Raw genomic sequence first — 72089 nt, 5'->3', positions numbered from 1 at the left:
TCTGAACCACGGACTTGTAGTTTTATCCTCGGTCTCCGGACTCATAAAATGGAGACCGGCCCAGTTTGACACTTTTGAACTCCTCCATGATGTTCAAATCTCATGACTGAGATTCGTGATTGGAAACATCGGCGGTTCAGGAAAGAAAACATGTACCATTGAACATCGCTCTCATCCTTCTACTCAGAACGCTGCGGTGGACTCCACCGTGTCCAGGCTTTGGGCAGATACGTCTTCATCCTCCACCACCACCAGCCGCTCCACCCCACCCACCCTGTGCAGGTCTACATTACCAGGGTCGGATCTGGCAGGGTGGAGGATCTTTGATTCATCTTAGCTTTCCTGCTCCGGCTGTTTGAGAAACATTAAAATGGAGATGGTTGTTTGTGTCTTTCAGGCCACGCCAACGCCTCCTTCTGTCCCCACGCTTACGGCTGCCGAAACGTGCCGGTGTCTGAAAACCAGATCATTCTGGATGTGCCGGACCACCTGGTCCTCCTCACCTGCAGGTTCCTGCAGGCAGAGCCCTGTGGTGGTAGGTTTCCTGCTCCTCTGCTGGACTGATACCCTCTCCCTTTCCCGACACGTATCTGCTGTTTCTACTCTGTGCCTCCTTCTCCTCTGTCAGGCCTGGACTTCTTCCTTCTGTCTCTCCAGGATTACGTCCTGGTGGTGCCTGAGAGCAGCTCCAGCTCCAGCTCCCTGAACCAAGAACCACTGGAGAAATCTGACCACTTCATCAGCAACTGTGGCCTCAACAGCTTTCATGTCAAGTCGGTGTCTCTCAGCCTGAGTTGGTCCCTGTTCTGTATCCCTGAATGTTCTAGAGGAACTAAACTGGGCCTGACTGGGACGCTTCTGTCTGCTCAGATTTGGGTTGTGAATGCATTCAGATGTCATTTACAAGCATTGGAACTAAAGACCTGAGCCTCAAGAATATTTAGTTCTTGATTTACTTTCTCTTGCAGGGTTTCATTTTGTGCTAATTTTCTTTTGAAGATCTTTGTTTTTTTGTTGTCCTTCCATTTAGCAAGTTTGGCTAAGAACCTTTTCCCCACTAAACTAATTTTCCTAAAATGTCTCGCTAACATTTCCTTTTTCTCTGTCATCCCTCCTGTCCTTCGTCTCCATTCTGTCTCAGCTCAGCTGTGTCTCTTGGGCTCTCTTCAACAACGGCGCCCTGCCTTGTGCCTGCCATGAGGTTGGAGCTGAGAGTGAAACCTGCGAGTCATTTGGTGGTCGGTGCCGCTGCAGGCCCCACGTGATTGGCCGAGACTGCTCCATGTGGGCCGCGGGCTGCTGGGGATTCCCCACTGCAGACGTGAGTGTCAGATTGGATGAATGATGAGTAATACAGGCTTTTAATGATGAGTGAGAGGACGGACCAAACCAACCTGTCCAACCATCAGAGGACAGTTTGTTGTTCTAGTTTCAACTCTTACTACATTGCTGTCAGCATCACTTTGAGGTTGTTCGAAACTTTCACTCCATTACTGTGAGCATCATTTTGAGTTCATTAGCAATTCTTACTACATCACTGTTGCATCATTTTGAGATCATTTGCAATTCTTCTGACATCACTGTCACATTATTTTGAGGTTCGTAGCAACTCTTACTACATTACTGTCGCATTATTTTAAGGTTCGTAGCAACTCTTAGTACAAGACTGTCAGCATCACTTTGAGGTTATTCGAAACTTTCACTCCATTACTGTGAGCATCATTTTGAGTTCATTAGCAATTATTACAACATCACTGTCGCATTATTTTGAGGTTACTCGCAACTCTGACCACATGACTGTCAGCATCACTTTGAAGTTATTCGAAACTTTCACTACATCACTGTCGCATCATTTTGAGATCATTAGCAATTCTTCCGACATCACTGTCGCATTATTTTGAGGTTCGTAGCAACTCTTACTACATGACTGTCACCATCACTTTGAGGTTATTCGAAACACTTACTACATGACTGTAAGCATCACTTTGAGGTTATTCGAAACACTTACTACATTACTGTAAGCATCACTGACTTGATTAGCAACTATCACTACATTACTGTTAGCATCATTTTGAGTTCATTAGCAATTCTTCCAACATCACTGTCGCATTATTTTGAGGTTCGTAGCAACACTTACTACATGACTGTAAGCATCACTTTGAGGTTATTTGAAAGTTTCACTGCATTACTGTTAGCATCATTTTGAGTTCATGAGCAATTCTTACTACATCACTGTCGCATCAGTTTGAGATCATTAGCAATTCTTACGACATCACTGTCGCATCATTTTGAGGTTCGTAGCAACTCTTACTTCATGACTGTCAGCATCACTTTGAGGCTATTCGAAACACTTACTACATTACTGTAAGCATCACTGACTTGATTAGCAACTATCACTACATTACATTTAGCATCATTTTGAGTTCATTAGCAATTCTTCCGACATCACTGTCGCAATATTTTGAGGTTCGTAGCAACTTTTACTACATTACTGTCGCATTATTTTGAGGTTCGTAGAAACACTTACTACATGACTGTCAGCATCACTTTGAGTTTATTAGCAACTATCACTACATTACTGTTAGCATCATTTTAAGTTCATTAGCAATTCTTCCGACATCACTGTCGCAATATTTTGAGGTTCGTAGCAACTTTTACTACATTACTGTCGCATTATATTGAGGTTCGTAGCAACTCTTACTACATGACTGTCAGCATCACTTTGAGGTTATTCGAAACACTTACTACATTACTGTAAGCATCACTGACTTGATTAGCAACTATCACTACATGACTGTTAGCATCATTTTGAGTTCATTAGCAATTCTTCCAACATCACTGTCGCAATATTTTGAGGTTCGTAGCAACTTTTACTACATTACTGTCGCATTATTTTGAGGTTCGTCGCAACACTTACTACATGACTGTAAGCATCACTTTGAGGTTATTTGAAAGTTTCACTGCATTACTGTTAGCATCATTTTGAGTTCATGAGCAATTCTTACTACATCACTGTCGCATCATTTTGAGATCTTTAGCAATTCTTCTGACATCACTGTCGCATTATTTTGAGGTTCGTAGAAACACTTACTACATGACTGTCAGCATCACTTTTAGTTTATTAGCAACTATCACTACATTGCTGTTAGCATCATTTTGAGTTGTTGAGCAATTCTCACGACATCACTGTAGCATTAAATTGAGTTCATTAGCAACTCTTACTAAATTACTGTCAGCATCACTTTGAGGTTGTTCGAAACTCTTACTACATTACTTTAAGCATCACTGAGTTTCTTTGCAACTATCACTACATTACTGTTAGCATCATCTTGAGTTCATTAGCAATTCTTCCGACATCACTGTCGCAATATTTTAAGGTTCGTAGCAACTTTTACTACATTACTTTCGCATTATTTTGAGGTTTGTAGCAACACTTACTACAAGACTGTAAGCATCACTTTGAGGTTATTCGAAAGTTTCACTCCATTACTGTTAGCATCATTTTGAGTTCATTAGCAATTCTTACTACATCACTGTCGCATCATTTTGAGTTTATGAGCAATTCTCACGACATCACTGGAGCATTGAATTGAGTTCATGAGCAACTCTTACTAAATGACTGTCAGCATCACTTTGAGGTTGTTCGAAACTCTTCCTACATTACTGTAAGCATCACTGAGTTGATTAGCAACTATCACTCCATTACTGTTAGCATCATTTTGAGTTCATTAGCAATTCTTCCGACATCACTGTCGCATTATTTTGAGGTTCGTAGCAACTCTTACTACATGACTGTCACCATAACTTTGAGGTTGTTCGAAACACTAACTACATTACTGTAAGCATCACTGACTTGATTAGCAACTATCACTACATTACTGTTATCATCATTTTGAGTTCATTCGCAACTTTTACTACATCACTGTCGCATCATTTTGACATCATTAGCAATTCTTCTGACATCACTGTCACATTATTTTGAGGTTCGTAGCAACTCTTACTACATTATTGTTGCATTATTTTAAGGTTCGTAGCAACTCTTACTACATGACTGTCAGCATCACTTTGAGGTTATTCGAAACACTTACTACATTACTGTAAGCATGACTGAGTTGATTAGCAACTATCACTACATTCCTGTTAGCATCATTTTGAGTTCATTAGCAATTCTTCCGACATCACTGTCGCAATATTTTGAGGTTTGTAGCAACTTTTACTACATTACTGTCGCATTATTTTGAGGTTCGTAGAAACACTTACTACATGACTGTCAGCATCACTTTGAGGTGATTCAAAGTTTCACTCCATTGCTGTTCGCATCATTTTGAGTTCATTAGCAATTCTTCCGACATCACTGTCGCAATATTTTAAGGTTCGTAGCAACTCTTACTACATTACTGTCAGCATCACTTTGAGTTTATTAGCAACTCTCACTACATTACTGTTAGCATCATTTTGCGTTGTTGAGCAATTCTCACGACATCACTGTAGCAGTAAATTGAGTTCATTAGCAACTCTTTCTAAATGACTGTCAGCATCACTTTGAGGTTGTTCGAAACTCTGACTACATTACTGTAAGCATCACTGAGTTTCTTAGCAACTATCACTGCATTACATTTAGCATCATTTTAAGTTCATGAGCAATTCTTCCGACATCACTGTCGCAATATTTTGAGGTTCGTAGCAACACTTGCTACATGACTGTCAGCATCACTTTGAGGTTATTCGAAACTTTCACTCCATTACTGTTAGCATCATTTTGAGTTCATTAGCAATTCTAACTACATCACTGTCGCATCAGTTTGAGATCATTAACAATTCTTTTGACATCACTGTCGCATTACTTTGAGGTTCGAAGCAACTCTTACTACATTACTGTCAGCATCACTTTGAGTTCATTAGCAACTATCACTCCATTACTGTTAGCATCATTTTGAGTTCATTAGCAATTCTTACTACATCACTGTCGCATCATTTTGAGTTTATGAGCAATTCTCACGACATCACTGGAGCATTGAATTGAGTTCATGAGCAACTCTTACTAAATGACTGTCAGCATCACTTTGAGGTTGTTCGAAACTCTTCCTACATTACTGTAAGCATCACTGAGTTGATTAGCAACTATCACTCCATTACTGTTAGCATCATTTTGAGTTCATTAGCAATTCTTCCGACATCACTGTCGCATTATTTTGAGGTTCGTAGCAACTCTTACTACATGACTGTCACCATAACTTTGAGGTTGTTCGAAACACTAACTACATTACTGTAAGCATCACTGACTTGATTAGCAACTATCACTACATTACTGTTATCATCATTTTGAGTTCATTCGCAACTTTTACTACATCACTGTCGCATCATTTTGACATCATTAGCAATTCTTCTGACATCACTGTCACATTATTTTGAGGTTCGTAGCAACTCTTACTACATTATTGTTGCATTATTTTAAGGTTCGTAGCAACTCTTACTACATGACTGTCAGCATCACTTTGAGGTTATTCGAAACACTTACTACATTACTGTAAGCATGACTGAGTTGATTAGCAACTATCACTACATTCCTGTTAGCATCATTTTGAGTTCATTAGCAATTCTTCCGACATCACTGTCGCAATATTTTGAGGTTTGTAGCAACTTTTACTACATTACTGTCGCATTATTTTGAGGTTCGTAGAAACACTTACTACATGACTGTCAGCATCACTTTGAGTTTATTAGCAACTATCACTACATTGCTGTTAGCATCATTTTGAGTTGTTGAGCAATTCTCACGACATCACTGTAGCATTAAATTGAGTTCATTAGCAACTCTTACTAAATTACTGTCAGCATCACTTTGAGGTTGTTCGAAACTCTTCCTACATTACTTTAAGCATCACTGAGTTTCTTTGCAACTATCACTACATTACTGTTAGCATCATCTTGAGTTCATTAGCAATTCTTCCGACATCACTGTCGCAATATTTTAAGGTTCGTAGCAACTTTTACTACATTACTTTCGCATTATTTTGAGGTTTGTAGCAACACTTACTACATGACTGTAAGCATCAATTTGAGGTTATTCGAAAGTTTCACTCCATTACTGTTAGCATCATTTTGAGTTCATTAGCAATTCTTACTACATCACTGTCGCATCATTTTGAGTTCATTTGCAATTCTTCCGACATCACTGTCGCATTATTTTGAGGTTCGTAGCAACTCTTACTACATGACTGTCACCATCACTTTGAGGTTGTTCGAAACACTAACTACATTACTGTAAGCATCACTGACTTGATTAGCACCTATCACTACATTACTGTTATCATCATTTTGAGTTCATTAGCAACTTTTACTACATCACTGTCGCATCATTTTGACATCATTAGCAATTCTTACGACATCACTGTCACATTATTTTAAGGTTAGTAGCAACTCTTACTACATTATTGTTGCATTATTTTAAGGTTCCTAGCAACTCTTACTACATTACTGTCAGCATCACTTTGAGTTTATTAGCAACTATCACTACATTACTGTTAGCATCATTTTGACTTGTTGAGCAATTCTCACGAAATCACTGTAGCACTGAACTGAGTTCATTAGCAACTCTTACTAAATGACTGTCAGCATCACTTTGAGGTTGTTCGAAACTCTTACTACATTACTGTAAGCATCACTGAGTTTCTTAGCAACTATCACTACATTACTGTTAGCATCATCTTGAGTTCATTAGCAATTCTTCCGACATCACTGTCGCAATATTTTGAGGTTCGTAGCAACTTTTACTATATTACTTTCGCATTATTTTGAGGTTTGTAGCAACACTTACTACATGACTGTAAGCATCACTGAGTTGATTAGCAACTATCACTACATTACTGTTAGCATCATTTTGAGTTCACTAGCATTTCTTCCGACATCACTGTCGCAACATTTTGAGGTTCGTAGCAACTTTTCCTACATTACTGTCGCATTTATTTGAGGTTCGTAGCAACTTTTACTACATTACTGTCACATTATTTTGAGGTTCGTAGCAACTCTTACCACATGACTGTCAGCATCACTTTGAGGTTATTCGAAAGTTTCACTCAATTACTGTTAGCATCATTTTGAGATCATTAGCAATTCTTCCGACATCACTGTGGCAATATTTTGAGGTTCGTAGCAACTCTTACTACATTATTGTTGCATTATTTTAAGGTTCGTAGCAACTCTTACTAGATTACTGTCAGCATCACTGAGTTTCTTAGCAACTATCACTACATTACTGTTAGCATCTTTTTGCGTTGTGGAGCAATTCTCACGACATCACTGTAGCATTAAATTGAGTTCATGAGCAACTCTTACTTCATGACTGTCAGCATCACTTTGAGGCTATTCGAAACACTTACTACATTACTGTAAGCATCACTGACTTGATTAGCAACTATCACTACATTACATTTAGCATCATTTTGAGTTCATTAGCAATTCTTCCGACATCACTGTCGCAATATTTTGAGGTTCGTAGCAACTTTTACTACATTACTGTCGCATTATTTTGAGGTTCGTAGAAACACTTACTACATGACTGTCAGCATCACTTTGAGTTTATTAGCAACTATCACTACATTACTGTTAGCATCATTTTAAGTTCATTAGCAATTCTTCCGACATCACTGTCGCAATATTTTGAGGTTCGTAGCAACTTTTACTACATTACTGTCGCATTATATTGAGGTTCGTCGCAACTCTTACTACATGACTGTCAGCATCACTTTGAGGTTATTCGAAACACTTACTACATTACTGTAAGCATCACTGACTTGATTAGCAACTATCACTACATGACTGTTAGCATCATTTTGAGTTCATTAGCAATTCTTCCAACATCACTGTCGCAATATTTTGAGGTTCGTAGCAACTTTTACTACATTACTGTCGCATTATTTTGAGGTTCGTCGCAACACTTACTACATGACTGTAAGCATCACTTTGAGGTTATTTGAAAGTTTCACTGCATTACTGTTAGCATCATTTTGAGTTCATGAGCAATTCTTACTACATCACTGTCGCATCATTTTGAGATCATTAGCAATTCTTACGACATCACTGTCGCATCATTTTGAGATCTTTAGCAATTCTTCTGACATCACTGTCGCATTATTTTGAGGTTCGTAGAAACACTTACTACATGACTGTCAGCATCACTTTTAGTTTATTAGCAACTATCACTACATTGCTGTTAGCATCATTTTGAGTTGTTGAGCAATTCTCACGACATCACTGTAGCATTAAATTGAGTTCATTAGCAACTCTTACTAAATTACTGTCAGCATCACTTTGAGGTTGTTCGAAACTCTTACTACATTACTTTAAGCATCACTGAGTTTCTTTGCAACTATCACTACATTACTGTTAGCATCATCTTGAGTTCATTAGCAATTCTTCCGACATCACTGTCGCAATATTTTAAGGTTCGTAGCAACTTTTACTACATTACTTTCGCATTATTTTGAGGTTTGTAGCAACACTTACTACAAGACTGTAAGCATCACTTTGAGGTTATTCGAAAGTTTCACTCCATTACTGTTAGCATCATTTTGAGTTCATTAGCAATTCTTACTACATCACTGTCGCATCATTTTGAGTTTATGAGCAATTCTCACGACATCACTGGAGCATTGAATTGAGTTCATGAGCAACTCTTACTAAATGACTGTCAGCATCACTTTGAGGTTGTTCGAAACTCTTCCTACATTACTGTAAGCATCACTGAGTTGATTAGCAACTATCACTCCATTACTGTTAGCATCATTTTGAGTTCATTAGCAATTCTTCCGACATCACTGTCGCATTATTTTGAGGTTCGTAGCAACTCTTACTACATGACTGTCACCATAACTTTGAGGTTGTTCGAAACACTAACTACATTACTGTAAGCATCACTGACTTGATTAGCAACTATCACTACATTACTGTTATCATCATTTTGAGTTCATTCGCAACTTTTACTACATCACTGTCGCATCATTTTGACATCATTAGCAATTCTTCTGACATCACTGTCACATTATTTTGAGGTTCGTAGCAACTCTTACTACATTATTGTTGCATTATTTTAAGGTTCGTAGCAACTCTTACTACATGACTGTCAGCATCACTTTGAGGTTATTCGAAACACTTACTACATTACTGTAAGCATGACTGAGTTGATTAGCAACTATCACTACATTCCTGTTAGCATCATTTTGAGTTCATTAGCAATTCTTCCGACATCACTGTCGCAATATTTTGAGGTTTGTAGCAACTTTTACTACATTACTGTCGCATTATTTTGAGGTTCGTAGAAACACTTACTACATGACTGTCAGCATCACTTTGAGTTTATTAGCAACTATCACTACATTGCTGTTAGCATCATTTTGAGTTGTTGAGCAATTCTCACGACATCACTGTAGCATTAAATTGAGTTCATTAGCAACTCTTACTAAATTACTGTCAGCATCACTTTGAGGTTGTTCGAAACTCTTCCTACATTACTTTAAGCATCACTGAGTTTCTTTGCAACTATCACTACATTACTGTTAGCATCATCTTGAGTTCATTAGCAATTCTTCCGACATCACTGTCGCAATATTTTAAGGTTCGTAGCAACTTTTACTACATTACTTTCGCATTATTTTGAGGTTTGTAGCAACACTTACTACATGACTGTAAGCATCAATTTGAGGTTATTCGAAAGTTTCACTCCATTACTGTTAGCATCATTTTGAGTTCATTAGCAATTCTTACTACATCACTGTCGCATCATTTTGAGTTCATTTGCAATTCTTCCGACATCACTGTCGCATTATTTTGAGGTTCGTAGCAACTCTTACTACATGACTGTCACCATCACTTTGAGGTTGTTCGAAACACTAACTACATTACTGTAAGCATCACTGACTTGATTAGCACCTATCACTACATTACTGTTATCATCATTTTGAGTTCATTAGCAACTTTTACTACATCACTGTCGCATCATTTTGACATCATTAGCAATTCTTACGACATCACTGTCACATTATTTTAAGGTTAGTAGCAACTCTTACTACATTATTGTTGCATTATTTTAAGGTTCCTAGCAACTCTTACTACATTACTGTCAGCATCACTTTGAGTTTATTAGCAACTATCACTACATTACTGTTAGCATCATTTTGACTTGTTGAGCAATTCTCACGAAATCACTGTAGCACTGAACTGAGTTCATTAGCAACTCTTACTAAATGACTGTCAGCATCACTTTGAGGTTGTTCGAAACTCTTACTACATTACTGTAAGCATCACTGAGTTTCTTAGCAACTATCACTACATTACTGTTAGCATCATCTTGAGTTCATTAGCAATTCTTCCGACATCACTGTCGCAATATTTTGAGGTTCGTAGCAACTTTTACTATATTACTTTCGCATTATTTTGAGGTTTGTAGCAACACTTACTACATGACTGTAAGCATCACTGAGTTGATTAGCAACTATCACTACATTACTGTTAGCATCATTTTGAGTTCACTAGCATTTCTTCCGACATCACTGTCGCAACATTTTGAGGTTCGTAGCAACTTTTCCTACATTACTGTCGCATTTTTTTGAGGTTCGTAGCAACTTTTACTACATTACTGTCACATTATTTTGAGGTTCGTAGCAACTCTTACCACATGACTGTCAGCATCACTTTGAGGTTATTCGAAAGTTTCACTCAATTACTGTTAGCATCATTTTGAGATCATTAGCAATTCTTCCGACATCACTGTGGCAATATTTTGAGGTTCGTAGCAACTCTTACTACATTATTGTTGCATTATTTTAAGGTTCGTAGCAACTCTTACTAGATTACTGTCAGCATCACTGAGTTTCTTAGCAACTATCACTACATTACTGTTAGCATCTTTTTGCGTTGTGGAGCAATTCTCACGACATCACTGTAGCATTAAATTGAGTTCATGAGCAACTCTTGCTACATGACTGTCAGCATCACTTTGAGGTTATTCGAAACACTTACTACATTACTTCAAGCATCACTGAGTTGATTAGCAACTATCACTACATTACTGTTAGCATCATTTTAAGTTCATTAGCAATTCTTCTGACATAACTGTCGCAATATTTTGAGGTTCGTCGCAACTTTTACTACATTACTGTCGCAATATTTTGAGGTTCGTAGCAACACTTACGACATGACTGTCAGCATCACTTTGAGGTTATTCGAAATGTTCACTCCATTCCTGTTAGCATAATTTGAGATCATTAACAATTCTTCTGACATCACTGTCGCATCATTTTGAGATCTTTAGCAATTCTTCCGACATCACTGTCGCAATATTTTGAGGTTCGTCGCAACTCTTACTACATGACTGTCACCATCACTTTGAGGTTATTCGAAACACTTACTACATTACTGTAAGCATCATTTTGAGTTCATTAGCAATTCTTACTACATCACTGTCGCATCATTTTGAGTTTATGAGAAATTCTACCGACATCACTGTCGCTTTATTTTGAGGTTCGTAGCAACTCTTACTACATGACTTTCAGCATCACTTTGAGGTTATTCGAAACACTTACATTACTGTAAGCATCACTGACTTGATTAGCAACTATCACTACATTACTGTTAGCATCATTTTGAGTTCATTAGCAATTCTTACTACATCACTGTCGCATCATTTTGACTTTATTAGAAATTCTACCGACATCACTGTCGCAATATTTTGAGGTTCGTAGCAACACTTACTACATGACTGTCAGCATCACTTTGAGGTTATTCGAAACGTTAACTCCATTACGTTTAGCATCATTTTGAGATCATTACCAAGTCTTCTGACATCACTGTCGCATCATTTTGAGATCTTTAGCAATTCTTCCGTCATCACTGTCGCATTATTTTGAGGTTCGTAGCAACTCTTACGACATGACTGTCAGCATCACTTTGAGGTTCTTCGAAACACTTACTACATTACTGTAAGCATTACTGACTTGATCAGCAACTATCACTACATGACTGTTAGCATCATTTTGAGTTCATTAGCAATTCTTCCGACATCACTGTCGCAATATTTTGAGGTTTGTAGCAACTTTTATTACATTACTGTCGCGTTATTTTGAGGTTCGTAGCAACTCTTAGTACATGACTGTCAGCATCACTTTGAGGTTATTCGAAACGTTAACTCCATTACTGTTAGCATCATTTTGAGTTCATAAGCAATTCTTACTACATCACTGTCGCATCATTTTGAGATCATTCGCAATTCTTTCGACATCACTGTCGCATCATTTTGAGATCATTAGCAATTCTTCTGACATCACTGTCACATCATTTTGAGGTTCGTAGCCACTCTTACTACATTATTGTTGCATTATTTTAAGGTTCGTAGCAACTTTTACTACATTACTGTCGCATTATTTTGAGTTTTGTAGCAACTCTTACTACATGACTGTCAGCATCACTTTGAGGTTGTTCGAAACACTTACTACATTACTGTAAGCATCACTGACTTGATTAGCAACTATCACTACATTACTGTTAGCATCATTTTGAGTTCATTAGCAATTCTTCCGACATCACTTCGAAATATTTTGAGGTTCGTAGCAACTTTTACTACATTACTGTCGCATTATTTTGAGGTTCGTAGCAACTCTTACTACATGACTGTCAGCATCACTTTGAGGTTATTCGAAACTTTCATTCCATTACTGTTAGCATCATTTTGAGTTCATGAGCAATTCTTTCTTAATCACGTTCGCATCATTTTGAGATCTTTAGCAATTCTTCCGACATCACTGTCGCATTATTTTGAGGTTCGTAGCAACTCTTACTACATGACTGTCACCATCACTTTGAGGTTATTCGAAACACTTACTACATTACTGTAAGCATCACTGACTTGATTAGCAACTATCACTACATTACTGTCGCATCATTTTGAGATCATTAGCAATTCTTCTGACATCACTGTCACATCATTTTAAGGTTCGTAGCAACTCTGACTACATTATTGTTGCATTATTTTAAGGTTCGTAGCAACTCTTACTACATTACTGTCAGCATCACTTTGAGTTTATTAGCAACTATCACTACATTACTGTTAGCATCATTTTGAGTTCATGAGCAATTCTCACGACATCACTGTAGCATTGAACTGAGTTTATGAACAACTCTTACTAAATGACTGTCAGCATCACTTTGAGGTTGTTCGAAACTCTGACTACATTCCTGTAAGCATCACTGAGTTGATTAGCAACAATCACTACATAACTGTTAGCTTCATTTTAAGTTCATTAGCAATTCTTCCGACATCACTGTCGCAATATTTTGAGGTTCGTAGCAACTTTTACTACATTACTGTCGCATTTTTTTAGGTTTGTAGCAACTCTTACTACATGACTGTCAGCATCACTTTGAGGTTCTTCGAAACACTTACTACATTACTGTTACCATCATTTTGAGATCATGACCAATTCTTCTGACATCACTGTCGCAACATTTTGAGATCTTTAGTAATTCTTCTGACATCACTGTCGCATTATTTTGAGGTTCGTAGCAACTCTTACTACATTACTGTCAGCATCACTTTGAGGTTATTCGAAACACTTACTACATTACTGCAAGCATCACTGAGTTGATTAGCAACAATCACTACATTACTGTTAGCATCAATCACTACATTACTGTTAGCATCATTTTGAGTTTATGAGCAACACTCATACACTCATACACGACATCACTGTAGCATTGAATTGAGTTCATTAGCAACTCTTACTAAATGACTGTCAGCATCACTTTGATGTTGTTCGAAACTCTTACTACATTCCGGTAAGCATCACTGAGTTTCTTCGCAACTTTCACTACATTACTGTTAGCATCATCTTGAGTTCATTAGCGATTCTTCCGACATCACTGTCGCAATATTTTGAGGTTCGTAGCAACTCTTACTACATTACTGTCAGCATCACTTTGAGGTTATTCGAAAGTTTCACTCCATTACTGTTAACATCATCTTGAGTTCATTAACAATTCTTACCACATCACTGTCGCATCATTTTGAGTTCATTAGCAATTCTTACTACATTACTGTTAGCATCATTTTGAGATCATTAGAATACTTACTACATCACTGTCGCATCATTTTGAGATCATTACCAATTCTTCTGACATCACTGTCACATTATTTTGAGGTTCGTAGCAACTCTTACTACATTATTGTTTCATTATTTTGAGGTTCGTAGCAACTCTTTCTACATTACTGTCAGCATCATTTTGAGTTCATTAACAATTCTTACCATATAACTGTCGCATCATTTTGAGATCTTTTGCAATTCTTCTGACATCACTGTCGCATTATTTTGAGGTTCGTAGCGACTTTTACGACATTACTGTTGCATTATATTGAGGTTCGTAGCAACTCTTACTACATGACTGTCAGCATCACTTTGAGGTTATTCGAAACACTTACTACATTACTGCAAGCATCACTGACTTGATTAGCAACAGTCACTACATTACTGTTAGCATCATTTTGAGTTCATTAGCAATTCTTCCGACATCAATGTCGCATCATTTTGAGATCATTAGCCATTCTTCCGACATCACTGTCGCATCATTTTGAGGTTCGTAGAAACTCTTACTACATTGTTGTTGCATTATTTTAAGGTTCGTAGCAACTCTTACTACATTACTGTCGCATTATTTTGAGGTTCGTAGCAACACTTACGACATGACTGTAAGCATCACTTTGAGGTTATTCGAAACTTTCACTCCATTACATTTAGCATCATCTTGAGTTCATTAGCAATTCTTCCGACATCACTGTCGCATTAAATTGAGTTCATTTGCAACTCTTACTACATGACTGTCAGCATCACTTTGAAGTTGTTCGACACACTTACTACATGACTGTCACCATCACTTTAGGTTGTTCAAAACTCTTACTACATTACTGGAAGCATCACTGAGTTTATTAGCAACTATCACTACATTACTGTTAGCATCATCTTGAGTTCATGAGAAATTCTTCCGACATCACTGTCGCAATATTTTGAGGTTCCAAGCAACTTTTATTACATTACTGTCGCATTATTTTGAGGTTCGTTGCAACACTTACTACATGACTGTCAGCATCACTTTGAGGTTATTCGAAACTTTCACTCCATTAATGGAAGCATCATTTTGAGTTAATTAGCAATTCTCACTACATCACTGTCGCATCATTTTGAGATCATTAGCAATTCTTCTGACATCACTGTCGCATTATTTTTTAGGTTCGTCGCAACTCTTACTACATGACTGTCAGCATCACTTTGAGGTTGTTCGAAATGTTCACTCCATTACTGTTAGCATCATTTTGAGTTCATTAGCAATTCTTACTAAATCACTGTCGCATCATTTTGAGATCTTTAGCAATTCCTCTGACATCACTGTTGCATTTTTTTGAGGTTCGTAGCAACTCTTACTACATGACTGTCAGCATCACTTTGAGGTTATTCGAAACTTTCACTCCACTACTGTTAGCATCATTTTGAGTTCATTAGCAATTCTTATGACATCACAGTAGCATTGAATTGAGTTCATTAGCAACTCTTACTACATGACTGTCAGCATCACTTTGAAGTTGTTCGAAACACTTACTACATGACTGTCAGCATCACTTTGAGGTTGTTCGAAACTCTTACTACATTACTGTAAGCATCACTAAGTTTATTAGCAACTATCACTACATTACTGTTAGCATCATCTTGAGTTCATTAGCAATTCTGACGACATAACTGTCGTATCATTTTGAGATCATTAGCAATTCTTCCGACATCACTGTCGCAATATTTTTAGGTTCGTATTAACTCTTACTACATGACTGTCAGCATCACTTTGAGGTTATTCGAAACTTTCACTCCATTAATGTTAGCATCATTTTGAGTTCATTAGCAATTCTTACTAAATCACTGTAGCATCGTTTTGAGATCATTAGCAATTCTTCTGACATCACTGTCGCATTTTTTTGAGGTTCGTGGCAACTCTTACTACATTACTGTCAGCATCACTTTGATGTTGTTCGAAACGTTCACTCCATTACTGTTAGCATCATTTTGAGTTTATTAGCAATTCTAACTAAATCACTGTCGCGTCATTTTGAGATCTTTAGCAATTCTTCTGACATCACTGTCGCATTATTTTGATGTTCGTAGCAACTCTTACTACATGACTGTCAGCATCACTTTGAGGTTATTCGAAACTTTCACTCCATTAATGTTAGCATCATTTTGAGTTCATTAGCAATTCTTACTACATCACTGTCGCATCATTTTGAGATCATTAGCAATTCTTCTGACATCACTGTCGCATTATTTTGATGTTCGTAGCAACTCTTTCTACATTACTGTTGCATTATTTAAAGGTTCGTAGCAACTCTTACTACATTACTGTCAGCATCACTTTGAGTTTATTAGCAATTTTCACTCCATTACTGTTAGCATCATTTTGAGTTCATTAGCAATTCTTACCAAATCACTGTCGCATCATTTTGAGATCTTTAGCAATTCCTCTGACATCACTGTTGCATTATTTTGAGGTTCGTAGCAACTCTTACTACATGACTGTCAGCATCACTTTGAGGTTGTTCGAAACTCTTACTACATTACTGTAAGCATCACTGAGTTGATTAGCAACTATGACGAAATTACTGTAAGCATCATTTTGAGTTCAATAGCAATTCTAACGACATCACTGTCAGCATCATTTTTTATTTACTCGCAACTCAAACCACATGACTGCAAGCATCACTTTGAGGTTATTCGAAACACTTACTACATTACTGTAAGGATCACTGAGTTGATTAGCAACTATCACTCCATTAATGTTAGCATCATCTTGAGTTCATTAGCAATTCTTACTACATCACTGTCGTATCATTTTGAGATCATTCGCAATTCTTCCGACATCACTGTGGCAATAATTTGAGGTTCGTATTAACTCTTACTACATGACTGTCAGCATCACTTTGAGGTTATTCGAAACTTTCACTCCATTCATGTTAGCATCATTTTGAGTTCATTAGCAATTCTTACTAAATCATTGTAGCATCATTTTGAGATCATTAGCAACTCTTACTACATTACTGTTGCATTATTTAAAGGTTCGTAGAAACTCTTACTACATTACCTTCAGCATCACTTTGAGTTTATTAGCAACTTTCACTCCATTAATGTTAGCATCATTTTGAGTTCATTAGCAATTGTTACTAAATCACTGTAGCATCATTTTGAGATCATTAGCAACTCTTACTACATTACTGTTGCATTATTTAAAGGTTCGTAGAAACTCTTACTATATTACTGTCAACATCACTTTGAGTTTATTAGCAACTTTTACTCCATTAATGTTAGCATCATTTTGAGTTCATTAGCAATTCTTACTAAATCACTGTAGCATCATTTTGAGATCATTAGCAATTCTTCTGACATCCCAGTCGCATTATTTTTTAGGTTCGTCGCAACTCTTACTACTTGACTGTCAGCATCACTTTGAGGTTGTTCGAAACGTTCACTCCGTTACTATTAGCATCATTTTGAGTTCATTAGCAATTCTTCCGACATCACTGTCCCAATATTTTGAGGTTCGTTTTAACTCTTACTACATGACTGTCAGCATCACTTTGAGGTTATTCGAAACACTTACTACATTACTGTAATTATCACTGAGTTGATTAGCAACTATTACTACATCACTGTCGCATCATTTTGAGATCATTAGCAATTCTTCTGACATCACTGTCGCATTATTTTGAGGTTCGTAGCAACTCTTACTACATTACTGTTGCATTATTTAAAGGTTCGTAGCAACTCTCACTACATTACTGTCAGCATCACTTTGAGTTTATTAGCAACTTTCACTCCATTAATGTTAGCATCATTTTGAGTTCATTAGCAATTCTTACTAAATGACTGTAGCATCATTTTGAGATCATTAGCAATTCTTCCGACATCACTGTCGCAATATTTTGAGGTTCGTATTAACTCTTACTACATGACTGTCAGCATCACTTTGAGGTTATTCGAAACTTTCACTCCATTACTGTTAGCATCATTTTGAGTTCATTAGCAATTCTTACTAAATCACTGTAGCATCATTTTGAGATCATTAGCAACTCTTACTACATTACTGTTGCATTATTTAAAGGTTCGTAGAAACTCTTACTACATTACTGTCAGCATCACTTTGAGTTTATTAGCAACTTTCACTCCATTAATGTTAGCATCATTTTGAGTTCATTCGCAATTCTTCCGACATCACTGTCGCATCATTTTGAGATCATTAGCAATTCTTCTGACATCACTGTCGCATTATTTTGATGTTCGTAGCAACTCTTACTACATTACTGTTGCATTATTTAAAGGTTCGTAGCAACTCTTACTACATTACTGTCAGCATCACTTTGAGTTTATTAGCAACTTTCACTCCATTAATGTTAGCATCATTTTGAGTTCATTAGCAATTCTTACTAAATCACTGTAGCATCATTTTGAGATCATTAGCAATTCTTCCGACATCACTGTCGCAATATTTTGAGGTTCGTATTAACTCTTACTACATGACTGTCAGCATCACTTTGAGGTTGTTCGAAATGTTCACTCCGTTACTATTAGCATCATTTTGAGTTCATTAGCAATTCTTCCGACATCACTGTCCCAATATTTTGAGGTTCGTATTAACTCTTACTACATTACTGTCAGCATCACTTTGAGGTTATTCGAAACTTTCACTCCATTAATGTTAGCATCATCTTGAGTTCATTAGCAATTCTTACGACATCACTGTCGTATCATTTTGAGATCATTCGCAATTCTTCCGACATCACTGTGGCAATAATTTGAGGTTCGTATTAACTCTTACTACATGACTGTCAGCATCACTTTGAGGTTATTCGAAACTTTCACTCCATTCATGTTAGCATCATTTTGAGTTCATTAGCAATTCTTACTAAATCACTGTAGCATCATTTTGAGATCATTAGCACTTCTTCTGACATCACTGTCGCATTTTTTTGAAGTTCGTAGCAACTCTTACTACATTACTGTCAGCATCACTTTGAGGTTGTTCGAAACGTTCACTCCATTACTGTTAGCATCATTTTGAGTTTAGTTGCAATTCTTACTAAATCAATGTCGCATCATTTTGAGATCTTTAGCAATTCCTCTGACATCACTGTTGCATTATTTTGAGGTTCGTAGCAACTCTTACTACATGACTGTCAGCATCACTTTGAGGTTATTCGAAACACTTACTACATTACTGTAATTATCACTGAGTTGATTAGCAACTATTACTACATTACTGTTAGCATCATCTTGAGTTCATCAGCAATTCTTTCGACATCACTGTCGCGTCATTTTGAGATCATTAGCAATTCTTCCGACATCACTGTCGCATTATTTTGAGGTTCGTAGAAACTCTTACTACATGACTGTCAGCATCACTTTGAGGTTATTCGAAACTTTCACTCCATTACTGTTAGCATCATTTTGAGTTCATGAGCAATTCTTACTACATCACATTCGCATCATTTTTAGATCTTTAGCAATTCTTCCGACATCACTGTCGCAATATTTTGAGGTTCGTAGCAACTTTTACTACATTACTGTCGCATTATTTGGAGGTTCGTAGCAACTCTTACTACATTACTGTCAGCATCACTTTGAGTTTATTAGCAACTTTCACTCCATTAATGTTAGCATCATTTTGAGTTCATTAGCAATTCTCACTAAATCACTGTAGCATCATTTTGAGATCATTAGCAATTCTTCCGACATCACTGTCGCAATATTTTGAGGTTCGTATTAACTCTTACTACATGACTGTCAGCATCACTTTGATGTTATTCGAAACTTTCACTCCATTAATGTTAGCATCATTTTGAGTTCATTAGCAATTCTTACTAAATCACTGTAGCATCATTTTGAGATCATTAGCAACTCTTACTACATTACTGTTGCATTATTTAAAGGTTCGTAGAAACTCTTACTACATTACCTTCAGCATCACTTTGAGTTTATTAGCAACTTTCACTCCATTAATGTTAGCATCATTTTGAGTTCATTAGCAATTCTTACTAAATCACTGTAGCATCATTTTGAGATCATTAGCAATTCTTCTGACATCCCTGTCGCATTATTTTTTAGGTTCGTCGCAACTCTTACTACTTGACTGTCAGCATCACTTTGAGGTTGTTCGAAACGTTCACTCCATTACTGTTAGCATCATTTTGAGTTTATTAGCAATTCTTACTAAATCACTGTCGCATCATTTTGAGATCTTTAGCAATTCTTCTGACATCACTGTCGCATTATTTTGAGGTTCGTAGCAACTCTTACTACATTACTGTTGCATTATTTAAAGGTTCGTAGCAACTCTTACCACATTACTGTCAGCATCAGTTTGAGTTTATTTGCAACTTTCACTCCATTAATGTTAGCATCATTTTGAGTTCATGAGCAATTCTTACTAAATCACTGTAGCATCATTTTGAGGTCATTAGCAATTCTTCTGACATCACTGTCGCAATATTTTGAGGTTCGTATTAACTCTTACTACATGACTGTCAGCATCACTTTGAGGTTGTTCGAAATGTTCACTCCGTTACTATTAGCATCATTTTGAGTTCATTAGCAATTCTTCCGACATCACTGTCCCAAGATTTTGAGGTTCGTATTAACTCTTACTACATTACTGTCAGCATCACTTTGAGGTTGTTCGAAACGTTCACTCCATTACTGTTAGCATCATTTTGAGTTTATTAGCAATTCTTACTAAATCACTGTCGCATCATTTTGAGATCTTTAGCAATTCTTCTGACATCACTGTCGCATTATTTTGAGGTTCGTAGCAACTCTTACTACATTACTGTTGCATTATTTAAAGGTTCGTAGCAACTCTTACCACATTACTGTCAGCATCAGTTTGAGTTTATTTGCAACTTTCACTCCATTAATGTTAGCATCATTTTGAGTTCATTTGCAATTCTTCTGACATCACTGTCGCATCATTTTGAGTTCATTAGCAATTCTTCCGACATCACTGTCCCAAGATTTTGAGGTTTGTATTAACTCTTACTACATTACTGTCAGCATCACTTTGAGGTTGTTCGAAACGTTCACTCCATTACTGTTAGCATCATTTTGAGTTTATTAGCAATTCTTACTAAATCACTGTCGCATCATTTTGAGATCTTTAGCAATTCTTCTGACATCACTGTCGCAATATTTTGAGGTTCGTATTAACTCTTACTACATGACTGTCAGCATCACTTTGATGTTATTCGAAACTTTCACACCATTAATGTTAGCATCATTTTGAGTTCATTAGCAATTCTTACTAAATCACTGTAGCATCATTTTGAGATCATTAGCATCTCTTAATACATTACTGTTGCATTATTTAAAGGTTCCTATAAACTCTTACTATATTACCTTCAGCATCACTTTGAGTTTATTAGCAACTTTCACTCCATTAATGTTAGCATCATTTTGAGTTCATTAGCAATTCTTACTAAATCACTCTAGCATCATTTTGAGATCATTAGCAACTCTTAATACATTACTGTTGCATTATTTAAAGGTTCCTATAAACTCTTACTACATTACCTTCAGCATCACTTTGAGTTTATTAGCAACTTTCACTCCATTAATGTTAGCATCATTTTGAGTTCATTAGCAATTCTTACTAAATCACTCTAGCATCATTTTGAGATCATTAGCAACTCTTACTACATTACTGTTGCATTATTTAAAGGTTCGTAGAAACTCTTACTACATTACTGTCAACATCACTTTGAGTTTATCAGCAACTTTCACTCCATTAATGTTAGCATCATTTTGAGTTCATTAGCAATTCTCACTAAATCACTGTAGCATCATTTTGAGATCATTAGCAATTCTTCCGACATCACTGTCGCAATATTTTGAGGTTCGTATTAACTCTTACTACATGACTGTCAGCATCACTTTGATGTTATTCGAAACTTTCACTCCATTAATGTTAGCATCATTTTGAGTTCATTAGCAATTCTTACTAAATCACTGTAGCATCATTTTGAGATCATTAGCAACTCTTACTACATTACTGTTGCATTATTTAAAGGTTCGTAGAAACTCTTACTACATTACCTTCAGCATCACTTTGAGTTTATTAGCAACTTTCACTCCATTAATGTTAGCATCATTTTGAGTTCATTAGCAATTCTTACTAAATCACTGTAGCATCATTTTGAGATCATTAGCAATTCTTCTGACATCCCTGTCGCATTATTTTTTAGGTTCGTCGCAACTCTTACTACTTGACTGTCAGCATCACTTTGAGGTTGTTCGAAACGTTCACTCCATTACTGTTAGCATCATTTTGAGTTTATTAGCAATTCTTACTAAATCACTGTCGCATCATTTTGAGATCTTTAGCAATTCTTCTGACATCACTGTCGCATTATTTTGAGGTTCGTAGCAACTCTTACTACATTACTGTTGCATTATTTAAAGGTTCGTAGCAACTCTTACCACATTACTGTCAGCATCAGTTTGAGTTTATTTGCAACTTTCACTCCATTAATGTTAGCATCATTTTGAGTTCATTAGCAATTCTTACTAAATCACTGTAGCATCATTTTGAGGTCATTCGCAATTCTTCTGACATCACTGTCGCAATATTTCTAGGTTCGTATTAACTCTTACTACATGACTGTCAGCATCACTTTGAGGTTGTTCGAAATGTTCACTCCGTTACTATTAGCATCATTTTGAGTTCATTAGCAATTCTTCCGACATCACTGTCCCAAGATTTTGAGGTTCGTATTAACTCTTACTACATTACTGTCAGCATCACTTTGAGGTTGTTCGAAACGTTCACTCCATTACTGTTAGCATCATTTTGAGTTTATTAGCAATTCTTACTAAATCACTGTCGCATCATTTTGAGATCTTTAGCAATTCTTCTGACATCACTGTCGCATTATTTTGAGGTTCGTAGCAACTCTTACTACATTACTGTTGCATTATTTAAAGGTTCGTAGCAACTCTTTCCACATTACTGTCAGCATCAGTTTGAGTTTATTTGCAACTTTCACTCCATTAATGTTAGCATCATTTTGAGTTCATTTGCAATTCTTCTGACATCACTGTCGCATCATTTTGAGTTCATTAGCAATTCTTCCGACATCACTGTCCCAAGATTTTGAGGTTCGTATTAACTCTTACTACATTACTGTCAGCATCACTTTGAGGTTGTTCGAAACGTTCACTCCATTACTGTTAGCATCATTTTGAGTTTATTAGCAATTCTTACTAAATCACTGTCGCATCATTTTGAGATCTTTAGCAATTCTTCTGACATCACTGTCGCAATATTTTGAGGTTCGTATTAACTCTTACTACATGACTGTCAGCATCACTTTGATGTTATTCGAAACTTTCACACCATTAATGTTAGCATCATTTTGAGTTCATTAGCAATTCTTACTAAATCACTGTAGCATCATTTTGAGATCATTAGCAACTCTTAATACATTACTGTTGCATTATTTAAAGGTTCCTATAAACTCTTACTACATTACCTTCAGCATCACTTTGAGTTTATTAGCAACTTTCACTCCATTAATGTTAGCATCATTTTGAGTTCATTAGCAATTCTTCCTAAATCACTGTAGCATCATTTTGAGATCATTAGCATTTCTTCTGACATCACTGTCGCATTATTTTTTAGGTTCGTCGCAACTCTTACGACATGACTGTCAGCATCACTTTGAGGTTGTTTGAAATGTTCACTCCATTACTGTTTGCATCATTTTGAGTTCATTCGCAATTCTTCCGACATCACTGTCGCATCATTTTGAGAACATTAGCAATTCTTCTGACATCACTGTCGCATTATTTTGATGTTCGTAGCAACTCTTACTACATTACTGTTGCATTATTTAAAGGTTCGTAGCAACTCTTACTACATTACTGTCAGCATCACTTTGAGTTTATTAGCAACTTTCACTCCATTAATGTTAGCATCATTTTTAGTTTATTAGCAATTCTTACTAAATCACTGTAGCATCATTTTGAGATCATTAGCAATTCTTCTGACATCACTGTCGCATTATTTTTTAGGTTCATCGCAACTCTTACTACATGACTGTCAGCATCACTTTGAGGTTGTTTGAAATGTTCACTCCATTACTGTTAGCATCATTTTGAGTTCATTCGCAATTCTTCCGACATCACTGTCGCATCATTTTGAGATCATTAGCAATTCTTCTGACATCACTGTCGCATTATTTTGATGTTCGTAGAAACTCTTACTACATTACTGTTGCATTATTTAAAGGTTCGTAGCAACTCTTACTACATTACTGTCAGCATCACTTTGAGTTTATTAGCAACTTTCACTCCTTTAATGTTAGCATCATTTTGAGTTCATTTGCAATTCTTACTAAATCACTGTTGCATCATTTTGAGATCATTAGCAATTCTTCCGACATCACTGTCGCAATATTTTTAGGTTCGTATTAACTCTTACTACATGACTGTCAGCATCACTTTGAGGTTGTTCGAAATGTTCACTCCGTTACTATTAGCATCATTTTGAGTTCATTAGCAATTCTTCCGACATCACTGTCCCAAGATTTTGAGGTTCGTATTAACTCTTACTACATTACTGTCAGCATCACTTTGAGGTTGTTCGAAACGTTCACTCCATTACTGTTAGCATCATTTTGAGTTTATTAGCAATTCTTACTAAATCACTGTCGCATCATTTTGAGATCTTTAGCAATTCTTCTGACATCACTGTCGCATTATTTTGAGGTTCGTAGCAACTCTTACTACATTACTGTTGCATTATTTAAAGGTTCGTAGCAACTCTTACCACATTACTGTCAGCATCACTGAGTTTCTTAGCAACTATCACTACATTACTGTTAGCATCATTTTGAGTTCATTAGCAATTCTTACTACATCACTGTCGCATCATTTTGAGATCATTAGCAATTCTTCTGACATCACTGTCGCATTATTTTTTAGGTTCGTCGCAACTCTTACGACATGACTGTCAGCATCACTTTGAGGTTGTTTGAAATGTTCACTCCATTACTGTTTGCATCATTTTGAGTTCATTCGCAATTCTTCCGACATCACTGTCGCATCATTTTGAGAACATTAGCAATTCTTCTGACATCACTGTCGCATTATTTTGATGTTCGTAGCAACTCTTACTACATTACTGTTGCATTATTTAAAGGTTCGTAGCAACTCTTACTACATTACTGTCAGCATCACTTTGAGTTTATTAGCAACTTTCACTCCATTAATGTTAGCATCATTTTTAGTTTATTAGCAATTCTTACTAAATCACTGTAGCATCATTTTGAGATCATTAGCAATTCTTCTGACATCACTGTCGCATTATTTTTTAGGTTCATCGCAACTCTTACTACATGACTGTCAGCATCACTTTGAGGTTGTTTGAAATGTTCACTCCATTACTGTTCGCATCATTTTGAGTTCATTCGCAATTCTTCCGACATCACTGTCGCATCATTTTGAGATCATTAGCAATTCTTCTGACATCACTGTCGCATTATTTTGATGTTCGTAGAAACTCTTACTACATTACTGTTGCATTATTTAAAGGTTCGTAGCAACTCTTACTACATTACTGTCAGCATCACTTTGAGTTTATTAGCAACTTTCACTCCTTTAATGTTAGCATCATTTTGAGTTCATTTGCAATTCTTACTAAATCACTGTTGCATCATTTTGAGATCATTAGCAATTCTTCCGACATCACTGTCGCAATATTTTTAGGTTCGTATTAACTCTTACTACATGACTGTCAGCATCACTTTGAGGTTGTTCGAAATGTTCACTCCGTTACTATTAGCATCATTTTGAGTTCATTAGCAATTCTTCCGACATCACTGTCCCAAGATTTTGAGGTTCGTATTAACTCTTACTACATTACTGTCAGCATCACTTTGAGGTTGTTCGAAACGTTCACTCCATTACTGTTAGCATCATTTTGAGTTTATTAGCAATTCTTACTAAATCACTGTCGCATCATTTTGAGATCTTTAGCAATTCTTCTGACATCACTGTCGCATTATTTTGAGGTTCGTAGCAACTCTTACTACATTACTGTTGCATTATTTAAAGGTTCGTAGCAACTCTTACCACATTACTGTCAGCATCAGTTTGAGTTTATTTGCAACTTTCACTCCATTAATGTTAGCATCATTTTGAGTTCATGAGCAATTCTTCTGACATCACTGTCGCATCATTTTGAGATCATTAGCAATTCTTCTGACATCACTGTCGCAATATTTTGAGGTTCGTATTAACTCTTACTACATGACTGTCAGCATCACTTTGAGGTTATTCGAAACTTTCACTCCATTAATGTTAGCATCATTTTGAGTTCATTAGCAATTCTTACTAAATCACTGTCGCATCATTTTGAGATCATTAGCAACTCTTACTACATTACTGTTGCATTATTTAAAGGTTTGTAGAAACTCTTACTACATTACTGTCAGTATCACTTTGAGTTTATTAGCAACTTTCACTCCATTAATGTTAGCATCATTTTGAGTTCATTAGCAATTCTTCCTAAATCACTGTAGCATCATTTTGAGATCATTAGCATTTCTTCTGACATCACTGTCGCATTATTTTTTAGGTTCGTCGCAACTCTTACGACATGACTGTCAGCATCACTTTGAGGTTGTTTGAAATGTTCACTCCATTACTGTTTGCATCATTTTGAGTTCATTCGCAATTCTTCCGACATCACTGTCGCATCATTTTGAGAACATTAGCAATTCTTCTGACATCACTGTCGCATTATTTTGATGTTCGTAGCAACTCTTACTACATTACTGTTGCATTATTTAAAGGTTCGTAGCAACTCTTACTACATTACTGTCAGCATCACTTTGAGTTTATTAGCAACTTTCACTCCATTAATGTTAGCATCATTTTTAGTTTATTAGCAATTCTTACTAAATCACTGTAGCATCATTTTGAGATCATTAGCAATTCTTCTGACATCACTGTCGCATTATTTTTTAGGTTCATCGCAACTCTTACTACATGACTGTCAGCATCACTTTGAGGTTGTTTGAAATGTTCACTCCATTACTGTTAGCATCATTTTGAGTTCATTCGCAATTCTTCCGACATCACTGTCGCATCATTTTGAGATCATTAGCAATTCTTCTGACATCACTGTCGCATTATTTTGATGTTCGTAGAAACTCTTACTACATTACTGTTGCATTATTTAAAGGTTCGTAGCAACTCTTACTACATTACTGTCAGCATCACTTTGAGTTTATTAGCAACTTTCACTCCATTAATGTTAGCATCATTTTGAGTTCATCAGCAATTCTTACTAAATCACTGTAGCATCGTTTTGAGATCATTAGCAATTCTTCCGACATCACTGTCACATTATTTTGAGGTTCGTAGCAACTCTTACTACATGACTGTCAGCATCACTTTGAGGTTGTTCGAAACACTTACTACATTACTGTAAGCATCAGTGACTTGATTAGCAACTATCACTACATTACTGTTAGCATAATTTTGAGTTCATTAGCAATTCTTCCGACATCACTGTCGCAATATTTTGAGGTTCGTAGCAACACTTACTCCATGATTGTCAGCATCACTTTGAGGTTATTCGAAACGTTCACTCCATTACTGTTAGCATCATTTTGAGTTCATTAGCAATTCTTACTACATCACTGTCGCATCATTTTGAGATCATTAGCAATTCTTCCGACATCACTGTCGCATTATTTTGAGGTTCGTAGCAACTCTTACTACATGATTGTCAGCATCACTTTGAGGTCTTTCGAAACGTTCACTACATTACTGTTAGCATCATTTTGAGTTCATTAGCAATTCTTACTAAATCACTGTCGCATCATTTTGAGATCATTAGCAACTCTTACTACATTACTGTTGCATTATTTAAAGGTTTGTAGAAACTCTTACTACATTACTGTCAGTATCACTTTGAGTTTATTAGCAACTTTCACTCCATTAATGTTAGCATCATTTTGAGTTCATTAGCAATTCTTCCTAAATCACTGTAGCATCATTTTGAGATCATTTGCATTTCTTCTGACATCACTGTCGCATTATTTTTTAGGTTCGTCGCAACTCTTACTACATGACTGTCAGCATCACTTTGAGGTTGTTTGAAATGTTCACTCCATTACTGTTAGCATCATTTTGAGTTCATTCGCAATTCTTCCGACATCACTGTCGCATCATTTTGAGAACATTAGCAATTCTTCTGACATCACTGTCGCATTATTTTGATGTTCGTAGCAACTCTTACTACATTACTGTTGCATTATTTAAAGGTTCGTAGCAACTCTTACTACATTACTGTCAGCATCACTTTGAGTTTATTAGCAACTTTCACTCCATTAATGTTAGCATCATTTTTAGTTTATTAGCAATTCTTACTAAATCACTGTAGCATCATTTTGAGATCATTAGCAATTCTTCTGACATCACTGTCGCATTATTTTTTAGGTTCATCGCAACTCTTACTACATGACTGTCAGCATCACTTTGAGGTTGTTTGAAATGTTCACTCCATTACTGTTAGCATCATTTTGAGTTCATTCGCAATTCTTCCGACATCACTGTCGCATCATTTTGAGATCATTAGCAATTCTTCTGACATCACTGTCGCATTATTTTGATGTTCGTAGAAACTCTTACTACATTACTGTTGCATTATTTAAAGGTTCGTAGCAACTCTTACTACATTACTGTCAGCATCACTTTGAGTTTATTAGCAACTTTCACTCCATTAATGTTAGCATCATTTTGAGTTCATTAGCATTTCTTACTAAATCACTGTAGCATCATTTTGAGATCATTAGCAATTCTTCCGACATCACTGTCACATTATTTTGAGGTTCGTAGCAACTCTTACTACATGACTGTCAGCATCACTTTGAGGTTGTTCGAAACACTTACTACATTACTGTCAGCATCAGTGACTTGATTAGCAACTATCACTACATTACTGTTAGCATAATTTTGAGTTCATTAGCAATTCTTCCGACATCACTGTCGCAATATTTTGAGGTTCGTAGCAACACTTACTCCATGATTGTCAGCATCACTTTGAGGTTATTCGAAACGTTCACTCCATTACTGTTAGCATCATTTTGAGTTCATTAGCAATTCTTACTACATCACTGTCGCATCATTTTGAGATCATTAGCAATTCTTCCGACATCACTGTCGCATTATTTTGAGGTTCGTAGCAACTCTTACTACATGATTGTCAGCATCACTTTGAGGTCTTTCGAAACGTTCACTACATTACTGTTAGCATCATTTTGAGTTCATTAGCAATTCTTACTAAATCACTGTCGCATCATTTTGAGATCATTAGCAACTCTTACTACATTACTGTTGCATTATTTAAAGGTTTGTAGAAACTCTTACTACATTACTGTCAGTATCACTTTGAGTTTATTAGCAACTTTCACTCCATTAATGTTAGCATCATTTTGAGTTCATTAGCAATTCTTCCTAAATCACTGTAGCATCATTTTGAGATCATTAGCATTTCTTCTGACATCACTGTTGCATTATTTTTTAGGTTCGTCGCAACTCTTACTACATGACTGTCAGCATCACTTTGAGGTTGTTTGAAATGTTCACTCCATTACTGTTTGCATCATTTTGAGTTCATTCGCAATTCTTCCGACATCACTGTCGCATCATTTTGAGAACATTAGCAATTCTTCTGACATCACTGTCGCATTATTTTGATGTTCGTAGCAACTCTTACTACATTACTGTTGCATTATTTAAAGGTTCGTAGCAACTCTTACTACATTACTGTCAGCATCACTTTGAGTTTATTAGCAACTTTCACTCCATTAATGTTAGCATCATTTTTAGTTTATTAGCAATTCTTACTAAATCACTGTAGCATCATTTTGAGATCATTAGCAATTCTTCTGACATCACTGTCGCATTATTTTTTAGGTTCATCGCAACTCTTACTACATGACTGTCAGCATCACTTTGAGGTTGTTTGAAATGTTCACTCCATTACTGTTAGCATCATTTTGAGTTCATTCGCAATTCTTCCGACATCACTGTCGCATCATTTTGAGATCATTAGCAATTCTTCTGACATCACTGTCGCATTATTTTGATGTTCGTAGAAACTCTTACTACATTACTGTTGCATTATTTAAAGGTTCGTAGCAACTCTTACTACATTACTGTCAGCATCACTTTGAGTTTATTAGCAACTTTCACTCCATTAATGTTAGCATCATTTTGAGTTCATTAGCAATTCTTACTAAATCACTGTAGCATCATTTTGAGATCATTAGCAATTCTTCCGACATCACTGTCACATTATTTTGAGGTTCGTAGCAACTCTTACTACATGACTGTCAGCATCACTTTGAGGTTGTTCGAAACACTTACTACATTACTGTAAGCATCACTGACTTGATTAGCAACTATCACTACATTACTGTTAGCATAATTTTGAGTTCATTAGCAATTCTTCCGACATCACTGTCGCAATATTTTGAGGTTCGTAGCAACACTTACTCCATGATTGTCAGCATCACTTTGAGGTTATTCGAAACGTTCACTCCATTACTGTTAGCATCATTTTGAGTTCATTAGCAATTCTTACTACATCACTGTCGCATCATTTTGAGATCATTAGCAATTCTTCCGACATCACTGTCGCATTATTTTGAGGTTCGTAGCAACTCTTACTACATGATTGTCAGCATCACTTTGAGGTCTTTCGAAACGTTCACTACATTACTGTTAGCATCATTTTGAGTTCATTAGCAATTCCTACTAAATCACTTACGCATCATTTTGAGATCTTTAGAAATTCTTCTGACATCACTGTCGCATTATTTAAGGTTCGTAGCAACTCTTACTACATGACCGTCAGCATCTCTTTGAGGTTGTTTGAAACACGTACTGCATTACTTTAAGCATCACTGAGTTGATTAGCAACTTTAAGTACATCACTGTTAGCGTCATTTTGACTTCATTAGCAATTCTTACTACATCACTGTCGCATCATTTTGAGATCATTAGCAATTCTTCCGACATCACTGTCGCATTATTTTGTGGTTAGTAGCATTATTTTGTGGTTAGTGGCAACTCTTACGACACGACTGTCAGCATCACTTTGAGTTTATCAGCAACTATCACTACATTACTGTTAGCATCATTTTGAGTTTATTAGGAATTCTTCCGACATCACTGTAGCATTATTTTGAGGTTCGTAGCAACTCTTACTACATTACTGTAGCATTATATTGAGGTTCGTAGCAACTCTTACTACATTACTGTAGCATTATTTTGATGTTCGAAGCAACTCTTACTACATTACGGTTGCATTATTTTGAGGTTCGTAGCAACTCTTACTACATTACTGTAGCATTATATTGAGGTTCGTAGCAACTCTTACTACATTACTGTAGCATTATTTTGATGTTCGAAGCAACTCTTACTACATTACGGTTGCATTATTTTGAGGTTCGTAGCAACATTTACTACATGACTGTCAGCATCACTTTGAGGTTATTCGAAACTTTCACTCCATTACTGTTAGCATCATTTTGAGTTCATTAGCAATTCTTACTTCATCACTGTTGTATCATTTTTAGATCATTAGCAATTCTTCTGACATCACTGTCGCATTATTTTGAGGTTCGTACCAACTATTACTACATTACTGTTGCATTATTTTAAGGTTCGTAGCAACTCTTACTACATGACTGTCAGCATCACTTTGAGTTTATTAGCAACTATCACTACATTAATGTTAGCATCATTTTGAGTTCATTAGCAATTCTTACTCCATCACTGTCGCATCATTTTGAGATCATTAGCAATGCTTCCAACATCACTGTCGCATTATTTTGAGGTTCGTAGCAACTCTTACTACATCACTGTCAGCATTACTTTGAGGTTATTCGAAACTTTCAATACATTACTTTTAGCATTATTTTGAGTTCATTAGCAATTCTTCCGACATCACTGTAGCATTATTTTGAGGTTTTGAGGTACCTTTGTTTGTAACCAATCTGCTGACCAGTGAGACGCCACCACGCACGGCTGTCGGCTCCGTAAAGGAGGGAGAGGAAGTGGAAAGGACGGAGAAGGGTCGGACCAGGTCTACTGCTAGGTGACCACTCACTATCGTCTGCCACACTGCCCCTCATGGTGGGGAGTGTAGCGCTTTCCTGCCACAGTACATTTGTTTCATTCTTTTGCTCTTGCACTTTCATTAAAATGGACTTGACTTGAGAATGTTTTGTTTCAAAATATAGAAGAATTCCCAGATTTATAGGTAGCATGAGTATGAAGTTGCACTTGCACCCGGTGGGAAAATGTCCTCTGCATTTGACTCTAACTATGTAGGAGCAGTGGTAGCAGTGTCAGCCTGGGGGCTTGGTCAAGATCAATGACAGGAGTAGCAGACAGGTAATATCCATAGCATGCATGTTGTTTTAGAGGAGTAAGGGTACACTGTTGGTCTCTCACCTGATGCGCTGTCATCAGCACAAATGATCTGTTCCTAAACATCAAAATCTACCATCCCCCCTGATTGTTTTTTACAACTGGAGTACTGGTTAACACTTTAGAAAGCCTTCATTCAGAGCTGTGAAGAACCTTGAACCTGATATCCCAGACATCAAAGTGGGCCACTAACTGGCCAGATGAAGCTATGCTAGGCTGCTGTATCCTGAAGGGCTAAAGTAGCAGCTTCTGAGAGGGATGCTAACCTGGATGTGTTCATCTCCTACTTTAATATCAGCCCCCAACTTGGAGCTCTGACAGCCTCCAGCTTGTTGTTCCTGTTTCTGCTTCAGTCAACAGGGAACTCCAACCTGCAGTAGAATCTTCAACAATGGAATAGAAAAGTGAGGAAGAAAAACTAGAATAAACTTACAAAGCTGAGAAATGTTCATGAAGAAGAAAGGCACACGTTATGATTGAGGCCAGAAACTAAAACTCCACACCAAATGTACTTTGACTTGTAGGATAATGAACTTGAATGTGTTGAAACAGAAGATCAGTGAATCCACTACCACACAACAAGATGATGACCCCCTACCACAAAATAGCGTCACAGATCCTGACGCTCTGAGCAGGAAACACCGAGCAAAACATTACAACAAAGCTCCTGTTGTTCCCTCCAGGAAAAACTGTGGCTCTGATGAGAAGAAGGATCCCAGCCTCCTCTGAGGATCCATGGCCGCACCATTGGGTAGAAGGACGATGGGGTCGGCACCAGGAGGAACCCTGGTGTCTCCGATGCAGGGGAGATGGAGCAGTGAAGAGGCCACATTGTGGCGTCCTAAAGAGGACATTTGGTGGAGCCTGAGACAGCAAACATCACGCCCCCTTCATCAGAAGAACCACAGCACCAGAAGAAAGAATCCTGGCAGTGACGACAGGGAGGATCAGGGTGACCTCCTCACCTCCACCTTTGAACCTTCAAATGAACTTTAAAAAGCTTTAGAGTGGAGAAGGTTTTTAAAACATTTTATTGTTTTCTCCTTTCATTCTCATTTGTGCGATTGTCTGATTTATTAGAAATAAACACTGTCTGCTGGGTTTACATTGACTGTGATTCTCTTTTTGCATGCAAGTTGAAAGTTCTGCCAATAAAAACCACGAGTATTTGAAGACCAAAGGAAGAACCCCCAAAGTCAGGACCCTGAGATCAAAGTGAGCGCTCTGATCTCAGAGGTCTGGGATATTTCCCATCCCATGGCCCTTCAAATAAGAGCCCTGTGTCTCTGTCTCAAAGTTTTCAACCGTATTTGTTTGTTAAATTAAAACCAGACGACCACTGTGGTCCTTTTTACACGGTAAGTAAAGCACAGATGCCCTGGTGGACCTGTTGGCACCCTGGACTTTGAATCCAGTGATCTGAGTCCAAGTCTCAGTTCCAGCAGGTTTCCTGCAGCCTTCAGCAGAGCTGCCATGTTTCTCTGTAGAGAACTAAGTGATGCTCTCAGCAGGTTGAGGGCACCACCAACAAGTGAGGTATGAACCTCTGACTTCCTTCTTGTCAAACAGGAAACTCCTAATACGTCATTTGAGTAAAGTGCCTCATATTCCTGACATCCAAGTAGTAGTGAAGTGGAGGAAGAAGGGAGGAGATCTCCAACAGGATCCTTCTTTCCTCTGTCCTCCTTGATCTCATGGATCATCACAGTCAAGTGGAGACCCAAGCTCCCGGATGGATCTGGCACTCAGGAACTGCTGAGTTTTCCAGTGGACTTTGTTCCATCCATGGTTCAGGAACAGGACTCCTCCTGGTTAACCTGGTATCTTTCCACCCAACTGTGGGTTCTTGGAGAATTTTTCATGTCATGTCAAGAAATCAGGCTGGTGGGTTTTTCAATGAGAGAAATTCTGGTAACTTAATTAAGTGGCATGTTTGTTGAAGCAGTAATTAACTGATAAATTAAGGAAGGCCTGGCCAGTCTTTGCTCCCAGGTCATACGATGAAGTTAGAAAGTCCTGAATCAATCTGGAGTTCCATGATTTCCTTGTGGTTCATGATCCTTTTGCCAATGTCGTCTGGAACAAGAGCAAGATGAACCTCCAAATATCAACAGGTTGTATTGCAGGTGATGTCAAGTGGTATTTAGAGGAACCTCCTCATTGTGTTTGGTTCCATGGTGGAATGGTGAGCCCTCTGGACTCTGGGTCCAGTGATCCCAGTTCAAGTCTCAGAAGGACCTTCCTGTCTGGAATGTGTCCCATGTAACAAACTGATCAAGAGATGTTATGTGGTTCAAATGTTCTGGTTCATTTCTTACTGCCATGAACTCAGACTGTGTGTTTAATGTTAACAATAAATGTAACAACTAAGGAGCCAGTAGCTCCTGTGGAAAAAATTCTACTTTGTCAGTGAATTAATTCAGTCTGCAACTTTCAGTGTCTGTCAGGATGGCCGAGCGGTCTAAGGCGCTGCGTTCAGGTCGCAGTCTCTCCTGGAGGTGTGGGTTGGAATCCCACTTCTGACAAAGGTCATTTTCTCCACATTCCTATGCATCCACAGTGGTAAATTCCAAACCCAGTTGAAGCTGCTCTCACTGATGGGAGTGAGTGGTTGAACTGGCAGCAGAGGAGGCAAAGGAGCTTCCCTGTGATGGTCCAACATCGCCTGGTTTCCTCCAACATGGAGCAGCCACCAAAATCTAACTTCAATGTTGGATCAAAATCTACTGAAGAAATGTGTTTTCTTTCAATTCACATTTTGTCCATTAACTTCATAATCAGAGTCTCCATCTCATCACATGACTAAAGTCTGGGTTCTGTATTGGTGGTAAAATATCCTTCCATGCCCCTCACTAGTTTGCACACAGAAAAGCATATTTTACTGGTTTCAGATCTCTTAGCTTGTTCTCTCTCTTAAAGCAGCTGAGGCAGCTTTCATTGTGTGATTGATTTTAAAATATAAACATGGAACAGAACCATTGGAATCAGATGTCAGGACATTTGAAGGAATGTCAATCTCCTGTTGAAATGTTGCAGTGTGCAGCTGAGGCTCTCTGGCAGTGGCACCAGGAGCCCCAATGGCAGAACCTGGACCCTCCTGGAGGAGAACCACAGGTGAGGGCCTTCTTGGCTCTAGATTGATGGAAATCAAGTGTCTAAGTTCTGTTAGCAGCCATGAAGTTTATCTGGTTGGCACTGGTATTTGTTCTTGCTGCAGCTCAGGAGTGATTCAGGAGAAGAGTTTCAGAACAGCCCAGGTTGGGGACTGGAATTCTAAAATTTCCCCTGGAACCAAACAACCTTGGAGGGTAAAAGCTCCAATCATAGCCACTCAGATGCAGCAGCAGAAGAAGCTGTCATCCACCCTGACAGTCAGAGCATCAAGTCAAGGAAACATCACCATCTTGTAGTTCCAAACCTCCACCTGTCAGATTCAGCTACTTCTTATTGTGGGACTTTAAACTTGAACACAATGGAATTTGGACAAGGAGTTTTCCTTCCAGTCCAAACATCATCGTCCAGCCTCCAACCAGAGGTCCATCAGTTATCATGGAGCCACAGGTGGAGTCTGGATTCTTTTCTAGAATGAGACGGCAATGACAGTCCTGCCAAGTGACATCACTGACATGACAGGATGACTTCAGTCATGTGACTGGATGACTTCAGTCATGTGACTGGATGGCAGTGCAGATTCCAATGTAGAGGTTGGGGAAATAGTCTCTGAGAATCCAACTTGAAGCCACGCCCTCCTTGTTCTTCAAAAACCCAAACAGCGACCATCAGTCTCCCACCAATCCTGTACTTGGTTCAATGTTGCTGTTCCATTTTGCAGCATTCATCCCCTCATTCTGGAGGCTTTAACATGAAAATGAAAATGCTGACAGACACAAATGCAAATCAGGGTATCTGACCAGAGGTGACACATCTTTTAATACTTTTCTTGTTATATTTGTTATATATGTTCTGTATGGTTATATTTGTTATGGTTGTTATGGAGTTTATGGTTATTATCTCTGTTTCTTGTGTCTTTGTCTTTGTTGTCCTCCCCTTGGTCCGTCCTGGATTTTTGACCTTGGTTGCAGGAAGCGTGTGACCTCAACTCCTTTTTCTGTGTTGCTGAACGTAGAGCCTTGCTTCATTGTCCTCGCTAAAGTGTGATCCTCCCTGCTAATTCCTTATTTCATTGACTAATTACCCACCAAAAATTAATACCTTCTTGCTTTATTTGGCTGAAGTTTAAAAGACCATCATTCTGGTAGCAACAGTCTTTCTGCCTTGTAAATTCTCCACTCCAAGCTAACGATGGCTTCTCCCTCTTGTCCTCCTCTCTCCTGCTCAGAGTGCCACATGTTTTGTTCCTCCTCTGCCTCCTTTAGTGATACTGATAAGTGTGTTAAATGTAGTTTTCTTGTTGTGTTGGAGGTGAGGCTTAGCGAGGTTGAATTGGACCTGCAGCGGCTCTGCACCAAAAGCTGCGAGAGCTAGCCAACCCTCAGTAGCTGGTGCAGACCAACTTAGCTTAGCTCCTAGCTTAGGCCCAACTAGCGCTCCCCCAGAAGCTCCCAAGCATCTGGGAGAGCGCCAAGAAAAGTTGGGCCTAAGCTAGGATGTGCTTGCTCATGAAGAATTGTTGGGTGTAAATTCATTTAAGGAGTGTTGAACTGGACCTGTTCTACTTGTAAAGTGTAACTTTTGTTATTTGGTGCTTTACAGGGTGATGACTTGACTTCATTGCAGCTTTGACCTGAGCAGGTGTTCATCCTCATCTCAGTAACAGGGGACACTTTATCACACCAGTGGACAAACATCAGCATTCAACACCCAGCAGCTCCTCTGATCAACAGAACAAGTTAAAGTATTCTGGAGAATGAGGGCATCGATCCCTCTACCGCTCACATGCTAAGCTAGCGCTCTACCATTGGAGCTAATTCCCCTGTTAAGGAGCACAGCAGATAATGCACCTTGACCTTCATGCATGGTTGAATGAGCGTCACCAGTTGAAGCTTCTCTGGTTGACCAATGTAATGGAGACCAAGGGTTCCATGACATCAATGATTAATTGAAGGTAGCATTTGTCTTGGTATTAACAGTTTATGTAAATTAGAGGCACACACACATGTTGATGGTCAGGTTTATTGAATCAGCAAACAAGTGAAACATTTTCTATGCCATGTGTTCCAGGGAGGGACCTGGGAAGCACAGGGGGACCGGCCATCCTGCCTGTGGAAAATGAAGACCCCAGTGTCAGTCAGTGGGAATCACTGTGCAAGGCCTGGTATTTAGTGTTGATCTAGTTTGTCTCATGTAAATGTGGCAGTTTCAGTCGTCACGGTCAGTCCTCACCTCTTCCTGGTGGTTTCCTTAAAGGGGGTGGAGCCAAAAGGGGAGAGTGGCCCAAGGAAGTTCCTTAAGAGCTGTAGGTGCAAACCTTTGCTCCCAGATGGGGGAGGGGGTACAATCACAGACAAGGTTCATTGAATGATTATGTGGATGTATGACTGAGTTGGTGTAGTAGTCTGGAATCATGTATATATTTAGTCAGGTTAAGTTGTTGAGATGGTGCTGGTTTGATGTAAATATTGATTGTAGAGCATGGTTGTGGTCTCACCTCCACTCTGTGGGTCATCCATCGTCATCTTCTGCTTATTCCTTACTAGTAAGGGTCGCGGGGGGGCTGGAGCCTATCCCAGCATCTATGGGCGAGAGGCGGGGTTCACCCTGGACAGGTCGCCAGTCCATCGCAGGGCCAACACACAGAGACAAACAACCATTCACACTCATACCTACGGTCAATTTAAAGAATCCAATCAGCCTCGTCCCCAAATTGCATGTTTTTGGACTGTGGGAGGAAGCTGGAGTATCAGAGAGGACGCACGCAGGCACGGGGAGAACATGGAGACTCCACACAGAATGATCCCATGCCCGAGCCACTCGAACCCGGAACCTTCTTGCTGTGAGGGCACAGTGCTGACCACTGCACCACCGTGCAGGCCCGCTATGGGGGCTGGTCTGTCTAATTTCCTGCAGCCAGGAGGGAATTAAAGGCAGTCAGGGGTTTTTAATTTAAGTTGATGGTGTCTCATGCAATCTCTTTCAATACTCCAGTGGTGGTTTAAGTGAAGAAAAACATGGGTTAGTCAGTAGGACTCTGTGCGTGTGTGTGTGTGTGTGTGTGTGTGTGTGTGTGTGTGTGTGTGTTTGTGTGTGTGTGTGTGTGTGTGTGTGTTTCCATGCAGACTTTCCCTTGTAACAACCGATTTGATTTGGAAACCATCTCATCTAAATCTCCTCTCCAAAAACCCTCTTCTGCAACTTTGTACCCAAGTTGTCTCCTCATCAGGCACCACAGTATCCAGTAGGTTCAGTTAAAACAGTCATCAGTGATTAATGTTCATGTTCAATGATGAGGTTTTGATTTATTCTTCTAGAATCATCTGAACAAACCCTCCTCAACACTGTGAAGCCTTCATCTGACAGGAGGAGTTTCTTTTCCCAGTGATTCCACTGACAGTGAAAAGCTTCGTTCATCAGACTGGTCTGATAGGATCAACTACTGGTTGCTCTGGAGTGCAAACAGCAACCTGTCAGGAAACATTAGTCAGATCAAAGCCAAGATTAAAGAAAGAGCCTCCAGATCAAAGACAGAATTGATGATGATGTCATCAGGGGGCTTTGATAGTATATTTATTTGTACCTAGAATTCTGTCTTTGATCTCAGGAGGACATGAAAGAAACCCAATTGAGGAAAGCAGAGGAGAACATTCAGCTTCATTAGAAACACTTGAACTGTTCAACAGTAGAATTTGTTTGAAACAGTTTACAACACTGAGTGACAGGACTGAAGAGGGGAGATTTTGGTATTTTCAGTTTAATTCTAACTTTAAACTGGGCATGAACATTTTTAGTCGTTCATATTCTAACATACAGAGGAAGTCATGACATTCCCTTTTTTTTAACCTGTCCTGTTCAGGAAATGGAAATGGAAATTTAGCTGCTATGTTGAATCAGAAGAACCTTTTGAAGTCTACTTTTGCTTCAGTCAGAAAGTGGACTGTTGTTAACTCTCACAATGGTTGGTGATTGTGGAGGAAGAAAATATCCTGATGAACCTCTTTTTAACAGACACACGTTTCTAAAGATGCAGGTTTATTTTATTTTTCTTCTTTTAGCAGAGGATGGTTTCGATCCATCGACCTCTGGGTTATGGGCCCAGCACGCTTCCTCTGCGCCACTCTGCTCTACCATTGACTGAACAGTCCTTGTTTTCGGAGAGCATTCTCTGTGTTTGTCTCTGCCCTGCTCTCCTGCTCTCTTTCCCCTCATTTCGTCCTTGACATGATCCATGCTCTACAGCTCTGCGGGTGGAATGAAGACCTGCGTCTGCTCTGCCCGTGCCGTCCTTCGTCTCAACCTAAATTGTTTGACCCACCTTTAAAATGATCGGACTCACTCCCGCTGAGCGTGCCAGGCGCTGCAGACAACACAACCAAACTGGCCCCGATCAGGATTTGACAGGCCGAAACATGCCCTAAAAACACCAAGAATAATATCCACCACCTTCTGAACGGGGCCTGGCCCGTCTCCTGCATCAGGGGCCGCTGCAGTCGCGCATCAGTTGTTCAACAGTTGTTCGCCGCAACACTCAATGAGACAAAGACATCGAAGCTCAAACTGCTGTTGAGGAAGCCGTGATCGTATAGTGGTTAGTACTCTGCGTTGTGGCCGCAGCAACCCCGGTTCGAATCCGGGTCACGGCAGCATGAGATAAATTTCTTTGTGTGTATTGATGGACACAAGCCAAGCAGAAATTTCCCACAATGCAATAGGGCAGTGTTTGGTCACTGTTGAGCAGGCGTCAGTCTGACAATGATATCATATTATTGTGTCATCACTTGACCAGACCCAAAAGTAGGCTCAGGTATCAGTTTCTTCTCAATGCTGATGTCTGCTAGCTTAGTCTGCTACTTTGATGGCTCTGCCTGCTCTAAGGTCCAGAACCCTGGATGTGGTGGTTCCTCCCTGAACGTAGATTCTGTCAGCTCATGTTGTTAAATCAACTCACCAGGAACACCAGTAAATTTCAATGGACTGACAATGAGTCTCATTGAATGGTAAACATGTCAAATATGAAGTCATCACCTGAGGAGGTCTGCTGCTGGAATGAAGCTCCAGATATTCACAAGATATTCTAGATCTTAAAATAAAGCATTTTTATATTTGATTTCTTATTCATTCAGGTCATCCAGTCATGTGACTGAAGTCATCCAGTCACGTGACTGAAGTCATCCAGTCATGTCAGTGATGTCACTTGGCAGGACTGTCATTGCCGTCTCATTCTAGAAAAGAATCCAGACTCCACATACAAGATGGTTGATGTTTTCTTGACTTGATGCTCTGACTGTCAGGGTGGATGACAGCTTCTTCTGCTGCTGCATCTGAGTGGCTAGGATTGGAGGTTTTACCTCCCAAGGTTGTTTGGTTCCAGGGGAAACTTCAAAATTCCAGTCCCCAACCTGGGCTGTTCTGAAACTCTTCTCCTGAATCACTCCTGAGTTCTTGTTAAGAGCTGGAAATGAGCTGCAGCAAGAACAAATACCAGTGCCAACCAGATCAACTTAATGGCTGTTTTTGTAGTGATTTGGTGCCTCATGAGGAGAAAATTTTGGCACAAATGTTGGACAAGAGTGTTTGTGGAGGGGTGTTTTTTGTTGTTGTTGCAGTGTTGTAAGTCACTGTAACTGCAGCTGAATGATTGAACTTTCTCAAAATGTCCTCAAGATGGTTTCCAATGACATCAGTTGTCACAAGAGGAAGTCTGCATGTAAACACACTCAGCTATTCTTATGAGAACATTCGATCAACTTCATTCTATGTGCAGCCTAACCTTAATCTTAATCTTAACCAACTGAATCTTAATCTTTATTTAAAACTAAACTCAATCCAGACCTTCACTCTGAAAGAACTCACAAACTGCATTGCGCTGCATCAGGGCCGGTCTTTGGTCCCCATGAGGACGAGGACTCCTGATCAGTGTTGAGGATGGAAATGGTCTCCAACACCATAAAACAAGAAATACACACACGTGTAAACACACACAGTGACCCCACATGTAGTTTTTGCCCAACTTAAATTTTCATTCATTACCCAGAACCTCTCAAAAGCCCTGAAGAAAAATTGAATATTTGGTGTTTGAAAGCCATAAATCACATCCATATCATCTCGTCCATCTCAGTCTGACCTCATCTTTGTTTGTTGTTTTTTTAAAGAGGGACAAATTGGTACTTGGTTAAAAAAGCACTGTGGGAAAATGATCCTGCTTTCAGGGAGGTCTTTGGTGAGTTTGCTAACAATGCAGAGAACCATGACGGAACCAAGCACAAGGCTGCTGCCCTCTGCATCACAGCTACACTTTGGAGTCTGTTTGAACTGAATGAGAAGGGTCTGACATCATCACACCAGTACGACAACAAGTGACCATGAACCAAAAGAAAACCTTCACTGATGAGTCCATGGATCTCATTGATCTGTGCCATTTCCTGATCTTCAGGTTCTGTCTTTGATTTCTTTCTTTGATCTCTAAATTCTGTGCTTTGGTTTCCTTGGTCAGTCTTTGAATTCTGGTTCATAATAAAAAAGAACTCCCAGCATATTTCTGCAGACCATAGATAGGGATTTTACCAACTGCACCATAGCAACCCTCTTGCTGTCTGCTGTTGTGCCATTGAAAAGTAAGACAGCCTGGCAGTCAACAAACTGGGCTCAACAGAAGAATGTCAACTAAAGATGGATTAAAGACCAGGAGGAAATGTAACCAACCTACAAAGATGGAGGGGAATTGAGACCCACATGTTTGCCATCCTTGATGAACTGTCCACTGGTGCAGGGGATGAGGTCATGGCCATGATCTGGGAGCCAGTCTTGGATGTTAAATGCCTTGATGATGGACAGTGCAATGGCAAAATGTCCGGTCCACTGACTGAACTCTGCCACAAATGAGGAACAACAGTCAGCAAGGAGTAGAAACAAAGAGGAGAAATGGAGAGAACAGAAAGAATGAGAGATCATGGAGGAAAGAGGCTGATATTTGCAAGTGTCCTGACTACAACACAGCAATCTAGAGAAACCATGACCTGGATTACTGAGGACCTCCACTGGCAGTTCATTTCTGTTGATCATAGGGCCATGCTGGGTGAAGCAGGAATGAATCCTGGGACTGAGGTTGTGGGGCAATGGTCACCTTTCCTGCTGAAACTGTCAATTCTTCTGCTTGGTTCTCTCCACAAAACCAGTCCCTTAACGGAGCTCAAACCCCAGTTACAGCTGTGAGAGCCCAGAATCTGACACACTGGACCATCAGGAACAGCTTTGTGCTTTCAAACAACAGAGACGACACTCAAGGACTCAGGGAATGCAGGAATCTCTGGCCTCAGCTGACATGTTGAATTTCAGCAACACTTCATGATGCTGAGTTTAGCAAACCAATGAGAAGATGAAGGAGGCCGTCAACTCCTTCAAGCTCAACATCTCCACTGCTTTACCCAGGAGGTCAGGAGGTCAAAGCAGAACCTGCACCCCCCACCTCTGATGTTTACTCCACACAGAGATGAGGGGTCGGTTCAGAAGAGTGAGCTGGAGTCTGGGCAAGTCTTTTCATTCAGTCCCTGGTTGAAACAATTGTCTCCACCAACTTCAGTATGGGTCTGGACCTGCACAGGTTACAATTCGTGTCTTGGTCCCAAGGGTTTGTTGAACCAGAGAAGCTTCAAGTGGTGACGCTCATTAAACCATGCATGAAGGTCAACCTGCATTATCTGCTGTGCTCATTAGCAGGGACTTAGCTCCAATGGTAGAGTGCTAGCTTAGCATGTGAGAGGTAGAGGGATCCATGCCGTCCTTCTCAGAATACTTCAGCTTGTTCTGTTGATCAGAGGAGCTGCTGGGTGATGAATGCTGATGTTTGTCCACTGGTGTGATAAAGTGTCCCCTGTTACTGAGATGTGGATGAACACCTGCTCAGGTCAAAGCTGCAATCAAACCAGGGACTCTGAACCACACAGTGAAGGAGTTTGTCATCAAGATTTATGGCAGCTTTGAAACTTCCCACCGTCTCCTGAATGTGGAGCAACTTGTCCTGCCAAAACTGTCCCCTCTTCCATTCTTAATAACACCTGTCCTGACTGGCAATCAAGCTAGGCTGCAGCGGTGAAACCACTGAATGCAGCCAGGATACACAATGACTCAGGATACACAGGAATCTGTTGACTCAGCTGGAGAAGCAGAGGGTCCACCAAGACCAGCAGACACCTTCATTCTTGATTCTTGATTTCAAGGGCAGCCCCTTGAGATGCACCATCTCATTTTGGAGGGGGTCCTGACAAATAATGACCAACAATACAACAATAAAAAAAGGAGATTCTATTTTCAACACAAGGACACACACATCATACACCCAGGTACAGGCCAACAATGTTCCCCAAAGCCCCCCCCCACCACCACCACCACCACCATCCAGTATTATACAAAGTATGATCAGAGATCCCACTGCAGAATAAGAGTGGGCCTGTGTTCACATACTCATACATTTAAACACCCATCTAAATAAATACTGCTTCCATGCACCATTAAAGTACACAATGCATATTCATACACAAATATCCACATATTTACAGTACAGAGAACAAACAAGAACAAGTAGAGAGTGAATCCTGGAGAGAAAAGGGGAGGTGCATCAGAAACAAGAGCAGATGTTTGAAAATGCTTGATGATTTGAAGATGAGAAAGGAAGTGAGAGACCCAAGTGAGGAGGAAAGGTTGTTTCAATCTGATGGAGCTTTAAATACAACCGGTCAAAGCAGGAGGCCGTCCCCACTGATCCTGGATCTGCTCGACGTTCCTGCCTGTTAAAAGGAAGGTGTTCATCACTGCTGTTGCAGGATGTGCTGCTGGTGGAGAATTGTTGGGTGTAGATTCATTGAAGCAGTTTGGTGCTGGACCTGCTCTACTAGTAAAGAGTCATGAGAGAACTTTGTTGTGATTTGGTTCTAACAAATAAAAATGACTTGACTTGATTTGGTGCCTCATGAGGAGAAAATTTGGGCACAAAAGTTGGACAAGAGTGTTTGTGGAGGTTGTGGATCAAAGTTCTATTTATATGCAACACATAAAATCAAACAATGTGAAGCAGGCTAATGAACAATAAATCAAATATAAAAATGCTTTATCTTAAGATCTAGAATATCTTGTGAATATCTGGAGCTTCATTCCAGCAGCAGACCTCCTCAGGTGATGACTTCATATTTGACATGTTTACCATTCAATGAGACTCATTGTCAGTCCATTGAAATCTACTGGTGTTCCTGGTGAGTTGATTTAACAACATGAGCTGACAGAATCTACGTTCAGGTAGGAACCACCACATCCAGGGTTCTGGACCTTTGAGCAGGCAGAGCCATCAAATTAGCAGACTAAGCTAGCAGACATTAGCATTGAGAAGAAACTGATACCTGAGTCTACTTTTGGGTCTGGTCAAGTGATGACACAATAATATGACATCATTGTCAGACTGACGCCTGCTCAACAGTGACCAAACACAGCCCTATTGCATCGTGGGAAATTTCTGCTTGGCTTGTGTCCATCAACACACACAAAGAAATTTATCTCATGCTGCCGTGACGTGGATTCGAACCGGAGTTGCTGCGGCCACAACACAGAGTACTGACCACTATACGATCACGGCCTCCTCAACAGCAGTTTGAGCTTCTATGTCTTTGTCTCACTGAGTGTTGCGGCGAACAGCTGTTGAACAGCTGATGGGCGACTGCGGCGGCCCCTGATGCAGGAGACGGGCCAGGACCCGTTCAGAAGGTGGTGAATATTATTCTTGGTGTTTTTAGGGCATGTTCCCACCCATCTTCACGTGGGTGACAAAAATGGATTTTTTGTAAAAATTTCGGCGCGAGTTCGGCCTGTCAAATCCTGATCGGGGCCAGTTTGGTTGTGTTGTCTGCAGCGAGAGCGCGCCTGGCACGCTCAGCGAGAGCGAGTCCGATCATTATAAAGGTGGGTCAAACAATTTAGGTTGAGACGAAGGACGGCACGGGCAGAGCAGACGCAGGTCTTCATTCCACCCGCAGAGCTGTAGAGCATGGATCATGTCAAGGACTAAATGAGGGGAAAGAGAGCAGGAGAGCAGGGCAGAGACAAACACAGAGAATGCTCTCCGAAAACAAGGACTGTTCAGTCAATGGTAGAGCAGAGTGGCGCAGAGGAAGCGTGCTGGGCCCATAACCCAGAGGTCGATGGATCGAAACCATCCTCTGCTAGAAGAAGAAAAATAAGATGAACCAGTGTCTTCAGAAATGTGTGTCTGTTAAAAAGAGGTTCACAAGGATTTTTTCTTCCTCCACAATCACCAGCCATTGTGAGAGTTAACAACAGTCCACTTTCTGACTGAAGCAAAAGTAGACTTCAAAAGGTTCTTCTGATTCAACATAGCAGCTAAATTTCCATTTCCTGAACAGGACAGGTTAAAAAGAAGGGAATGTCATGACTTCCTCTGTATGTTAGAATATGAACGACTAAAAATGTTCATGCCCAGTTTAAAGTTAGAATTAAACTGAAAATACAAAAACCTTCCCTCTTCAATCCTGTCACTCAGTGTTGTAAACTGTTTCAAACAAATTCTACTGTTCAACAGTTCAAGAGTTTCTAATGAAGCTGAATGTTCTCCTCTACTTTCCTCTATTGTGTTTCTTTCATGTCCTCCTGAGATCAAAGACAGAATTCCAGGTACAAATAAAGACACTATCAAAGCCCCCCTGATGAAATCATCATCAATTCTGTCTTTGATCTGGAGGCTCTTTCTTTAATCTTGGCTTTGATCTGACGAATGTTTCCTGACAGGTTTCTGTTTCCACTCCAGAGCAACCAGTAGTTGATCCTATCAGACCAGTCTGATGAACGAAGCTTTTCACTGTCAGTGGAATCACTGGGAAAAGAAACTCCTCCTGTCAGATGAAGGCTTCACTGTGTTGAGGAGGGTTTGTTCAGATGATTCTGGAAGAATAAATCAAAACCTCATCATTGAACATGAACATTAATCACTGATGACTGTTTTAACTGAACCTACTGGATACTGTGGTGCCTGATGAGGAGACAACTTGGGTACAAAGTTGCAGAAGAGGGTTTTTGGAGAGGAGATTTAGATGAGATGGTTTCCAAATCAAATCGGTTGTCACAAGGGAAAGTCTGCATGGAAACACACACACACACACACACACACACACACACACACACACGCACAGAGTCCTACTGACTAACCCATGTTTTTCTTCACTTAAACCACCACTGGAGTATTGAAAGAGATTGCATGAGACACCATCAACTTACATTAAAAACCCCTGACTGCCTTTAATTCCCTCCTGGCTGCAGGAAATTAGACAGACCAGCCCCTAGAGCGGGGCTGCACGGTGGTGCAGTGGTCAGCACTGTGCCCTCACAGCAAGAAGGTTCCGGGTTCGGGTCCTGGCTCGGGCGTGGGATCTTTCTGTGTGGAGTTTGCATGTTCTCCCCGGGCCTGCGTGGGTTCTCTCCAGGTACTCCGCCTTCCTCCCACTGTCCAAAGACATGGACATTAGGGGACGAGGCTGATTGATACTCAAAATTGACCGTAGGCGTGAGCGTGAATGGTTGTTCGTCTGTGTGTTGGACCTGCGATGGACTGGCGACCTGTCCAGGGTGAACACCGCCTCTCGCCTGTAGATGCTGGGATAGGCTCCAGCCCCCCCCCCCCCCGTGACCCTTACTAGTAAGGAATAAGCAGAAGATGACGATGGATGGCCCATAGAGTGGAGGTGAGACCACAACCATGCTCTACAATCAATATTTACATCAAACCAGCAACAACTTAACCTGACTAAATATATACATGATTCCAGACTACTACACCAACTCAATCATACATCCACATAATCATTCAATGAACCTCGCCTGTGATTGTACCCCCTCTCCCATCTGGGAGCAAAGGTTTGCACCTACAGCTCTTAAGGAGCTTCCTTGGGCCACTCTCCCCTTTTGGCTCCACCCCCTTTAAGGAAACCACCAGGAAGAGGTGAGGACTGACGTGACGACTGAAACTGCCACATTTACATAAGACAAACTAGATCAACACTAAATACCAGGCCTTGCACAGTGATTCCCACTGACTGACACTGGGGTCTTCATTTTCCACAGGCAGGATGGCCGGTCCCCCTGTGCTTCCCAGGTCCCTCCCTGGAACACATGGCATAGCAAATGTTTCACATATTTGCTGATTCAATAAACCTGACCATTAACATGTGTGTGTGCCTCTAATTTACATAAACTGTTAATACCAAGACAAATGCTACCTTCAATTCATCATTCATGTCATGGAACCCTTGGTCTCCATTACATTGGTCAACCAGAGAAGCTTCAACTGGTGACGCTCATTCAACCATGAAGGTCAACCTGCATTATCTGCTATGCTCCTTAACAGGGGAATTAGCTCAAATGGCAGAGCGCTCGCTTAGCATGTGAGAGGTAGAGGGATCGATGCCCTCATTCTCCAGTATACTTTAACTTGTTCTGTTGATCAGAGGAGCTGCTGGGTGATGAATGCTGATGTTTGTCCACTGGTGTGCTAAAGTGTCCCCTGTTACTGAGATGAGGATGAACACCTGCTCAGGTCAAAGCTGCAATGAAGTCAAGTCATCACCCTGTAAAGTACCAAATAACAACAAAAGTTACACTTTACAAGAAGAACAGGTCCAGTTCAACACTCCTTAAATGAATTTACACCCAACAATTCTTCATGAGCAAGCACATCCTAGCTTAGGCCCAACTTTTCTTGGCGCTCTCCCAGATGCTTGGGAGCTTCTGGGGGAGCGCTAGTTGGGCCTAAGCCAGGAGCTAAGCTAAGTTGGTCTGCACCAGCTAGTGAGGGTTGGCTAGCTCTTGCAGCTTTTGGAGCAGAGCCGCTGCAGGTCCAATTCAACCTCGCTAAGCCTCACCTCCAACACAACAAGAAAACTACATGTAACACACTTATCAGTATCACTAAAGGAGGCAGAGGAGGAACAAAACATGTGGCACTCTGAGCAGGAGAGAGGAGGACAAGAGGGAGAAGCCATCGTTAGCTTGGAGTGGAGAATTTACAAGGCAGAAAGACTGCTGCTACAAGAATGATGGTCTTTTAAACTTCAGCCAAATAAAGCAAGTAGGTATTAATTTTTGGTGGGTAATTAGTCAACGAAATAAGGAATTAGCAGGGAGGATCACACTTTAGCGAGCACAATGAAGCAAGGCTCTGCGTTCAGCAACACAGAAAAAGGACTTGAGGTCACAGGCTTCCTGCAACCAAGGTCAAAAATCCAGGACGGACGAAGGGGAGGACAACAAAGACAAAGACACAAGAAACAGAGATAATAACCATCAATTCCATAACAACCATAACAAATATAACCATACAGAACATATATAACAAATATAACAAGAAAAGCATTAAAAGATATGTCACCTCTGGTCAAATACTCTGATTTGCATTTGTGTCTCTCAGCATTTTCATTTTCATGTTAAAGCCTCCAGAATGAGGGGAGGGGTCAGGGGCAGTTTTCTGTGTTGTCTGCAAACTGAATCATAGGAAACCTGAACTTCCACTGTCAATGTATCCAACTGATTCATAATTTTTTGATCTATACATAGATAACTTGTAGTTATTGCCCACACACACACACACACACACACACACACACACACACACACACACACACACACATTTTGTGAAACAACTCAGGAGTCGAGCTTCCCGGGCTTGGGATATCTGACATCCGGCATCGTTGTGAGAAACAAAGGGGGCTGCGCACGCGGCAGATTGGCACAAGGTAGGAAAGATCAGGCGCTGTGTCGGCCTCCCTGCCTGTCAGTCAGAAGGCTGTGTCCCTGGAGCTCATGTCGGTTCCTAAGCTCAGCGAGTCATACTTACCTGGCAGGGGAGATACCATGATCAGCAAGGTGGTTCTCCCCGGGTGAGGCTCAGCCATTGCACTGGGGCTGTGCTGACCCTGGTGAATTCCCCAAATGTGGGAATCTCAAGTGCATAATTTCTGACAGTGGGGGACTGCGTCCGCGCTCTCCCCTGTGATCGTGTGAAAAAAGGAAAGAAAGAAAGAAAGGCCGACCACGGCGGCAACAACAACAACGGTGACCGCCTGTCCCGGCCAGTTGGCGGTCTCCTCTTGTGCTGGCCAGCCTGAGGAGACCGCGGAGGACGTAGCCTCGATGAGCTCCCAGTATCTCTCACACCTTCCAGCCCTAAATGAAGAGGGCAGGGTTTCTGCCACATTTAGTTGAGGGTCATGGTATCTGACAAGCCCTGAGCTCAGGACAATACATCCACGGCTCGTCTTCGCAGTAAGTGGAATGATACCAGAGAATTCATGCGTGGGAGGAGATCAACTTGGAAAACCCCGACTCCAGGATGAGTGGCTGGCTTGTGGCTTTGAACACCGCTTTGTTTTACTTTGAGTCGCCCCACTAGCGTAGCAGGGTGAAGGCACCGATTGCCTTTGCTTTGGATAGCAGTGGGGACAACCAGTGTGCCAGATGTAGTGTTTATGGCACTGCATTTTGTGTCGCCACCCAAAATGTTGCAGTTCCTGCCCACAGCCGCGGCCGGGATTGGCTGTACCGGGGGTGCTGGCTCTCACGTCGGGTGGCTGACAGGCATCACTTCTCGGCCTTTTGGCTAAGATCAAGTGTTGTATCTGTTCTTATCAGTTTAATATCTGGTACGTTCCCTATCCGAGAACCATATATTAAATTGCTTTTTGGAACAGGGAGATGGAACGGGACCTTGCTCCGTCCTTACTTAGTACTACATTACTGTAAACATCACTGAGTTTATTACCAACTATCACTACATTACTGTTAGCATCATTTTGAGTTCATTAGCAATTCTTACGACATCACTGTAGCATTAAATTGAGGTTCGTAGCAACTCTTACTACATTACTGTTGCATTTTTTAAGGTTCGTAGCAACTCTTACTACATGACTGTCAGCATCACTTTGAGGTTGTTCGAAACTCTTACTACATTACTGTAAGCATCACTGAGTTTATTAGCAACTATCACTACATTACTGTTAGCTTCATTTTGAGTTCATTAGCAATTCTTCCGACATCACTCGCAATATTTTGAGGTTCGTAGCAACTCTTACTACATTACTGTCGCATTTTTTGGAGGTTCGTAGCAACTCTTACTACATGACTGTCAGCATCACTTTGAGGTTGTTCGAAACTTTCACTTCATTCCTTAAAGAATCACTGAGTTTATAGCAACTATCACTACATTACTGTTAGCATCATTTTGAGTTTAATAGCAATTCTTACTCCATCACTGTCGCATCATTTTAAGGTTCGTAGCAACTCTTACTACATTATTGTTGCATTATTTTAAGGTTCGTAGCAACTCTTACTACATTACTGTCAGCATCACTTTGAGTTCATTAGCAATTCTTCCGACATCACTGTATCATTATTTTGTGGTTAGTAGCAACTCTTACTACATGACTGTCAGCATCACTTTGAGGTTGTTCGAAACACTTTCTACATTACATTTAGCATCTTTTTTAGTTCATTAGCAATTCATACTAAATCACTGTCGCATCATTTTGAGATCATTAGCAATTCTTCTGACATCACTGTCGCATTATTTTGAGGTTGGTAGCTACTCTTACTATATTAGTGTCAGCATCACTTTGAGTTTATTAGCAACTATCACTACATTACTGTTAGCATCATTTTGAGTTCATTAGCAATTCTTATGACATCACTATCGCATCATTTTGAGATCATTAGGAATTCTTCCGACATCACTGAAGCAATATTTTGAGGTTCGTAGCAACTTTTACTACATTACTGTAGCATTATTTTGAGGTTAGTAGCAACTCTTCCTCCATGACTGTCAGCATCACTTTGAGGTTATTCGAAACTTTCACTACATTACTGTTAGCATCATTTTGAGTTCAATAGCAATTTTTACAACATCATTGTAGCATTATTTTGAGGTTATTAGCAACTCTTCTTCCATTACTGTCGCATCATTTTGAGATCATGAGCAATTCTTCCGACATCACTGTAGCATTATTTTGAGGTTTTGATGTACCTTTGTTTATAACCTCGTCCCCACTGATCCTGGATCTGCTCGACGTTCCTGCCTGTTAATAGGAAGGTTTTCATCACCACTGTTGCAGGATGTGCTGCTGATGGAGAATTGTTGGGTGGAGGTTCATTGAAGGAGTTTGGTGCTGGACCTGCTCTACTCGTAAAGAGTCAGGAGAGAACTTTGTTGTGATTTGGTGCAATACAAATAAAATTAACTTGACCAGTGTGATTTGTGGTCTTTTGTTAATTGCATGCCACATGAAATTATTAGTGGTCACTTTTCTAGTGACTGTCTCACAGCGTCAAGACAAGAACACTTCTACTTTTGATGATGACAGTTTGTTCAACACTGAACTTCAACCAGTCCCATGTTGTCAAACAGTGGAACCTCCACAGCACCTGAACAGGGACTTGAACCCTGGACCCTCAGATTAAAAGTCTGATGCTCTACCGTCTGAGCTCCTCAGGCTCTTTCTACAGCATTGAGACAGGAACAGAAACACCTGTGAAGGTCAAACTGATGCTTTCTTGACTTGTTCAATCCTCCATGTTGAAGTCCACCAGGCTTTTGATTGGCTCTGATTCTCTGTGGCAAAATCCAACAAGAGGCTCCAAAAATGTTCTGAATGTCACAAGAATGCACAGGACAAGATGTTAGTTTCCTTCATGTCTGCAGTTCCTCCACTGGAAAGTAAAGTCAATGCTGCTCCTCTGCTGAAACCTGGGATCGGACCAGGGACCTTTAGATCTTCAGTCTAAGGCTCTCCCAACTGAGCTGGTTCAGTTCTGAGGGAGGGCCCTGCTTCTGTCATTTATAATCTCTTCCACTCTCACTGGACCTTAGAGAGGATTGGAGCTTCTGAAGTCCTGACACATTGAACAGTTCTACAGGACCAAACTGAACGAACTGAAGAAGCTTCTTGGAACTCTAAACTTCTTAACTCACTTTCTCCAAGAACTGTGCCTGGACGAAGGCCGTTTCCAGCTGTCCTTCAAGCTGACGAGGGCCAAGTTTGATGACCTGTTTGGAGGATATCAAGGATGGACACCAACTACAGGCCCCAGGTCCGTTGACATGACTTCCCTGTCACCAGGGGAATGTCAATGCTGACAGGCTCTCTGGACTCATTGTCATGAGAATTTGTCACATCAGTTGAATATCTTCACATACGTGAATTCATTGAAGGAGTGTGGTTCTGGACCTGCTCTACCTGTCAAGTGTCTTGAGAGAACTTTTGTAGTGATGTGGCACAATATAAATAACATTGACTCGACAATAAATCGACTCTTTCCCCCCAACCGTTTAAAGCAAACAGCCGTTCCCACTGATCCTGGATCTGCGCAACGTCCCTGCTTTTTAAAAGGAAAATTGTCATCATTGCTTTTGCAGGATGTGCTGGCTGATGGAGAATTGTTGGCTATGAACTCACTGAACTCACTCCAAGTCATTAGTTTTGAGCAAACTCATGACTCCTGATGTTTAACTCAATTGTTTGTTAAACACAGAGATCCAGGTGTAGTCCCTCTATGTTCATCCACTAAACTAGAATAGAGTTCTCCTCTTTCCATGGTGGAACAAAGAAGGGGGAGGGTCAATAAGAATATGATCTTTGGAGGTTACAGCATCTAAAGACTCAAATCCATATTTCAGGATACATATTTGAGAGGGAGGAAACAGTGATGGGAGGCTGGAGGCTTGAAGGGCTTGATTTCTAGCGGCCAGTGAAGCCACCTTTTGCTGGCTGAGTCCCAGAGACTCATGGAGGCTCTTTGTGGAGGATTTCCACGAGAGAGTCCAGCATCGAAACTTGTTAGTTTCCTGTCAATTGAGTCCAGGATGTCCCCGAGGTCCTTATTGGGTGATGAGGGTGCGCTGGACGGTCGGCTTCTTTTGGGAAGTGGGGTCGCCACGTTACCGGTCCTCCCCATGACGGGTCGGTGGCAGCACTCGTCTACGTTCTCCTGCAGACTTTCTGCGGTTCCTTCTTCCAGATTTTATTGATGAGGATTGTTGTGGATGAGAGAATTGAAAATTCTTACTGCAGTTTGAGGTTTTGATGATTCAAACTGTGTAGACTGGCGTTAAGAAGTTAGCTTGTTAGGATAAATTCAGGTGTGAGCCACCACACTGAATCAGGCACAGGTAGGACGTTCACCCTGACATGGAACATCAACAGTTTAACGTTGCTGGCAGGACTCCAACCTGAGCAGGGACACCCCAATGGATTTCTAGTCCATCGCCTTCACCACTCAGCCACAACAACCACATTCACACACACATTTGAAGAGGATGGATATCCACAAAATGATCTTAATTTCTGTCACAAGCCCATTTGTGTGAGGTCCTATTTTCTCTTTTTCAGCATTCCTTTGTTTCCAGGTCTCTAATAAGTGCAGAATTACAAAGACAAGCAAGCTGGATCCATCCTGGGCAGGTGATATGAGCCATTGACCACTGGCCAGAGACCCTGGCACAGACGTTGGGGGTGGTGAGAGAGAGCATTTCTACAATTATATTCTACATTTATAGAAGTCTACAATCCTACAATTTCATTGAGCAGACGCTTTTGTCCACAGCCACGTACGTACATCACATGTATAGAATATATATGTTCCTCTTTCATCTACTGATTAACCACTAAATGCAGTCAAATGCCAGTAAATTCTGAGTATTTATTCATTATTCATGATTATTCATTATTTTTGAATCCATTTTCACTGTCACTCTTCTGTTCATTTTCAGTTTGATTCATAAAAATGAACAAACTTTGACGTGTTTTCTTCTCTTGTGTGTCAACAACTTTGGATTGGGAATCTCCTGACAAACAGACCACATGACCAGGAGGAAGTGTTGTTGGTGAGTTTGGCCCCTGAGCTCAAGACAGTTGGGACCAATAAAGGACAGCTTCAAATGCAGCTGTGAAGCCTCATTGTCAGCTGGGAGGAACGACAGGTGTCTCCCTCTAGTGGCTCCTCACAGCAACACCAGCCTCATTTCATTCACATGCATCCACCACCTCACTACCAAAGGCCAGTGGGCCTGGACAGACAGGAGAGTTTCAAGTGTTGGACAAAGGTCTTTAAGATGTTCTTATTAATTCTATAACATCTGAGATTAAAATCTAGGGAATTACAACCAACAAGCAGCCAAACACCTGATCAGATGCTCCTTCATCAGGCTGAGGAGAATCAATCTAAACTGGGATGAAGAAAATTAACTGAGAGCAGAAACCTCCTGATTGGCTGACATGGACCCACCTGATCCATGTCAGCCTTGCTGGAGCAGAAAGAGGTGGATCAGAGGAATCAGTGGATCAAGACTCAGGTGGCAGATGAAGAATCTCTGTATTCACAATGGAGTCAGAGAAATCTTCCAACGTGAGAGAACGTGACAGACCATTTTATACTGAAGACAGGCTGTGCGTGTGTGTGTGTGTGTGTGTGTGCGTGTGTGTGTGTGTGTGTGTGTGTGTTTATGTGCAGACTTTTCCCTGGAACAACGTTTTTTATTTGAAGCAAGAAAGCAAGAGCCTCCAGATCAAAGTCAGAATTGATGATGATGTCATCAGGGCTTTGATAGTGTATTTATTTGTACCTAGAATTCTGTCTTTGATCTCAGGAGGATGTGAGAGAAACTCAACTTTAAAAAGTATATGAGAGCATTCAGCTTGGTTAGAAAACATTTTGACTGTTGAACAGTAGAGTTTGTTAGAAACAGTTGACAACACTCAGAATTAAATTGAAGATACAAAAACCTTCCACACTTAAATCCTGTCTCTAACTTCAAACTGGGGATGAACATTTTTATAATCAATCTGTCTCTATGTGATGGCCCTGCCATGGACTGGTGACCTGTCCAGGATAAACCCCGCCCCTCACCTGAAGGCTGCTGGGATAGGCTCCACCCCCACGAACCATTGCAGATCATCAATAACCAAAGCTACTAAGGAGGATTACAGAGTTTGGGAGTCAGTGACTTAATAGAGTCTAACAAAGGGTTGGACCTGAATGAGACAGTCACCCTTCAACATGGGGCCATGGCAGAGTGAACCAAGAACACTACAATGGGGGTGAGAGTGGAGCCATGATGGACTCACAGTTCATCACCTCCACCATCATGTGGACCACCTGATCACCTCTCCTTCAACCTCTAAATAACTCATTCCCTGACCGGGAATCAAACCCAGGCCGCGGCGGTGAAAGCGCTAAATCCTAGCCTCTAGACCATCAGGGACCACACTGAGCTCTCCAACAACAGAGACTATAGACAATGACTCAAGAACACAGGACTCTGTGGTCTCAGCTTGAGATGCAGAGGGTCCACCAAGACCACCAGACACCTCAGCCCCCTAAAGACAGTCCACCCCCAGGATCCTGCCCCCTCTGCTCCAACTCAGCCCTCCATTCATAACGTGACTTTCGCTACGTCCGAACTGCCAAGTACCAACCTACGTCCTCCTGCTACGACCTAAACATGGCGGCACCACTCAGACACCCTAGAAGATTGGTGGGGAAGCACGACCTCTGCTGGCAGAGCACAGACACCGCAATTAGGTAGACAGCACCAACGAAAGCCCCACCTGCTGGCCTGACTGTGGTACTGCACTCCACTCTGAACAAACCCTTCACTCATTCTCTATTATTAAGCACGTTAACGCACCTGTAAAGGTGTGTTCACATTATATACATATTATATATTTATGCTTGGCCGTTTTTGATGAACTTGGGCGGTACTCTGGTGCAGGGATGAGGTCATGGAGCTGATCTGGGAGCAGTCCTGATGTTAAATGCTGTGATGAAGGACAGTGTGGAGGAAAAATGAGTCAAATTTAAATTGTCAACAGTTTAACGTTGTTGGCAGGACTCCAACCTGAGCAGGGAGACCCCAATGGATTTCTAGTCCATCGCCTTCACCACTCGGCCACAACGACCACATTCACACACTTTTGTAGGAGACTGAAATTAGACAATGAAAGTTCATGTCAGCACAGTCAAATATTTTTTGTCCTCTCTCAAAGACAAACTATTTGTGTGTGTGTGTGTGTGTGTGTGTGTGTGTGTGTGTGTCAGTGTTGTGACTGAGCAGTGAAGAAGACGACCTTCTGACTCCATTTTCTTTGTTGCTCTTCTATCAGTTCCTCAGTTTCACTCATCAAGTGAAGCAGCTTTGACAGGTTTACTTCTCTGTGTGTTCACAACTTTGGTCTTTAAACTCCTGACAAACTCACCACGTCACACATTTGGTGAATTAAAGCAACAAATAATGACATCATGATGATTCAGGTTCGGGGGGCACGGCCTGGAGGAAGAGTGGCCGTCTAGCAGAGTTGCTGGTTCAGTTCTCACTTCAGCTGGTGACCATGTTGAAGTGTCCTTGAGCAAGACACTGAGCCCCTCATTGCTCCTGATGACCAGCATCCAAGACCAACAAGCTTCTGATTGGCTCTGATTCTCTGAGCCAAAGTCCAACACAGGAAACAGAAAATCTTGAGTTTGTCTCACATTTTTTAAAGAAACTCAGCACAGGACAGTGATAGGAGGCTTGTTTCCTTGATGTGGGCTTCACCTCCACTGTTGTCCACATTTAAATGCTGGCTGATGCTGGTCCCCTGTTGAAACCTGGACCAGACCAGGGACCTTCAGACCTTCAGTCTAACGCTGTTCCAGCATTGGATGAAAGAGACTGGTGCTCTCATCTTCTTCAACATTGACTTGTTCTACCAGGACAAGAGAATCTGAGCTTGGATGTCATTTAGCAGTCAAAGGCTTGTTAAACTGGTCAACATCAGCTGGTGTTCACTCTGATGATGTAGCGATGGTCTGGATTCTTCCTTCTGGAGCACCAAGCTGCTGGGAAGAAGCCTGATGATGTCAGAGTTGTGTTCAGTGGCTCCTGCTGGGTCCATTTCTGACAAATGGGCTCCAAAGAGTTCAGCTGTTTCAAAGGCTAAGAGAAAGCAGCACATCATGGTGGTCAGGAGACGAGGTGGCCGAGTGGTTAAGGTGATGGACTGCTGATCCATTGAGCTCTGCAGGCGTGGGTTCCAATCCCATCCTCGTCGTAGGAGACTTTGGTTTCTGCTCCTAGATTCTGGAACGACTCTGAACTGTGAGGCTTTGCAAGAGGAGATTCTGCAGCACCTGAGAGCTGCAGTTCCAGGACCCCACAGCACCCCCTACTGAATTGGATGATAAAATGCATTTGTTGGACTTTTGTTTTTTGGTGACAGCGCCACCTATCAAATTAGATGATTGCAAAATACTACTTTCTAACTGTAGTATTAAAGGTTTATTCATTCATTTTAAACTTTTTGGAGGAAACACCTGTAAATTAACCAGCAGTTACTGGTGATGCTTCACAGTTTCCAAGCTCAAACGGCCTCCTGCTTGTTGGACTCACAATTTCCAAAAAATGTAGATATCAAAAGTCAAATCATGGTTTTGTTTGGTTTTGTGTTGTTTTGTTTTTTACTGGAGGAAAACTTCAAATTGTGATGATGTGTCTGACTTAGAAACTGAACCCCCAAAAATCAAAAAGTCTCCTTCTTCTGTGCCGTGATCTCAGAGCTGATCATGATTGATCTCATCAATAATCCTTGGCAGCCGACCAGTCACACACAGCCCCCCCCACACACACACACTGAGACATGCAGCAGCTCACAGTAACTGCCTCAGTCACACAGCAGATAGACTCCTTTCTATAACAAGATAAGCAGTAGAAAATGGATGGAAGTGATGATGAACTGATGAACAGGTGATTTGTCCAAAAGTCAACATCAGATTCATTTCCAATCTGTGGAAGCAGTTTCATCTTGAGGTTCCAGGTAAGAACAGCCAGCTGTGGGCTGACACACATCTCTTCAGGAGCACTTCTATGCTCCAAACTTGCCAGGTTGAATTGTGTCTGTATTCTGAGGGCAGCAGGAGGACACACACATTTGGAACTGAGAGTAGCTGTGTGTGGGATTTCCCCAGCAAAGATGAAAACCAGCTCCTTCATGCTGGCTATGAAGGCTCACAATCACACTGACGCAGCTACAAATACTTTGATATGCAACAGACTGGTTTCTCTTCTGGTAGTTTGTTATCAACTGTTGTCACATTTATGGATCAATTTAGCTGTTAAGATGAAGGCTCCAAAGGACCAGCTGGAGATGCCAGGGATTGAACCCGGGGCCTCACACATGCAAAGCATGCGCTCTACCACTGAGCTACACCCCCTCTGTCAGAGTCACTCTTTAACTGATGCAGCAACACAAACACAGACACAACATTTTTATTCTTCATTTTAGGGAAAAAAGGAAGTCAGCCTGTGATCTCAAAGGCTCTGTGATCTCAGTAGTTTCACTGTGATGTCAGCCCACACAGCCTTAGACCACAGAGGCAAGTCAGGCTCCAGGAAGCTGAGGCTGCTCCGTTCTCAGTCCAGTCCAGAGTGAAGGTTTTCCTCTCTGAAGCTTTACAATCCAGCCCAGATCCTCTCTGACCAGCAGGAGTCTTTGACCAGGAAATGCGAATTATATTGAACGTCTGCTCATCCTCAGAATGAAGTAAAAGTATTTGTGTTCCTAAAATAATCTCCAGATGCTAAGATCAATTATTAACATTGACTGACAGCTCTAAACTGACCCACCATCACTATACAGTTGCAAACTGAGGACTGGAATATTTAGAAATCCACAGTTGCTCATAACAACTGGTAATACAAGTACACAGTAGAGACGACTGTAGGAAGTAGCAGTAGTGAGCCTTGAAGAAAATGCAGTAAAGACAGGAAGCCCCCATCACATTGTCAGTGTTTCAGTGACTGGCATTGTGAAGAGACTGAGACAAAGTCAGTTATGAATGGAGGGCTGAGTTGGAGCAGAGGGGGGCAGGATCCTGGGGGTGGACTGTCTTTAGGGGGCTGAGGTGTGTGGTGGTCTTGGTGGACCCTCTGCATCTCAAGCTGAGACAACAGAGTCCTGTGTTCTTGAGTCATTGTCTATAGTCTCTGTTGTTGGAGAGCTCAGTGTGGTCCCTGATGGTCTAGTGGCTAGGATTCGGCGCTCTCACCGCCGCGGCCCGGGTTCGATTCCCTGTCAGGGAATGAGTTATTTAGAGGTTGAGGGAGAGGTGATCAGGTGGTCCACATGATGGTGGAGGTGATGAACTGTGAGTCCATCATGGCTCCACTCTCACCCCCATTGTAGTGTTCTTGGTTCACTCTGCCATGGCCCCACGTTGAAGGGAAACTGTCTCATTCAGGTTCAACCCTTTGTTAGACTCTATTAAGTCACTGACTCCTGCAAGGACAAACTCTGGTCAGTGTGGTCCCTGATGGTCTAGTGGCTAGAATTGGTGCTCTCACTGCCACAGTCTAGGGTTCAAGTCCTGGTCAGGGAAGCTGTGGATACCCTGAGGTTCTAGCCAACTATGGACTGATAGCTGACCTCCCCTCCTCTCTAAAATCCTGGAGAAAGCAGCTGCTAATCAGCTGAGTGACTTCCTCCATAACAAGAGTTCATTTGAGGGTTTCAGCCTGGTTTTAGAGCCCAGCACAGAGACAGCACTGGTAGAAGTCACTGGATATATAAATATATATTATAGATAAATATCGGCCGACTCATCAATGGCTGAGGAATACATTCAGTCAGTAGCATAACAGTCCTCTGAAGCTGTAACGTGAGCCCACTTCTACCGACTAGAGGAGAGGTAAAATTACACCTGAAATCTGAGGTTTGTCCCTCAAAAAGAACCGCGATGTACTAAAAGTTTCCTCCCCAGAATGATTCTATCAACAAACACTTTAAATTGATATTCTGGAGTTTTATTTCAGTCGCCTGGAATGTGCTGTGGAGTGAGTAAGATGGTATTTAAATGGCAGGCCTATCCACTCGCGCTGGCACTAGCATTGCAGATAGCGTCAGCAGGACCAGACCCAATGGGTCCAAAACTGTCTCCAGTTGCTGGGAGCACCCTGGTGAGCTGGGAAGGCCAAAGGTCCAAAAAAGTGAACCTCCCCTTCAAGACTGCAACTGCTCAAGAATGCAGCTGCACATGCATGGACAGGAACTAGGAGGAGAGACCACATCACCAATCCAGAACACAGTTTAAAATCCTTCTCCTCACTCTTAAAGCTCTGAAAGGAACATTCCAGCTAAAAAGGAACCTCAGATGTGTTCTTGTGTTTGTATTATTTCGAATGATGGCAGGGATTTGGTTTGAGAGCATCCATGTCTAACTAGGTTTTGGTGCATACTGCTAATTAGCTCCCACCTGGGGTCAGCAGATAAACAGACAAATGATAACAAGAACATCCATTCAAAACAGCAGAACACCTCTGTGGTGATCAAGTAGAGCCTCTACATGGAAACAAAAGCACTGACAACTTTAAAAGACAACAGAAAGTTTATTAAAAGACAAGTTTATAAGGACAGTTAAAAGGTGTGTAGACGGCTGTTTACACTTTAATTCAGCTGTAGAAGAAGAAGACCTTCACTGTGAAAACTCATCCTGTGTTACAGCCGCCCCTCCAGGACGGTCAGGGACCAACTTCAGTCCTGGTCCTGATACACCAGAAATCCAAGCAATCCCTCCCATAGGAACCATGTATTTGTTAAAGCAGCGCTCGCTGTGTCTGTGTAGGAGCCGGTACTGAGCGTATACTGCATGTGTACTACTACTAAAGGTACTTCACCGGAGGCTCCAGCTTATGCCACATATTTCTCCATCAGCTGGATGACATCACTGATATCAGAGACTCCGCCCACTCATTTATTTTCACACATCTCAAAGACAATTCAGTGTTTGATCAGGATCAATACTTCATTATAAAGATCAGTACTTGGTGCCAAGTGGATCTTTGATGGTGACCTCAGAGAAATCAGATCAGCCCTCACACCCTCCTGTCCAATGGTGGCTCCATGATTTCAGCTTCATCCTGTCTCTTTCCTGATGTGTTTTCCCTTCTGCTTTCAAAAACTCTTTACACCCACAACCCTCAAGTCTGGCCTCGACCACCATGATTAGTTTCAGTTTCTTCTAAGCTTCAGTCACACAACACAGGATGGACAAAGGAAGTTTCTCTGTTGCGTCGTCTCATCTTTTCCTTTGTTAACTAACTCAGCAAGACTGATGTCTCTCAGCTGTGTGTTCTCATCATTGTTCTCCATGTAGACACGTTGTCTCCACTGACCATAATCCACTCACCTTCCTTCATTCGTTGCAGTGTCCCAACCAGAGACCAGTCAGGTGGTCTCTGTTCCTGCAGTCATACTGGATATTCGCTATGTGAAGGAGACCGACAAAGGCAAGGCAAGGCAAGGCAATTTTCTTTGTAGAGCCCGTTTTCACAAACAGTTTGTCTCAAAGGGCTTCACATGGCATCATAACAACATCCTCTGCCCTTAGACCCTCACATCGACTGAGGAAAAACTCCATAGAAAACCCTTTTAACAGGGAAAAATCTGAGAAACCTCAGGGTGAGCAACAGAGGAGGGATCCCTCACCCAGGACGGACAGACGTGCAGTAGATGTTGCTACAGACAAGAAAACAGTTTACAATGCAGAATGTGAGAAACACGGAAATGTTAATAACAGCTGAAGAAGGAAGCTTCTGGTAGGGGAGGCAGGGAGAGCAAGCCAGCTTGATGGGGGACTGGATGGCAGACTTGTTCATGGAAGGGGAGCGCAGGCCGGTGTAACAGTAGGGAATAAGGGGGGGGGGGGCGATGCAGGCGGCGGTTGGGGCTCTGGTGGATCTGTGGAAACACAGAGAGACTGCGAGACACCAAGGCCAAACTACAAAGTGCAACAAGTAATGGTAATGACAGTTCCAAAAATGTGCAGGGAGGATAGGAGGAGAGAGGGGGAGAGGAGAGGAGAGGAGAGGAGGGGTGGGCTCCATGTAACCTGATGTGTCCCCCAGCAGTCTAAGCCTGTAGCAGCATAGCTATCAATGGTTCAGAGCTACCTGAACCAGTCCTAACTGAAGGCTCTGTCATAGAGGAAGGTCTTAAGCCTGGACTTAAACGTAGTTAAAGTGTCTGCCTCTCTGACCCATGGAGAGAGCTGGTTCCACAGTAAAGGAGCCCGGTAACTAAAAGCTCTACCTCCCAGTCTGATTTTAGAGATACTGGGAATCACTAAAAGACCTGCATTCTGGGAGCGGAGTGCTCTGGTGGGACAGTAGGGACTAATGAGCTCTTTCAAATAGGATGGAGCTTTATCATTGAGAGCCTTATAAGTTAGCAGAAGGACTTTGAAGTCGATTCTAGATCCTACAGGAAGCCAGTGGAGAGAAGCTAAAGTGGGAGAGATGTGTTCTCTCTTCTTAACTCCCGTCAAAACCCTCGCTGCAGCGTTCTGGACCAGCTGGAGACTCTTTAGAGAGTATTTAGGACATCCTGACAGGAGAGAGTTGCAGTAGTCCAGCCGAGAAGTGATAAATGCATGCACCAGTTTTTCAGCATCACTCTGGGAAAGGATATTCCTAATCTTAGCGATACTTCGAAGATGGAAGAAGGCGGTCCTAGTCACATGCTTTATGTGGGAGCTGGAAGAAGCCGAGGACAGTTTGGCCTGAGTGGCCGGAACCACTGAGGTGAACCATGAGAACGACTGGAGCCTCTTTTCATCTTTTTAAATGCTTTTCTAATTAAAAAAAAAATTGTAATTGATTGTGTTTTTAAATAGTTTTTGTCCTTTTTTTGTTTTTGTTAATCAAAAATTGTAACTTTATTCTCAGTTTTAATGGGTCCAGATGTCTTTCTTTCTTTTGTGCTTGTTTTTTTTTTTTTTTTTGTTATGTTTGTTTTAAGGGAGTTTGTTTGAGAGAAAATAACCTTGATACCTAGAAAAAAGCTCCCGTCCACTGTCTGTCTGGCTGCTCTCAGGTTTTCTTCCAACCTCGGCCCTTCACCTGGTAGAAATCCACATGTTCTTAGATGTTCATGTTCCACATGTCGATATTTGCAGACATGCGTTAGGTTTGTGTCTGTTTAGAGATTCTTGGGGTAAATAACCGTCCCCACAGGTTTTCATCTGTCTGAATCAGTTTAAATACATCCCTCCACACTTTGATGTGTTCATCAGGTACATATCTAGATAGAAATGTGGACCACCATCAGGTACATATCTAGATAGAAATGTGGACCACCATCAGGTACATATCTAGATAGAAATGTGGACCACCATCAGGGACGGATCTAGATAGAAATGTGGACCACCATCAGGTACATATCTAGATAGAAATGTGGACCACCATCAGGTACATATCTGGATAGAAATGTGGACCACCATCAGGTACATATCTAGATAGAAATGTGGACCACCATCAGGTACATATCTAGATAGAAATGTGGACCACCATCAGGTACATATCTGGATAGAAATGTGGACCACCATCAGGTACATATCTAGATAGAAATGTGGACCACCATCAGGGACATATCTAGATAGAAATGTGGACCACCATCAGGTACATATCTGGATAGAAATGTGGACCACCATCAGGTACATATCTAGATAGAAATGTGGACCACCATCAGGGACATATCTAGATAGAAATGTGGACCACCATCAGGTACATATCTAGATAGAAATGTGGACCACCATCAGGTACATATCTGGATAGAAATGTGGACCACCATCAGGTACATATCTAGATAGAAATGTGGACCACCATCAGGTACATATCTGGATAGAAATGTGGACCACCATCAGGTACATATCTGGATAGAAATGTGGACCACTATCAGGTACATATCTAGATAGAAATGTGGACCACCATCAGGGACATATCTAGATAGAAATGTGGACCACTATCAGGTACATATCTAGATAGAAATGTGGACCACCATCAGGTACATATCTAGATAGAAATGTGGACCACCATCAGGGACGGATCTAGATAGAAATGTGGACCACCATCAGGGACGGATCTAGATAGAAATGTGGACCACCATCAGGTACGGATCTAGATAGAAATGTGGACCACCATCAGGTACGGATCTAGATAGATATGTGGACCACCATCAGGGACATATCTAGATAGAAATGTGGACCACCATCAGGTACGGATCTAGATAGATATGTGGACCACCATCAGGGACATATCTAGATAGAAATGTGGACCACCATCAGGGACGGATCTAGATAGAAATGTGGACCACCATCAGGTACATAGCTAGATAGAAATGTGGACCACCATCAGGTACATATCTAGATAGATATGTGGACCACCATCAGGTACGGATCTAGATAGAAATGTGGACCACCATCAGGGACGGATCTAGATAGAAATGTGGACCACCATCAGGTACATATCTAGATAGAAATGTGGACCACCATCAGGGACGGATCTAAAAGCTTTTTTTTAAAGGTCTCAAAGGTGACGCCAAATCCTCCAGGCAGAGACACTCAGTCAAAAGCATCATGGGATATCTGCTGACTTGGACAAAAAACCATGTTGACCAATGTCCCAAAAATCTCTACATCCAGATGTAAACTTGTTGAATGTCTTTCTAGATCTTCACCTGGTGATCATCTTTCTAGACAAATACCTGATCACCAGCTAAATACCTGAGGAACATGATGGAGGTGTGTGCGTACCTGATGATGGTCTACGTGTACAAAGATATCTACCTGATGAACAGAGAGAGACGACACTGGACACCTGAGAGAAATCTGAATAAATCTGAGCGGTGGAGGGAGATGGTGGGTGGGAGCTTTTATTGATTTGATTTTATTGTTTGTTTTTTTTCCGTTATTTTATTAATCAGATCCTGTTTTTCATGCTTTTTGATGTTGGGGTTTTGTTTTTTATTTGAAAGTTGTGATGTTCACCTCTGTTTTAACAATGTGTTTTCTTTTGACTTTTATTTATTTTTTAAAAATTGTGATTGTAGATTTTAATGTGTATTTTTTTGTCTATCTACATATATATCTATATCTATTATATGGATATATCTATATATATATATATATATAGATATATCCATATGTATAGATTTATATCTACTCCTCCTGGAACCGTCACCTTATCCTGGTGGAGGAGTTTGAGTGCCCTCATGACCCTAGGAGCTGTGCTGTCTGGTGCATTTTGCCCCTGGTAGGGTCTCCCAAGGCAGACTGGTTCTTGGTGAAGGGCCTGACAAAGAATGGTTCAAAAGACCTACAGGAAGAGGGCCAAGAGACTGAGTACCTGGCCCTGAGGGTTACCCCCCCCCCCCCCGGGGTAGTGGCCCATGGGCGAGCTCCTGGTGGCCATGCCCTTGCCCATGGGGTGGGGCTGTGCCCAGCCCGAGCTGCATACATGGTCTCGTCCCCCCATGGGCCCACCACCTGCAGGAGGACCCGGAAGAGTCTGGTGCAGTGTGGATCGGGCAGCAGACCAAGGTGGGGGCCTTGGTGGTCTGATCCCTGGTGATGGAAGCTGGCTTTTGGGACATGGAATGTCACCTCTCTGGTGGGTAAGGAGCTGGAGGTGGTGGAGGAGGTGGAGCGTTCCTGGCTAGACAGTCGGCCTCACCTCCACACGTTGCTCCGGCTCCTGAACCCAAGTCCTTGAGAGGCGTTGGACTCTCCTTTGCTCAGGGTGAGAGGGTCGGGGTGGGCTTTCTGATAGCCCCCAGACTCTGCCTGTACATTGGGGTTCACCCCAGTGGACGAAAGGGTTGCTTCCCTGCCCTTTGGGGTCGGGAAGGGGGTCCTGACTCTTGTCTGCAGGTGTGTGTGTGTGTGTGTGTCAAATATATACATAAGAATTAAAAATGTGTTTGGTTTTTTTTTGTTATTGCAGCCTTTGTTTTAATGTGCCTCCTTTTTCCTGTTAACTGTTTTTTGTTCTTAATTTTCTTTCTTGTAACCTCTGTTTTAATGTGTCTTTTTTTCCGTTTGTTTTTTTTGTCACTGAAAATTGATGATCTTAATGAAATGTTTTGTGTTCATTGAATTGCGAATAAAAAAATCAAATTAAAACAATGTTTGAATTTTGTTTGTTTTTTTAATCTGGGAAAATAGAAAACTGTCAAACTCCTGGACTGACAAGAACAGGTCTGGATTGTGTGCATCACTGTTTGTGTGCACTAATGTGGTGTCACGTGTTACAAAGTTGGAAGATTCCTGTCTTTTTGTCCGAGTGTTCTGGTCGTGAGAGTCGTTCAACAACCACACGTTGAGAGTTTCAAACGGATCCTAATTATCTCTCACTGAGGGAGAATCTCCCAGTTATTTTCTCCTCTCGCTCTGAACGTCCTCAACAAAATGTCACCCACTGAATTTTTGTACAAAGAATTCTGACAGGATGTGGATAAATGCTGCATTTAAATCAGATGAAGATTGTGCTGAGAGAAGAGGAACCTTTTTCTCAGGTTCTTTTTTTAATCTTAAATGATCCTCAGTTGTGGATGAAAAAGAAGCAGAATTGTTTTTTTCCAATTGAGTTCTTCCTCCGGAGGGTCTTGCCAGTAGAGGGCAGCAGCTGGTCGCTTAACTAAAATAAAGCAGAAGAAGACGCCGGCGCTCGCCAATCACACGGCTTCACCGCAACATTGAATTACAACAAATGAGGGAGTCGCTATTTTCAGTCGCTCAAAAAGAAATCCTGCGGCACTGAAAAGAATCATAAACACTCCCGGACATAGTGATGGTCGATGAGGCGTCATGAAGCGTGTCGACACAATGACACTGTGTTGATTCTGTGTCACTGAATACTGACACCTGCTGGACTTAAAAATCCCTGCAGGCAACCTGAACTGACGCTGATTTGATGACTGAGGATCAGGCCTCCTCAACAGCAGCTTGAGCTTCTGTGTCTTTGTCTCACTGAGAGATCAAAGACAATTTGTGTGCTCAAAGAAATCATTGAGAAATCAAGGTGAGATCAAAGAAAGAATTCTAAGATCAAACACAGAACTCTTAGATCAAAGAAAGACTTCTAAGATCAAACAGAACTCTGAGATCAAAGAAAGAATTCTAAGATCAAACACAGAACTCAAGATTCAAAGATTCAAGATTAAAGTGTTTGTTGTCATGTGTACAGTATAGAAACATGTTTCCCTGAACAATGAAATTCTTACTTTGCTGCCCACAGAATTCCTAACATCAGGAACATAAAAAGAAATTTAAATTTACAATAAACAGTGACAGTAGAGAAGTGAGGAAACAGTGCAATTAAACAGTGCTGTGCAAGATATTTGAGTATTGCAAAAACAAGAATTGTTGATGCAGGCAGAGGTCAAGTAGGGTCCTGAGGTGGTTTTGTTAGGAGGTCAGGAGTCTGATTGCAGAGGGAAAGAAAGAGTTCTTTAGTCCTGTGGTTCGACATTTCACACTTCTGTCCCTCCAGCCTGAGGGTAGAAATGTGAACAGACGTGTTGGGGTGGGTCCTTCAAGATGGAGGCAGCTCTGCTGTGGACTGCAGTGGTCGATGCTCTGCAGGGAGGGCGGTGGAGTCCTGGTGGTCTCCTCAGCAGTCTCCACCACTCTCTGCAGGGGGGCAGTGGAGTCCTGGTGGTCTCCTCAGCAGTCTCCACCACTCTCTGCAGGGAGGGCAGTGGAGTCCTGGTGGTCTCCTCAGCAGTCTCCACCACTCTCTGCAGGGGGGCAGTGGAGTCCTGGTGGTCTCCTCAGCAGTCTGCGCCACTCTCTGCAGGGGGGGCAGTGGAGTCCTGGTGGTCTCCTCAGCAGTCTCCACCACTCTCTGCAGGGAGGGCAGTGGAGTCCTGGTGGTCTCCTCAGCAGTCTCCACCACTCTCTGCAGGGGGGGCAGTGGAGTCCTGGTGGTCTCCTCAGCAGTCTCCACCACTCTCTGCAGGTGTTTGTGGTCCACAGCAGCAGCACTGCCGTACCACACTGTGATGCAGCTGCTCAGATGCTCTCAACGATGCAGCTGCAGAAGTTGCTGAGGCTCTTAGGTGACATGCCAGATTTCCTCAGCCTCCTCAGGAAGTCCAGCCGCTGTTGTGCCTTCTTCACCTGCTGTGTGGAGTTTAGTGTCCAGGTGAGGTCCTCGCTGATGTGGACGCCCAGGTACTGGAAGCTGCTCACCCTCTCCTCTTCAAGCTCCTGGATGAACAGTGGCCCCTGAGGTCTCCTCTCCTTCCTCATGTCCACAATCATCTTCTTAGTCTTGACTTGTCAGAGCACAGAATGAACCACTGAAACTGATAGGGAAGCACCAGACAGGCTTGTGTGAGGGATGTCAGGAGGAGGAGTCGGTGGAGCAGGGATTTCTGAGGTGGAGGAGGGATGAGGAGCAGAGAGAGTCAGGAGGAAGAAGCTGAAGGACTCAGGGGTGCAGGAGTTTACACCAAAAAGATTCCTGAGTCTGGGTGAGAGCCCAGGTTAGGGTGCTGAGAGCTTTCTGGAGGGAGACTGGTGGTCATGAGAGAACTGAATGGATGGAGGGGGGGGGGGGGTAGAAGAACAGGGAGGCAGTAGGGGACACAGGAGTGGGATGAGGAGTTTAATGATAGACGTGATGGTAGAATATTGTAGTAGATCTGGTTAGGATAGGAAGACTGGAAGTTACTGTGTGGTCCACACTCCGGATCAGAAGGTGGCGGTAATGCACCAATAAGCTGGATGACAACCAAAGAAGAAGAAAAAGGAGAAGAAGAAGAAGAAGAAGAAGAAGAAGAAGAAAAAGAAGAAAGCGGGAGGTTTTCAAACAACAAGGAAAGAAGGAGAAGTCCGCGAACCCCCGGCCTCGGTCTTTGTCTCCTGAAGGCTGAGTGGCGCCGGTAGAACCTCAACATGTGCGCCGCGCAGCTGCTGCGGGTGTCGGTCCAGGAGCGGATCCTCGCCGCCGCTGAAGACTTCCTGCTGCAGCTGGGAGAAGGAGACTCAGCGGCTGGAGTCCCGGTGCTGAGAGCGCTGCTCACCGAGCGGCTGGCGGCGGCCGCGGAGCAGATCGTGGCTCTGCTGGAGGAAACCGTGGCGGAGTACGAGCGGGAGAACCGCCGGCAGAGGTTGCTGCTCGATGCCGTGCTGAAGCTCCGAGTCAGGCTGGACAGAGCAGGTGAGTCCCCCAGGGACCTGCTGGGCCCCTCATTCAGCCAGGAAGTGGAGCTGCAGCAGGGCCGGTTCTAGACGGGGGCAGACAGAAATATGAAGGGGGGACAGAGGTGGGAAAGGGTGGTGGTGATTGGTTTTTTTTTTGGGGGGGGGGGGTAGTTGGTTCTTTGGATAACTGTTTTTGTTATGTAATTGGATTGCACTTTATCAGACCTTTACCCTAAGACCGGTCAAACCTGGTCCCCCTTATCCCACCTGAAGGCTCAGCTTCTGCTGGTGTAACTCTTAAGTCAAGTCAATTTTATTTGTATAGCACCAAATCACAACAAAGTTCTCTCATGACTCTTTACTAGTAGAGCAGGTCCAGCACCAAACTCCTTCAATGAACCTCCACCCAACAATTCTCCATCAGCAGCACATCCTGCAACAGTGGTGATGAAAACCTTCCTTTTAACAGGCAGGAACGTGGAGCAGATCCCTGCTGGAACCTGACAGGCTACGTCCTGGGTCGTTGGCATCCAAACAGTGATTGGGTGTTGATGGAGGGCTGTGGAGTTGGAGTGGGGTGTGTGTGCACACATGTGTGTGCCGCGCGTCATGAGAAGATATATACACACACACACACACACACACACACACACACACACACACACACACACACACACACACACACACACAGCGGTGTGACAGAGAGATGAGAGGAAGCTGACACTGTATCACGCACCTTTTTCAGCAGATTTTTCCGCTCCTGCAGATCATTTTGTCAACTCTTAATCCAGTAATGTTGGGAATCCATCAGGATTTGTGGGGTTTTTAACTTCTAAAATTTTGTGGAAAAATCCCAGAGGCAAACTCCACTTTCAGGAGCCAGAAAGAAGGATTGGATTGTTTTTCTGAAGGCAAAGGTGGTCCAATCCCATCCATGATCCCAGACCTGCTCAGTGCCCCCTCAGATAAAGATGGTGGATCAAATCAACAACAACAAGTCAGTAAAAGTCAAAGAGCAGGCAGCACAATGTTGGTGGGACTTGTTCTGATGATGGAGTTCCATTCTACCACCATCATGGATCAGAGACATGAGGAAAGCTATGGAGCAGCTGAAGGTGGTTGCTGCCAGGCTGAAGACCACCAGACACATCAGGAGGACCAGGATGTTGATGCTAAAAGAGCAGCACTGACTCAGTCAGCACACACACACACACACACACACACACACACACACACACACACACACACACGTGTCAGCAGTCTCTGTGTCCTGCAGCAAGTCACATGATATCCAAATGAGTCCCGTCAGAATGAACCAATGTTACAGTCGATTTAGGGGACAAAATCCAAAGGCAAACCTCCTGCAGACACCAGTGAAGCTCTGTTGTTTCATTTCAATGCAGTTTCAGTCCAGATCAGTGAGTCCAGAGCTGCTAGCTTGACAGCTAAACACGGAGCATCACAACACTCAGCAGGACCCTGGCTGGAGTCGTTCTGCCAGCTTGGGAGAGTCCCAGGGAGAACATGCAGACTCAACACAGAAAGATCCTGTGCCTGAGCCGGGGCTTGAACCCAGAACCTTGTTGCTGTGAGGCAACAGGTTGAACCACTGCACCACTGTGCCACATATATTGGAAATTATACAGGCCTATTAAAAAAAATATTTTTGTTTGCTCCCTGGCCCGCCTGGGCTGAACTGGCCATTCGAGAATTACCCCACTTTTTCCCGTGGCCAGGACATCCCTGGACCCCACACACTGACCAGGAGAACCGGGAGGCACCGCTCATGCAAATGCTAGCCAGCAAGTGTCTCTGGTCCAGTTGTGACCGGAATCCGGGTCCTTGTGTCTAACTGTCTGAGCAGGAGTGGAACAACGTAGAAGTATTTAATAGTTGATGGCTGTTCGGTGTTGTTGGAGCCGTTAAACCTCACCAGGCCCGGGACACGCTGGGCGCCATCTTGGCTGCTTCCTGACCAACATTAGCTGGCGTCGTCAGGTTTCCAAGTGGTCTGGTGTAACTTTGCTTAGCTCAAACCCAGACTGTCACTTTCAGGATTGTTGTGGCAGAAAGAGGTGGATGAGAGAAATCTGTGGATGGAGACACAGCAGCCCTGCTAACAACATAGTCAGAGATGTCTTCCAATGTGACACACCTTTTTATACTGAAGAGAGGCTGTCTGTGTGTGTCCCAGTTTGCTGACTGGTCGTCAGTAGCAGGACGTCTCTTTTCATTGAGTTGATTTCTGTTTCTGTCTGTTGCTCCGCTGTTTCAGAGTCAAATGAAGAGATTTCTGATGTTGCTGTTTGTGTCCTGCAGATGTGGAGCAGCTGCTGGTGA

At 41.5% G+C, this 72089-nt stretch overlaps 6 non-coding genes across 6 annotated transcripts; 4 read left to right on the top strand and 2 right to left on the bottom strand.

The window, feature by feature from the left end:
- Positions 1 to 39748: 39748 nt before the first annotated feature.
- Positions 39749 to 39820, bottom strand: trnam-cau (transfer RNA methionine (anticodon CAU)). The gene has a single exon. It is a non-coding gene; the product is annotated as a tRNA-Met (tRNA).
- A 447-nt stretch (positions 39821 to 40267) lies between these two features.
- Positions 40268 to 40339, top strand: trnah-gug (transfer RNA histidin (anticodon GUG)). Its single transcript has one exon. It is a non-coding gene; the product is annotated as a tRNA-His (tRNA).
- A 5493-nt stretch (positions 40340 to 45832) lies between these two features.
- Positions 45833 to 45904, top strand: trnam-cau (transfer RNA methionine (anticodon CAU)). The gene has a single exon. It is a non-coding gene; the product is annotated as a tRNA-Met (tRNA).
- A 3669-nt stretch (positions 45905 to 49573) lies between these two features.
- On the top strand, positions 49574 to 49737 carry LOC147271985 (U1 spliceosomal RNA). The gene has a single exon (XR_015116936.1). It is a non-coding gene; the product is annotated as a U1 spliceosomal RNA (small nuclear RNA).
- Positions 49738 to 50323: 586 nt separating this feature from the next.
- Positions 50324 to 50512, top strand: LOC147271984 (U2 spliceosomal RNA). The gene has a single exon (XR_015116521.1). It is a non-coding gene; the product is annotated as a U2 spliceosomal RNA (small nuclear RNA).
- Positions 50513 to 58910: 8398 nt separating this feature from the next.
- Positions 58911 to 58982, bottom strand: trnaa-ugc (transfer RNA alanine (anticodon UGC)). Its single transcript has one exon. It is a non-coding gene; the product is annotated as a tRNA-Ala (tRNA).
- Positions 58983 to 72089: the final 13107 nt, after the last annotated feature.

The sequence above is a fragment of the Aulostomus chinensis genome, chromosome 1 (assembly GCF_037954235.1).
Source record: "Aulostomus chinensis isolate RoL2024-O1b breed Wild chromosome 1, RoL_Achi_v1.0, whole genome shotgun sequence".
NCBI classification, from domain to species: Eukaryota; Metazoa; Chordata; class Actinopteri; order Syngnathiformes; family Aulostomidae; genus Aulostomus; species Aulostomus chinensis.
The sequence above is the reverse complement of the archived record's forward strand: the minus strand, read 5'-3'. Positions and strand labels throughout refer to the sequence as shown.